Genomic DNA, 72,089 nt, shown 5'->3' on the forward strand with positions numbered 1-72,089 from the left:
CGACGTAAATAAACAAAAAAAAGAAAGTAAATAGACATGCTGCTTCTTTTGAAACCGCGGCTGCGGCCGCCGCAGCCGCGGTTTCAACCGGATTTACCGCAGCGGATTAGCCGTCCCGTGTGGACGAGGTTTCTGAGAAACCTCGTCCACATGGCTGGCTAATCCCGAGATTAGCGGCCGCGGGCAGTTTTGCCGCGGGCGGATCTGCTGCGGCAGAACCGCGGCAAATCCGCGCTGTGTGAACCTAACCTAATAGTTTTACTACCAATCACCATAGATCTTGAGTTCTTACCTGCAATCTCCAGGTTACATGTGCTTTTCAGTGCCGCAGAGCATCCTTATTCAAGACAACAGGAGAAAAGGGACATAAATATTAGACAGACACTGGTAGGACATTAACACTTTCCAATCCACTGTCTGACGTCTAAAGACATTCTGATTGAAGGCTGTACAGCTCCGATGTCGGAAGACGTCCGGCAGGGTATTCTTACTGTAGATTACTGGCCATTCTGTTATGGGGGGCCTCTCCAGCATGTCACATACTGCAGTACTGGCTCTAGCCAGCAGATGGCACCATTCTATAATGGCAAAAAGAAAAAAATCCCCTAGGAAACCCTGAATCCAAAATTGGATTGCAAAGGGTTAAAATGATCCTATTGTCCAAACTGCAAGAAAGAAGACTGTTATGCATCATGGTTATCATATGGAGCACTGAAATCTACCTACCACCAATTCACTGAACAGGAATAGTCCAGCAGCAGTAAAGACCTTTCAATGAATGGACTACTTAAAAATTTACTTTTATTAATAAACATTAAAAACCTTCCCGGTAAAGACAAAACGAACAAACATCCAATCCATGATTCCTTGCGGAAATTAATTATAAGGTATAATCAAGATTTATTGCGGGTACACAGAGGATGTTTAACATCTAACTCTACTCCTTTTATACATGAAGGGAGGGAATATATATCACGTGTCAAGAAATCTCTTCCCCCAATGAGCGCAGGAGACACTAGCACAGCCAATTGTGGCTGTTCACTTCCCTACTGATACGGGACAGGTATATAGGAATTTATCATAAACCCACTGTATATAGTCCTGTATAGGGTTTACTATAAGCCCAGTTTACATTTTACTCCAGCGCGTTTCGCTCTGGGTGAGCTCTTTAGGGGCTAGAATAACCCCAGATGACACTCATGCATCAATGTGCAATAGGATAGTTTTATTTGAGATATTTTACAATTTCAGACACCTGATGATTTTGTTTAAATACAGAAAGGTGATTAACCCTTTCCAATCCAATTTGTATCCTGGTTTTCCTAGGGTGCTTACTCTTTTTCTGCCATTATACAACAGCGCTATCTGCTGGCTAAACCCAGTACTGCATGAGGTGACACGTTGGATAGGCTCCGACAGCAGAGAGGCTGGCAATATACAGTAAGAGAACCCCGACGGACGTCTTCCAACATCAGAGCTGTACAGCCTTAAATCATAATGTCTTCAGAGATCAGACAGTGGATTGGAAAGGGTTAAGTCCCCGTACCAATTCTTTCTTAGCCAGGGATAGTCATTACCCCTATCCATTAAAAAGAGCCATACCAAATGGTCAATTTCTTCGTATTCTGCGGAAATGCTCCTCCATGGATGACTTCCTTAACCCCTTAAAGGGGTTGTCCCGCGAAAGCAAGTGGGGTTATACACTACTGTATGGCCATATTAATGCACTTTGTAATGTACATTGTGCATTAATTATGAGCCATACAGAAGTTATTTACTTACCTGTTCCGTTGCTGGCGTCCCCGTCTCCATGGTGCCGTCTAATTTCAGCGTCTAATCTCCCGATTCACACAATGTGGTCAGGTTGTTTGTTTTTGTGGGTTTTTTTGGCCACAAAAATGCTGTCCTCCAGCAAAATCATGTTTTAGGGGCAATTGCAGTAAATTGGCTGCACCATCTCAAATAACCTTTGCATTTTGCAACATCATTTCTAAGCGGAATAGAGATGTGGCAACGCTGATCAGAAATAAACAACTTGTTGGCAAGTGTCCTAATGACTAATTGTGATGTTTGTACAAGCTGTATTGCTGACTTAAGGCGGGGCTTACAAGGCCGGGCTCACATGAGTAGCAGTGCCAACCCCATTGACAGCAATGGGATAGCATCGCGGACTTCTGTCACAGCTGTGGCAGAAGTCTGTGATGTACTCCCTATGTTTTCAATAGGGCTGGTGCTGCTGCCGCTGGCCCCATTTGAAACAATGATCGATATCGCAGAGTTTCTTAGCGCTGCGAGGCTTGCGTTTTCACTCGCTCTCGCATTGCAAGAAAAAAAAAATATCTCTAGTGGGTAGACGCCTTTAGGGTTCTTTCAGACGAGCGCTCTCCCCGCGCTGTATAGTTGTGAACAAAGATCGCGGGTATACAGCTGTAAAGATCGCGTGAACAGGTTAATTCACGCTGTTCCTTCACATGATCTGCTGTGTGAGATGGTGCTTTCTAGCTCCCATAGGAGCCTATGGAAAGCATGCAGCAAAGATAGGACAGGTCTTATTTTTGCGCACACCAGGGAGCTAGGTGCGGGCATAGCACTCTCACATGTCCTAGCTTTGAGACATGCGAGTGCTTTGCACTGCTACAAATCCTACATCTGAATGCTTCTATAGGAATTAATTGTTTCCTATAGATGCGCTTTCTGTGCGCTCCTAACCAGCGCGCCTGTGTGCAAGAGCCCTGAGGGTGGTTTCACATGGGCATTAAAATTGCGCAGTGAGTGCACAGAATTATGAAACCCATGGTTTTCAATGGTTTTCTTCACACTTGTGATGTTGAGTGGAAAAAAATTGTGGCGCTCCCTATCTCTCTGTGTTTTGCGATTTTTTTTTTTTTTCTGTTTCAAATGCTGTGCTAATTGTGGTAAAAAACAGGCTGTGTGAGAGCAGCCTTAGGCCTTATGTCCACGGGTAAAATAAAATTTAAAATCCGCAGTGGATCACCCGCACGCGTGATCCGTGCCCCATAGGGATGCATTGGACACCCGCAGGTAATTAAATACCTGCGGATGTCATTTTCCCCTGAGGCGCGGATTGCGTGTGCGGGAAAATACCTGCAGCATGCTCCATTTTAGTGCGGGTCTCCCGCAGGCTTCTATTGAAGCCTATAGAAGCCGTTCTGCACACCCACAGCTGAATTGCTGCTCTCCAGCGCGGGAGAGCAGGAGTTAAAAAAAGAATAGAGTGCACGGCGCATGCGCGCGGCACATTGCCGGCGTGCCAAGCACATCCGCCGGGCGGTGGAAAGAAGATCCGGCCGCGACGGAGGGCAGATCCACAGCGTCCGGACAGGTAAGTAATTCTTCTTTTAAGGCCTCATGTCCGCGGGTCAGGAGCGACCCGCTGCGGGATTCTGCATGAAGAATCCGCGGCGGCCCTGATTTTTCCCCGTGCACATGAGGCCTTAGGGCTCTTTCACACTAGCGTATATTGGCCGCCGTTTTACACTACAATCTGATACATTAGATTCCAAAGCATCAGATCACATGGCCGTATTCCCGTGGCGTGAAAGCACCCGGCGGGGCCAATATCGCACTGGGCACTTTTTGGCCGAGCCAAAAAGATAGTCCTGGAACTATCTTTCTGGCCGAAATACGTCGGCTGCTGCATGGGCTCCTATGGGAACCAATGACAGTGGCTGGAGAAGAGAGGTAGGATGGAGTTTAGCAGCGTGACCCCTCCCATTGCTGGCTGCTGACAAGGGGAGGGGGTGATTGCTTAGCTCAGCCCCTGTCTCACCCACTCCCATTGCAAACAGCTGGAGGGAAGGATAGAGAAGGTAAGCGGGGGAGAGAAGGTAAGCGGGGGAGGGAAGGGGAGGCAATGGCGTATTTGTGCTGGGCACGTGCTGTCTGAACGGGCACACAAACATTAGATTTGTGCACCCGTTCACACATCTTTACGGTGCCGGCAAGCGCACGTAAAAAAGCCTATGGCCATGTGAAAGTAGCCTTAGGGTATGTTTACATGTAATGCAGAGTTTGGTGCAAATTTTCTCCTACAACAGTGTAAAAAAATGCATTAATCTGGGCCGTTGGTGTGGATTCTGACAGAGGTTTTGGAGTGGATCTGCATCCACGTCTGAATCTGTAGTAACAGTGTGGATTTTAATGCAGATTTTGGCCCCCTGCACACGGGCGGAAACTCCATGGCGGGATTTCCCACAGAATTTCCGCCCGTGCCCACTGCCATAGGATTGCATTGGATAATGCAATCCCATTCACACAGCCGCGATTTGTCCGCGTGAAAACATGCGCCGAAAACAAATCGTGGCACATTTTATTACTGGGTGGGTATTGCAGAGGCCCGGACAGAAACTTCAGTAGTGACGGGCCGGCTCTGCTGTGCGCATGCGCCAACGGGCCGGCAGCCGGCACACAGCATAGAGAGAAGACGTTGGGAGTGGGTGAGCCGCAGGTGGCACGGGTCCGCATCCTGCTGTGAGAATTATCACAGCAGGATCCGACCCGTCTGCAGGTGGCCTTAGGCCTAGCGCCCACGGCCGTGACGGGCTTCCGCTGTGCTACAGCGGAAGATAGCGTGACGGACGGCTTCCATTGACTGCAATGAAAGCCATCCGTGCGTGCGCCCACGGCAAACAGAACATGCCGCGGATGTGTACGGGTGATTTCACGGGGCGGAATTCCACACCGTGAGCATTGCGCTATTAGGTTCAATAGAACCTAATAGCTGCGGGGCAGCGCCGGGGATTTGCGCCGCATAATACGCAGTGGAAATCCGCCCGTGGGAATTGGGCCTAAGGCCTCATGTCCACTAGCTAAATGGAATTGCGGATTTCCGCAGCGGATTTTGCCCATAGCAAATCATTGACCATCCGCAGTCCATTAAATTGATTTTTGCACCCGCGTTTGGCATTTTAAAAGAATTGCGTTTTTCATGTCCGGGAGAAAAAACGCGATATACTCCATTTTGCCGCGGATTCTGCACGGATCGATTGATAGCAATGTGTGCGGATATCTGCATGCAAAAAAATGCCATTCAAAGCAAATCCGCGGCAGATTCTGCATGGATTGTATTTTTCGAGTGGACATGAGGCCTTAGGTGTAGATTTTTCCCACTGTGGAAACTCCACACCATTTTTGTGCTACGTGTGAACATACCTCCTAATACACAATGTGGTGTGCTGTTTCTCTGTATTTACAAATACTGCCGTGTGAAAATGGCCTAATTTATCTAATTTGTATTGCCATTACATCTATTTACTGTTACTAGCAGACTGTAGTGGTATATACAGATGTAGGGTGCATTCAGACGACCGTATATCGGCTGGGTTTTCGCGCCTGAGCTCCAGCCCCCTCTCCACCCCCTGCACTATTTTCAATGAGGAGAGGTGGGGCGGAGCTAATTCCTGGAATTTAGCCCCACCCCCATTCCGCCTCCTCTCATTGCAAATAGTGCAGGGGGTGAAAAGGAGGCAGAGAGGGGGCGGGAGCTCAGAGCACTGCTCCCGGCTCTTCCAGCCTCCTCCCCCTGCAGAGAGAGACGCTGTATATCGGCTGGGCATTAAAACCCAGCCGATATACGGTCGTCTGAATGCACCCTTACTCTTTGCCTTGAGTGGCCTGGTGTGTTATGTTGTAGTAGTGTGTCTTTGCTATAAATGTAGCCTGGAAGTCAACAGACTGCAATGGGCTATGCAAAAAGCATAAGGTGCCAAATGAACGTTCAGTGCACCAAACCGCAATGGCATGCCGACCACTTGTTCAAGGAAGAGTGTTTAGTTCTGCTGTTTCCTTATATGCACACAGATGCCTGACCTTGCAGGTTAACTGATCTGAATATAAACCATGTTTCCACTCCCATACATGAAGCAGAGCTAGGGAGGACTTGAAACCCAAAGTAGTGTTGTATAACCCTTCATTATACAAGTAAACTGGTCTCTTAAAAGCAGACAGGAAAAAGTAATAACCATGTTGCAACTAGTACCACAATTGAAAACCTACAGGGCTCATGTACAAAGAAACTTGGAGCCACATGTTTCTAGGGAAGACTACTTCTGTTTGGCTACATTCATTGTGTTGTGGTATTGCCTTTTTATGCCCCCAACGCTGAGGGTCAGGATGTTGGAGCAGGGCAATTTTCTTTATTGGGCTCTCTAGTTGCATTGCAGGAGTGGAGCCATGCCTCTCAAATGTCCTGCATCTGACAGAACTTTGGGGGTTGTCTTGGGAGGCTTGCTACCCCTCTCCCAACTCTTTTTAGGCAGTAGCTCTTAAATCCCCTTCATTAGGCCCCCTGCACAGGGGCGGGATTTCCCGCAAAATTTCCGCCCGTGCCCTTCATAGAATTGCATTAGATAACACAATCCTAGGCAGACGTTTGTGATTTGTCCGCGTGACAACACACGTGGAAAACAAATCGCGGCATGCTCTATTTCTGTGCGGGTCTCGCAGCGGCCCGCGCAAAAATGTCAGTAGTGACGGGCCAGCTCCTCTCTGCGCATGCCCCGGCGCATAGCCGAGAATGAAGACACCGGGAGCAGGTGAGCTGCAGGCCTCTGCAGGGGCACGGCACCGCATCCCGCTGTGAGAATTCTCGCAGCAGGATTCGACCTGGCCGTCTGCAGACGGCCTTAGGGCGTACTCAAATGGGCATATGTGTCCTGCATATTACGCACACAACACAGCAAATGCGCATGTTAAATCCCCATAGCCTATACTGATGTGTATTAAGCGCCAAAATAGGACATGCTGCATTTTTTTCCCACATGCATGGAAAAAAAGCATTTGAGTGGCCCAATAGAAATCAATAGGCTTTTAGCACCGCGTAATATGTGGGTGACACACACCTGTGTGCTTGAGCCCTCGTTCACACTAGTGCCAGACGCTGTGCACTCTGTACATGGCCTTACTGCTTCCCCACCTCCTGCTCCCTGCACTATGGGAGGTGTCTGAATAATGAACAGTATCTTACAGCTGCTGCTGGATGATGTTTTTCACCAAGGGAGGGTCTGGTGGTGGTGAGACAGGGGTGGGGGCCCTGATTCTAATGCATCAGATCACATGGGCATATTTCTGAGACGGAAAAATGCCCGGACAAGCCAATATATCGCCGGGCATTTTTACGTCGGCTCAAAAAATAGTCCTGAAACTATCTTTAGGGCCGTAATACATCGGCCGCTGCATGGGCTCCTATGGGAGCTCATGGCAGTGGCTGTAGGTGGGAAGGAGTTTAGCAGCTTGGCTGCAAAGCTCCCTCCCTCTGTTCTCCTCCCCCGTGCAGGCTCACCTCTCGTTCCTCCGTGCTCATTCTATGCAATGGGAGGGGGTGGAGTCAAGCGCCGGTCTGCCCCCTCCCATTGATGGCTATGGACAAGGGGTGGGACATGGGTGGAGCTAAGCACCCACCCTCTCCCCAGCCCTTGGTCATAGCCATCAATGGGAGGAGTAGGGGAGCGGACAGGCACATAGCTCCGCCCTCATCCCGCCCCCTCCCATTGCACAGAACGAGCGGGGAGGAAGTGAGGTGAGCCTGTGATTGGGAAGGGAGGGGAAATGGGCGATGGCCGGGCTTACCAGGCCATCTGAACGGACGCACAAATGTGTGATTTGTGCGCCTGTTCACCAGATTTTCATCTCCCAACGTAGCGTATATCGGCTGGCCGTGAAACAGCGGACGATTTGCGCTCGTGGGTATAAAGCCTCAGGCAGATATGCAGATGATTAGAGCTGTGGTGTGATTAGATGAACGGTCTTATCACCTGATGCCCTAAAAGTGGTTTCCCCCTTGGCCTATAAAAAGGCTCTCAGAGGCTACTTGTGTGCAGTGGACCCTTTTCCACTTGTTTTTTTTTAACCTGCTAGGGATGATTTTCAGGGAAGGGCTTATATTTCAAGGGCTTTGGGATAGCATGCTGGACTTCTGCCACAGCTGTAGCAGAGGATTCCTTCATCCCCGGGGTCTGCCCTGTGACAGCTGTGGCAGAAGTCCGCTATATTCTCCTATGTCTTCACTGGGCTATGCGCTGCTGCCACTGGCCCCATTGAAGACACTGGCGATATCACAGCGTTTTTCTTGCACTGTAAGGCGAGTGTTTTCACTCACTCTCGCAGCACGGGAGAAAAAAAAACGCCAGTGGGTGTGAGCCCTTTGGGCTCTTTCAGACGGGCTCTGGTGCTTTTATGTTCGCCCACTCGGCAACGTAAAAACACGTGAAGGGGCACACAAATCTGGAATTTGTGTGCCCATTCAGACGGCTCGGGCCCGGCGCATATACGCCGAGGCTGCAATGCCGATGGATGGAGAAGACAGTTTAGCTCTGCTAAGCTGTCTCACCTTCCCTCCCCCTCGCCGACATTTGGCAAGAGGAGTAGGCGGAACAGGGTGGAAGCAAGTGTGCTAAGCCCCCTCCCCTTGTCAGCAGCCAGCAATGGGTGGGGGCTTAGCAACTAGCTCCCCCTTGATCCTGTTCTATTGCAAACAGCCAGCAAAGGGTGGAGAGGAGGAGGAGGGAAGCCACGCTGCTAAACTCCCTCTCATTCTCCGGCCGCTGTCATTGGCTCCCATAGGAGTCTATACAGCGGCCGATGTATTCCGGCTGGAAGATAGTTCCAGGACTATCTTTTCTGTCCGGTCTAAAAGCGCCCAGCGCTATATTGGCCGGCTGGGCACTTTTATGCCGTGGGAATACGGTTATGTGATCTGATGCATTGGAATCCAATGCATCAGAGGGTTGTGTTTATCAGCCGGCTGTGAAAACGGCGGCCGATATACGCTCGTGTGAATAAAGCCTGAGGCAGAAAGCTGCTATAGAAATCTATGGCATCTTAAAAAAGGAGGGGAGGGAGTTACCCTGCATACAACTCAGCTGGCTCTATTTTGGCGTTTAATTGCCATTCTATTCCACGGGAAGGGAGTAACATATGAGCGTGTGAACTGGCACTGCGGTCGCAAAAATGACAGTACTGTTCCCTGGTACGTACGTATCAGCCTATTTCTTGCCATCTCCCAACCTAGTTTATGCGCAAATAAGATCTGTAGCAGAGGTGGAGCATGCTGGGGATCGCTGCGGCAGTCCGCCTCTATTCACAGCAGTCGTCCATAGATGGCACAGGCCGATCATTTGGTTTTCATGCTTATAGAAACTAAAGAAACAAATTATCGTTACTGTTCAGCTGCTGACGGAGTTTACATTCCAGAACTTGGCTGATGAAACCTACAATATGTGTCATTAAGGAGGGAGGAGGGTGTCGCTAACATCTGTATGTATATTCCAGGAGGCCCTGTGCACTGCTATGGCATTTATTAAACACTTGTGGCAAGTAGTCCTTATATCTTTAAGGCATATGCCATGTTTCCTCATTCTAGACTACTCTACAGGAGCTGGTGGGGACTTGATGTTAAAAAGCAGCACCTACAGCTGTACTCTTGCATTGTGCTAATACTGAAACAGGTAGTATAGCAGACGCCAGTGTAATGTAGACCTCTTGCCCATAGTAAACATGGGGGACTTGTTCTGCTCGTATCACTTGCCCATAATAAACATGGCGGACTTGTTCTGGACGTATCACTTGCCTTTGCCCTCACGCAAGGGGGCGGAGCTGCGCGCGGCTGGCTATAAATAGGGGACGTAGACGCATGGCTCTCTCTTTCCTTATGCAGTGGAGCACGCTGGGTAAGTGATGGCGGGGCCGTTCAGCTCCGTGCCGCTTACAATCTGTTGTCCATCTGTGGCATCCCGCCCTCCCTGAGCCCGGGAACAGCGGCGGCGTCATGTTTGGAGCTAACGCTTCTCGCTTGTGTCTGTATTACAGCGGATTAACGCCCAACATCCATTAGACATCGAGGATGGCCGAGGAAGGGTGAGTGTGCCGGCTGCGCTGTGCAGGGCGCTTGGCTTCTAGTTTTGTACTCCCAAACTTTATTGAGAACGCAATGTAAGACAAACCCCTCCTCCAGCAGCTCCTGGAGCCCGGGGCTTGTACTGGGGGTTCGGGCTGCCAGTCTGCTGACTACATGTCAGCTTGGCACCAAGTCCGCAGTTCCTTGTTGATGCCAGTCCTGATGGTGGCATTCATTGTTCTATCACTGGCATTGGAGTGTGTGGTCAGCGCTGTGAGGCTTGCTTACAGCAATATGGAGTTAAAGGGGTTGTGTGCATGTGTAAATGTGTATAAAGCAGTAAAGTCAGGGCCTCATGTCCATGCTTACGAGTGGACCCTATCAGCTGGATCCCGCAGCGTGCCCATGGGCATGGACAGGTTTCTTACCTCTCCAGATCCAGCGCAGGTCTCCTCTGTCGCGGCCAGCTCTTCAGCACAACGGATGTGTCCAGCCGACACGTGCCATGCATATATGTATATGTTTGAATCCCCAGCTTTCCCGCAGGATCCGTGGCATGTCCGCACTGACCTGCGGACTGGGCAGCTTCCATTGACTTGTGCAATCTGCACGCCGGGAAAAAAAATTGCTATCCGCATGCTATAAATTCTTTTGCGGACACTAATGTATCCCTATGGGTGGCTTGATTTGTGAGTCCCGCAAATGAAATCCGCCTGTGGACATTGGGTCCACACGGGGCACACCCTCCGCTCAGAAACTTCAGTGGCATTTACCGTAGCAGCAAAATGGATGAGATTTTAAAAATCTCAGCCACGGAAATAACCCACGTAGAATTTAACACTTTCCAATCCAATTTGTATCCTGGTTTTCCTAGGGGGCTTACTCTTTTTCTGCCGTTATACAACAGCGCTATCTGCTGGCTAAAGCGAGTACTGCATGAGGTGACAAGTTGGATAGGCTCCAACAGCAGAGAGGCTGGCAATATACAGTAAGAGAACCCTGACGGATGTCTTCTAACATCGGAGCTTTACAGCCTTAAATCATAATGTCTTCAGAGGTCAGACAGTGGATTGGAAAGGGTTAAATATGTGACCTACCAATTGTATCACCGTCTCAGTTTCGCGATCCGTGTTCGTGTCCTCTCAATGAGGGGGTAAATTCCACACAGGAATTTGCGATGAAACCCGCTTCAATACCTGCTCCGGGTGATACGGGCTTAGAGGTGGGTATTCCGCGACTGATCTGCAACAGAATGTCTGCTCTGGACATTGCGCTGGGAGTCGGCCCTGTGTGAACCCAGAGCAGCTGTTTGCAGTAAAGCCGGATTCTGCCTGCCGTGTCTTCGCATAGCAAGGACTCGGAATCCCCAACCTTTGAACGATGTAAATTGTGGGAGGGTCGGGCAGCTTCCATTGACTTTAAAGGAAGCCGTCCACGCAGAATGCCATCCATGTGTGAGCGGATGTGCAGATGCTCCATTGGATTGAACTGGTGCAGAATACCACAGATCGTCTGCACGGGGAACAGGCTGCTCTCATACGGGTCTTTGAACAGTGCATTTTGGCAGCGGTCTTAAAGCATTCCATTATAATGGGTACTGAGAAATGCCGTCTGCTCTGTTATAGTGCTCTTTATCGCTAGTCTGCCAAGCCCCATTGAAATCAATGGAGGTGTCTTACAGCAATTAAAAAGCTGGGTCAGAGTGGCCTAAGGACGGTCTCACAAACCTACTGTGACCATGTTTTGCACGCATGGCATACCCTGCATCGATCTGCTGTAGGCAGCCATGAATTCTGTGAAATGTGCTCGCAAAAAATAGCAGTGTGTTCTATCTTGCCGTGTATTATACATGCCAAGATGGTTATTACAATTAGCGGCGCTCAGCAAGTATGTAACGTCATTGCATACTTGCTGCGAGTGTCTCTTCCTGGTGGCACGCAGCAAATGATTGCAATCGGGGTTTGACCACAATGAATGCGCTTAGATGGCATGTGACCGGCCGCTAGGAGGCAAGTGGTGTCTGACTGGATGGGGAGGGATAGGCTTGTTTCTTACATTGCAACACGAATTGGCTGGTCTAACCCACTGGCTGTGGCACAGAGCCCACCTCAGTGGTACTGTTTGGCTATGGAGCATCTGAATGATCACCTTGTATTAAAGGGGTAGCCGGAGATGCTCATAGTGGTGGACCACTGCTCTGGTGCTGTGGCATCTGACATCACTGGGCCAGCAGACCCAGGGATGTCCTGCTAACCAGTAGCGTGGGGTTGTGCTATAGAAGCCCCTGGCAGGCTTACGGGATGTCACCTTAGGGAATTACATTGGTTGCAGCGGTCACATGGGTGAACAAACCACATGCCGCCTGCTGCCGCCAAATTAAACAGAAGACCAGAACGGTGACGGTGACGGGGTAGCGGTGCAGAAGGTGCATGTTAGTTTTTTGTTTTTTTTTCTTTGTACCCCCACTGCCGCCAATAAAATGACATGACTGCTCCGAAAACCCTTCTTAACAGGATTTCTCACTTTCTCCTGCAGCATTTCTGCTGGAGGTGTAATGGATATAAACACCGCTCTTCAAGAAGTGCTCAAGACCGCACTTATCCATGATGGCCTGGCCCGTGGTATTCGGGAAGCTGCCAAGGCTCTTGACAAGTAAGTCCACCTTTTACATAGGTCTTCCATGTTAGACACTTATGGTATGCCCTTAAGATGGAATACCTCTTTAAATAAAGATCTGGCTTCAAAAATAAAAAAAAATTCTAGTAAAATCCATCAGATGCAAAATAAACTTGTGACACTGTTTTATTTAGACAAATACTAAAACGGGATAAAAATGTACAGATAAACCACTAGAGGGAGCCAGAGGACCACATTACCGGTAGTCGAGCACAAGGTAACCTTGTGTAGACCAAATGTAGAGAGTAGTGACAGTTCTGAGAGTGACACATGTTAAATGATCCCAACAATGGCAATACTGAAGTGCTAGCTTTCATACCGACTGCTGATCCCGTGTTAGAAAATGAGTAAAGCAATAGAAAATGAATGAGTGTTCCCTATCCCAAAGGGTCCTCACTTTCTTGCCTTGATATGTGGTTGTCTTGCTTCATCAGGAGAGTGGTGGGATGGGAACAGCTGCTAGTTTAGGAGTGGGGCAATAAAGTGCTCAAGTGTTACATATGATCATGATGGAATAAACTGACTGCATGCCCACACTCAGTTTATCACATTGTGATCATATGAACGTGAAATGCATTGCTCTGCACTTTCAGAAAATGTGGACATGTGAGAAAGTATTGGATCAGTGCAGCTCCTGCCGAGGCCCCTGCTGATGGCTAGAATGACTAGGCTGCAGCACTCGCCCAAGCACTGCACCCTCTCGGCTGTGTTGGCTTGCTTCCAATAGCTGAAGGCTGTCTCTTATAGGTGGTGTATAGAAGCTGCTTATACGCCGCAGTGTCAAAATCGCAAGTGGTTTCTTTCTTCAGTGGGAAACATGGCATGTGAGTGCCATGCAATGGGTTCGACTCATTAAAAACTATGTGTATTGCGTTCTGAGGAATGTGAAAAAATAGGAGATGCAATTTTTTTTTTTAATCTTGCAGCGTAGTTGTGAGAAAAAATGTACTCATATGTAGGACTCCATTGAAAAGAATGGATTTTATATGTGCACTTCTCACAATGCACAAAACTTGCACGAGTTTTGGGCTCATGTGAATGTAGTCTTAAGCAAGTCTCTCAACAGGGTTTGAATTGTGGATTCTGCGATTGTATGATCTACTGTAATGGTTCAATCACGACATTCGCTTACACAATTCCGCTCACACTAGCGGGTCGGAATTGCGTAATCTGCTCTCTGAAAATAAAACGCTGAGTGTTGTATCTTACCACTGAATCAGCGACCATACAGTTCTGTGGTCACAGATATAACCGCAGCCCATACGCAATGAAAGTGTGGTTACCCACGCCATCCCTAAACCACAGTGCGGGAAATGCAAACGAAACAAATCTGCACATGACCACCTGTTTGAGTACACGGTCATACAACTCTCACATTTGGAATCCAACCTGGTCATGTGACCCTGGCCTTAGGGTTGTGGTTTACTCTTTTAGTTCTTGCAGGAAGACAATTGACTGTGTTGCCTACATGAAAATGCTGCAGCGCTTGAATGATGATTTCTATTAAGTCGGATACCCCTTCACTCTGTATGAGTGAGAAAATGTAACTGACAAGCCTGTTGCAAAAGTCTTAACTATATAAAGAATGAGAAACTTACTGTACTGGTTCTAATGTGACTTCTTGTATTACAGACGCCAAGCCCATCTGTGCGTCCTGGCATCCAACTGTGACGAGCCAATGTATGTGAAACTGGTGGAGGCTCTGTGTGCTGAGCATCAGATCAACCTCATCAAGGTTAGCTCCATAAATACTATAAAGGAAGTCCAAAAAGTTGTAACTGTATTTTCTGTTTTCCCACATAATTAGATGTTTTCTAAATGCATCTTATTAAATTGATATCCAAGCCCATTTCTCTGACATGCTGTACATGATGACAACTTGGCTCCCTCTACTGAGTGCTATGAGGATAAAAGCCATACGTTACCCAACTTCTTCTGACCTGCAGCAGTCATTAATTGAACACTTGACTTCATTTTCACGAATGTTACTAAGAGATGGTCTGTCTTACAGGTTGATGACAGCAAGAAGCTTGGCGAATGGGTGGGTCTCTGTAAAATCGACAGAGAAGGCAAGCCCCGCAAGGTGGTTGGCTGCAGCTGTGTGGTTGTCAAGGTAAGCTGATGGCTATATACTTTAACTGGTAGTTGGGTAAGACTTGATAAACTATAGAATGAATGTCGGACAAGTGGGTATTTGTAGATAATCGCACACTTGATGCTTTCTCTTTTATAAATGGGGTTGTATTGTGTGCCGTCATTGAGCTACTGCCAGACTAAATGTGTTTTGCAGAGCTTGTTCAAGTATGATGGCAAGAATAAGGCCATTGTACGAGCCTTGGGGTCTTCATGTGGCACTTAAGGTCCCTGATAAATGGCTACATCTAAGATTTGCTTTAAACGTGTTCTTCTACACTTGATGGTGTGCTGGCTTCAGAATTGGTATAATTTGCTATTTTCTTTTTAGGACTATGGCAAGGAATCCCAGGCCAAGGATGTTATTGAAGAATACTTCAAGTGCAAGAAATGAACATCTGAATAAAGCTTTGAACTTGAATAATTGTGTGGCTTGCTTTATTCACCTCATTTACTATGTATAAAAGGGTTACGGCCCTTTTACACGGAACAGTTGTTAAAACGAGCAAATATAAACAAGAATCGTTCAGTATTAGCACAGCCACCAATCGAAAGGCAGATGATTTATCGTTTGTCATTTGTTCACTTTATGCAGGCTTAAAGGGGTTCTATCATTAGAGAAAAAAAATTTTGTACTTGCCTATTTCTCCCGTCTTATCGCATCTTCTCCCCGCCGATCTTCTCTTGGCTCCTGCAGTCCCCCAGGTCATCTCCCCACAAGCTGCCCAGATCCTCCTCCTGTTGTGTAGCATGCATTTTCAGCAGTCATTCATGTCAGTGTACGCTATATCACTAGTGACTTAGTGCCCATTGCCTAGCAGGAAATGCCAGGCTGTTGCCGAGACTGCCACGCATGCTGTCTCGCTGCGAGTGTTGCTATACTAATGCTGCGAGACAGCTCACATGTGCAGCCACGGTAATAGCAGTCATAAGATTCGGCATTCCCTGATGGACAGTGAACACTACGTCACTAGTGACTGGGTACTCTTACCTGCTGGAAGAAGACTGCCGAGAATGTATGTAAACGTCACAGGAAGAAGAGGATCTGGCTGTGAGGTGACCCGGGGGACTGCAGGAGCCAAGAGAACTAGTAAGAAGACTACCTGGGGTGGCGTGTGCGTGTGTAATATATATTATAATTTTTATTTTTTTTTTATCCAATGGCAGAACCCCTTGAATAAACGTTAGCTTGTTCACCAATTGGTTGAAATACCGATAATTCAATACTTGCACAGCAAATGTGAACTGAATGATTTCTTGTTTGAGCGAACTATTTGTCCAAATGAACTCTTAATATTCGCACGTTTTTATATGGCATCTATAATGCTGCACGTTGTATTTGGTGTTCATATTTGTATTTGGAGTTCGATGGACTCGGCTTCAATAACTACATGTTCCAAGTATAACACCTCTCCTTAGAGCACCAAGAAGGTGTTAGGAGACTTATAAGCCAACCATGTTTCTCTGGGTAACATGCAAATAAGGGCTCTTTCAAATAAGTGTATATCAGCTGCCATTTTCACGACCGCTGCTGTATGCTACGGTCTGATGTATTGGTTTCAATGCATTAAATCACATGGCTGAATTCCTGCAGCGTAAAAGCAGCCAACCAATATAGCTCTGGATGCTTTCAGGCTAAGCTGAAAAGATAGTCCTGGAACTATCTTTCTGGCCGGAATACATTGGCTGCAGCATGGGCTCATATGAGCGCCAATGACAGCACCTGAAGAAGAGAGCGTGACTGCTAAACTCTCCTCCCATACAGCTGTTTGCAATGGGAGGGGGCAGAGCTAAACCCCCTCCCATTGCTGGATGCAGGGCTGGTGCTTGGCTTCACCCTGTCCCACCCACTTCATTGCAAACAGCCTGATAGGAGGTGAGCTGGGGAGGCAATAGCATTGGAGCCTCGGTGTATATGCATCGGCACACGTTCATGTGTTTCTATGGTGCCAACGGTCGCACGAAAGACTCCCAACAGCCATGTGAAAGATGCCGCAAAGATGGAACAATACCTTTGCAGTGCCACCTATTGGATGGCAGTATTCCTTCAAATCAATGCTTCACCCTTTATACCGGTCTGTAGAGCAATGATTGGGAAATAAAAACCAAGCCAGAATCCATACACAGCTGTTTTGGGGTTTTTGCCCGTCAGTGTGTAGTCGGATTTTGGCTTGGCTAGTGAGAAGCCTGTGACGTGGATCGGGAGGGGTAACCTCTCTCCTTAGGGAGAGCACCTAGAAGGTGAGTGAGAACTTATAAGGCTGGCCATCCGGGCTTGGCTAGCTAGCAAGTCTTACCACCTTGGTGCTCTCCCTAAGAGATGTTACCCCTCCCAACCCACATCACAGGCCTCTTCACTAGCCAAGCCAGGATCGTTTCTAGTGTGGCAATGTATAGGGATAATTTTTTTCTTTTTAAGGAAATAGTTTACCCATGGTGTCTAGACCCTCGGCACCGCCTTGTGCTCAAGAATCATTAAAGTCCATTTTTGTTCATAAGTACCAGTTTAATTGCCTTTTTACCTCTAAGAAGCCTTCCAAGACTGGGTGATTAACAAAAGAATGTGATTCTAAGGAGATATTTACTTAAAAAAAAAATTTAATAGGGCTTCCCATGGAACTTTTTAGATATTGCAATTAATAACGAAGAAACTAACGAGCATACTTTTATCTAGAGTAGTTTGACTTGGAGGCAGGACCACCAAATGTGTATCATATCGCCAGGGGGTTGACAGCCACAGCAGCAATTCAATGGGTACAGCGTGGACTATTTGGATTGGGGCTATATACCAATGGAGTAGCCTTGACAGAGGTTTCTAGCATGAGTATATTGTGGCTCTTTTATTGCTTGGTCTTGAATTTGGGAATCAATTGTCATTGGTAAGTGTTTTCCAGAGCGTTATCCCGACGGCCCCATTACATATGGAGGTTGCCCTCTGACCCAGGTAGGGATAGGAAGAGTTTAAAAGCACCTCCCCTTCCACCCGTGCTTCAGTGTCTTCCTGTCCCTACGGTGGGACAGAGGAGCAGCTCCAGAGCTGCAGGAGAAGAAAGAAAAAGCTGCAGAGGGCAAGAGACTTACCGCAAGGAATACTTACCGCATGCTGTGCGGCCCCCCTGGAGGGGTAGAGGTCGGGGCCGCACACTCAAGAGTCCCTGCATCCCTGACCTGCGCCGCCGACGGAGCCGTAAGTCGCCTCAGTAGCGCTGGTCTCCCTCGCGCGGATCGCATGTTCGGGCTGCAGCGATGGGATAGTTCCTCCTGGCAGGGGAACGGCAGCGGCGGCCTCCCTGGACCTCGGGCGCATAGCGGTGACGTCATCCGGCATGGTGACGTCACGCGGACAACGTAGGGGGCGTGGCTACCGGCAAGAACCCGGAAATGGTGCCAAATTTGAAAATCCTCCCCTTAAAAGCAGGCTAAACTTCCAAGGAGGATCCTGCTGACTGCCAGCAAGTGTATGAGTATGTCTACCCGCGACAGCTCAGCATGTGAGGGAGAGATTGACACCCTACCAACTGTAAGTAGGCTATACGCCAAAAAAGAATGCGCAAATGGTCACTTGTACAGTGGATGCATATATGTTCCCCTTCTTGTCTCCCCTCTCCCCCACTTTCATGGGTAGATGGATAAGGAGGGTCCAAAGAAAACGGACCCGAGGAAAAAAAATCAAAAAAATCCGTCCTCTGCAACAAAAGGCTCGAGGAGAGCTATAAAAAACCCCTATGCGAGGAGTGAGTGTATTACTACAAGTAATGCTCCTGAATCCAACGCTTGCACTGCTATAACAGTGAATTGCTCTGCCTTCACAGATGCACGGGGAAAATTCTCGCAGAGGAGAAAGCAGCATTCAAATCCGATATCCGCTGCATGATAAGGGAAGAGCTGCAGGCTTCCATGGCGTCCCTTCCCCAGGCCCAGCCAGGTCCGTCACGGGTCCCTAAAAGACCTAGACAGACAGTCGGCGAGTTCGATCTCCGGTGAATCACTGGAGCTCCTATCCGAAGGGGAATTAGAGGACCCACCAGTTCCCATAGAAGACGAGGAGAAATATTACTTCTCATCAAGCGACATTGCGCACCTCATCAAGGCGGTGAGGGAAACAATGCAAATTGAGGAAGATAACCCGCCAAGAACAACCCAGGATGAGATGTTTGGCGGCCTCCGATCCAGGAGGAAGATCATGTTCCTGGTCAACCACTGCAGCAAGTGATTACGGACGAATGGCAGGAACCGGAAAAAAGGATAACGGTTCCAAGAGAAATCCGAAACCCGCTCGCATTCGCTACCGAGGACGTCCGCCTGTACAGGGAAACCCCTAAGGTGGACATCCAAATCGCAAGAGTGGCCAAGAAGACCCTCTTGCCCTTCGAGGACACCTCCCAGCTATCCGATCCGATGGATAAAAAAATCGACGGATTAATGAAGAAAGCCTGGGAGGCAACATCCTTCACTATCGAGGCTAACATAGCCTCAACCTCAGTGGCTAGATCCATGGCGCTCTGGCTAAACAGGCTAGAAGCCTCCATAAAGGATCGGGCCCCCAGAGAGGAGTTGGCCAGCTGTCTCCCCCTCTTAAAAATGGCTACCGCCTTCCTGGCTGACGCATCAGCGGAGACGGTAAGATACGGGGCAAAAACCGGAGTCCTCAGCAACTCAGCGAGAAGGGCATTATGGCTGAAGACTTGGGCCGCAGACATTACATCAAAAAATAAGCTCTGCGCCATCCCCTTCCAAGGGGAATATATGTTTGGGCCCGTCCTGGACAAAATCCTGGAAAAAGTCGGCGACAAGAGTAAAACCCTGCCCGACAGACAACCTTTCAGGAAACCATCCTTCCCGAAGAGCACGCGCCAGACACCTCCCGAAGTTAAAGGGAAGACTGGAAGATGGTCGTACCCCAAGGGAGGTCGGGGTAAGGAAGTCCAACCCTCCCCTGAACAAACAGGGGGTAGATTAGCGGGCTATCTAAGCCAGTGGCAAGGGGTAACATCTAACCCCTGGGTACTCCGAATAATTGAAGCGGGGTACCAAATTGAGTTCCACTCGCTACCCCCTAGGAGATTCCTCATAACCTTCCCTGGGTCCCTACAGGAACAAGGGAACCTCATAAAAGGTGTTCAGGAACTCAAGGACCTAGGGGTCATTACACAAGTCCCTGATTACGAAAGGGGTGAGGGATTCTATTCCCCCCTATTTCTAATAAAGAAACCAAACGGTTCCATTAGGACTATATTTAATCTTAAAGCCCTAAATAAATTTATCCCGTACAAAAAATTCAAGATGGAAACAGTAAGATCCATCGTCTCACTAATAGATCGAGATAGCGTAATGTGCACCATAGATCTTAAAGATGCATATTACCATGTCCCAATAACGGCAGCCCATCACAAGTACCTGAGATTTGCTCTGCGGGAGGGAGACAAAATCCAACATTACCAATTCACGGCCCTTCCATTCGGAATCTCCACCGCCCCTCGGGTGTTCACGAAAATCGTAATAGAGATGGTAGCCTACTTCAGGCGGAACCAGATCCTCATATTTCCGTATCTGGATGACTTTTTGTTGGTGTCAAGGACGGAGAAGACCATGCGTATAGACCTATCCATGGTCTTGTCCACCCTAAACAGTTTAGGGTGGATAGTTAACAAACAGAAGTCCGACTTGAACCCTGGTACACAAAAGGTGTACCTGGGAGTATTACTAGACTCCCACATCCAGGAATCCCGGCTTCCATCATCTAGGAAGGAAGACCTCACCCAAAGAGTAAACTCCCTCTGTCAGGCTACGACTGTTTCCATTAGAGAAACAATGAAGGTGCTGGGCATTCTGACAGCTTGCATTCAGATAGTCCCATGGGCACAAGCCCATACCCGGCAACTACAAGGATTTATCCTTGCCAACTGGGACAAACGGCAGACATCCCTGGATAAGAAGGTGAGCCTGTCCGTCCGAGTCAGAGTCCCTACGCTGGTGGACCTCACAGAGGAACCTAAGCAAAGGTACCTCTTGGTCACAAGAATCTACTGTACCCATCACAACAGATGCCAGCAAAACGGGATGGGGAGCTCAAGTAGCCGACCTAAATCTACAGGGAATCTGGGACCCCCAAGTAGCTAAACGTTCATCCAATTTCAGAGCACTAATGGCAATCTGGGAGGCCCTTCAGGCAGCAGAACTCCTTATAAAAGGAAGGCATGTCAAAATTCTAACCGATAATATGACAGCTCTGTCATTTGTTCGTCACCAGGGGGGAACGCGACACCCACACCTGCAACAACTGGCAACAAAGATACTCCGCTGGGCGGAATCCAACGTGCTGTCCCTCTCAGCGATCCACTTAAAAGGGTCCACAAACGTCGCTGCCGACTTCCTGAGCAGACAGAGCATTCATCCAGGAGAATGGGGACTGAACCAGCGAGTCTTCGACCAACTAATCTGCCAGTGGGGAGAACCGCAGATAGACCTGTTCGCCACGAAGAAAAATTCAAAGTGCCAGGACTTTTACTCGCTGAACCCCAGAGACAATCCATGCGGGGTAGATGCCCTGTCCCAAAGCTGGGACATGGACCTAGCCTACGCCTTTCCTCCCTTCCCACTGATCCCCCGCACCCTCAGGAAAATCCAAACCAGCCGGGCGTCAGTCATACTAGTTGCCCCTATGTGGGACAAAAGGCCCTGGTATCCCCTGCTAAAAGCCTTGGCGATCCGGGGTCCATTCCTACTACCAGCCGTGGAAGATCTTCTCCTCCAGGGCCCACTAACATACCCAGGGGTCGAGAAATTGAAGCTAGCAGCATGGATGCTGAAAGCCTGATACTGCGTGGGAAGGGACTCTCCCATAATGTAATTACTACCCTGACAAAAAGCCGTAAACCTATCACGACAGCTATCTACGATAGGATATGGAAGAAATTCAGAGTTCTGTAAAATAGAGCCAGGGAAAATCCCAGGGATTGACATTCCCGTAATCCTGGAATTTTTGCAGGCAGGCCTAGAAAAAGGCCTAAGTCCTAGAACCCTTAAAGTTCATACAGCAGCACTAGGGTCCTACCTAGATTTTCCCTTGGCAGAACACCGCTGGGTGCGTAGGTTTCTCAAAGGGGCAGAACGGCTTCGACCCTTTGTTAGAGAAACTTTTCCTACCTGGGACCTAAATATAGTCTTAACTAGCTTTTGCCAACCCCCCTTCGAACCCCTCTCACAACTCTCCTTGAGGCTACTCACGCTAAAAGTTACCCTTTTAGTTGCCATAACTTTGGCTCGGAGAATAGGGGAATTGCAAGCATTACATTGTATTGAACCATACATGGTAATACAAGACGACAGGATTACCTTCAAACTAGACCCAGCCTTCCTTCCGAAGGTAGTGTCAAAATTTCATAGGGAGCAGACGATCACTCTGCCCTCCTTCTGTCAAAATCCCCGTAACGAGAAAGAGAGAGAATTCCATAACCTAGACGTTAGGAGAGCTGTTCTAGCGTACCTAGAGGCCACCCGTTCTTTCCGTAAAAATAACCACCTCTTTATCCAATTTCAGGGGCCGGCAAAAGGAAAGACGGCATCTAAGAGCACCATCGCGAGGTGGATCAAGACCGCCATCCAAGAGGCATATAAAGCCAGGGGTCTCGATCCTCCGGGGAAAATTAGAGCCCACTCCACTCGCTCTCTCTCCTCCTCTTGGGCAGAAAAAGGCCAGGCGTCTGCCGAGCAGATTTGCAAAGCGGCGACCTGGTCTAGTATACATACATTTACCCGACATTACAGGGTTAACGTCCAGTCGGACAAAGACCTGAGTTACGGACGGAAAGCCCTTCAGGCAGTGGTCCCACCCTAGAGCCACGTATAATCTGGTATACTCCATATGTAATGGGGCCGTCGGGATGACGCTCTGGAAAGACACGGATTACTTACCGGTAGTCCCATTTCCAGGAGTCATCACGACGGCCCATAGTTCCCTCCCTTTTAGAATAATTTATGTTCTTCAAATGTAAATATGACCGAATAAAGGTAAAATTTGGTTTAGTAAACATTGTCCACCGTAATAATTTATAAGTCACTGAAGCACGGGTGGAAAGGGAGGTGCTTTTAAACTCTTCCTGCCCCTACCTGGGTCAGAGGGCAACCTCCATATGTAATGGGGCCGTCGTGATGACTCCTGGAAATGGGACTACCGGTAAGTAATCCGTGTCTTTCAATATCTGCAAATAAGAAAGATGTAAAAGTACCTATACAGTGCCATCTATTGGATGGCAGCATTCCTTCAAATCAAAGTGACTTAAAAACAAGTCTTAAAGATTGATAATGGGAAACCAAGCCAGTAATCCATGCACAGACTGACTGTTTCGGGGTGCTTGCCCCTCATCAGTGTGCAGCAGCCTTCTGGCTTAGTCTGTGAGAGGCCTATAATGTATTCAATGTTTCCCAGTGGGAAATATGATTTAGTTGGGTGAGAGTGGACTAGTCTAGCTTAGTACTTGAGAAATGAGCCCTCTGGCATGAGGGTGTTTAAGACAGGAGGTTTTGAAAGGGGTTAAAGTTTAATGGGGAGTTGGTGGTTTTCACGAAATGTTATGAAGTGTTTGAGTTGTAGGTGTCTAAAGTCTGAGCAGGGTATAGTATGGTTTCTCTGAAGGGTAAGGTCCATATAATTGAGTTGCTGTTGGGATAGACCTTGAGGGCCTCTAACTATAAGTGGAGTGTTGGTTTGTAAATGCAGAAGGACAAATTGAGCTGTTTGGAACATAGGGACCTCCTTTTAATTGGTTTTGGTACAGTGTGGAGCGAGAGATCTGTGGGATAGAATTCTGCTAAACAAAGTGGATAGACATCTGAAATTTTTTTTAGAATGTACCCTGGAAATTGGATTGAGAGGGTCTATAAAGATAAATAAAAATTAGTGAGTCAGACTCTTAAAATGGAAAATTTTGGCTTGGAGTTGTAATACTGATTATAATCATGGGAGTAAAATTGGGGTAAAGAATCTAGATTTTGTGGTGTTGCTTTTTAAACCCGATTAAATATCCAAATCTGGATAACTCCTCCAGTAAATTGGGGATAGAAATATAGTGAGAGAATACGAACATTAGGATTTAATCTGCAAACATGCAGAGTTTGTACTGGACTGAGGCAATCTCAATTCCTGTAGTGGCTAGAGGTTCCATGACTAGTATAAACAGGAGAGGTGATAAGGGACATCCTTGCCGTGTGCCTCAAAGAATAGGTTTCTGTCAGCCATTAAAATCATATCTACAAGATTACTTTGTTTCTCTCACTGAGAATCAAAGAATCGGAATGCAGTCTAAGGCCTCCTTCCCACGAACGGATTTCCGCCGCGTAATTCGCGGCGAAAATCCGCTGCGTTGCCCGCAGCTATTAGGTTCTATTGAACCTAATAGCACAATGCTCACGATGCGTAATTCCACCGCGGAATTACGCACCGCGATTTCTCCCGTCCTCACCCGCAGCATGCTCTATTTTCTGCGGGTGAGGACGGGCTGTACGCACTGACGGCTTCCATTGCAGTCAATGGAAGCCGTCCATTCACGCTATCTCCCGCTGTAACCAGCGGGAGATAGCGTGAAAAAACGCTTTCCCGCCCACCGCCGAGCGTCATATGACGCCAAATGACGCGGTCCGGCCGCGTCACGTGACACGGCCGGCCGTGCACGTGACACGGCTGGTGACGCGAGGGCGGTGGGCGGTGACGGGCGGTGACGCGCGGCGGTGGGCGGGGAAGCGATTTCACGCTATCTCCCGCAGGTAAGTATAGGGGCTCTGGGGGGCGCCGTGACGGGCTTCACAGCGGAATATTACGCTGCGGAGCCCGTCACGCTCGTGGGAAGGAGGCCTAAGCAAAAGCCCTTGTATCCAATGCTTTAGGGAAAGCATATAGTATTTGTAGTCATGTTAGAATTTTGTTTGGAAACTTCCAATGTTTCAGCACAGAACAAATATGGCCAATTTAAGGCATCAAAGCCATAGACATATATAATGTATAATAAATGTATTTCTAAAGATGGCAACAAGGCAGGGATACTATAGAATTGGCATGAGCCGGGTAATTTTACAAATGTTATGAGGTACCTGGCAACTTAGAACAAAACTTACCCATTTTCTCTGTAAGAATCAAGTAGGGACGCTAGAATTTTAAGAGCGTCAGATCTACCTTGATTAGAGAGCTTGGATGATAATTTTGTTTAAGAGGATCTTCTCTTTTGTTGGGGATCTTGATGATCTCCAAGCCAGAGTAAGTTTGACCTACTGGCTGACCGTCTCGCATATTATTGAAGCAGTTGGCTAATTGAGTGCTATGGGTCGAAGATAAAATTTTATTTTCTAATATAGTACAGAGCAGCTGTCAGAACCAGGGCGTTTATTGGTTCTGAGAGATTTAATAGCACTAGTTACCTCATCCAGGGTTCTTTTGGAGGCAAGGAGTTCAAAAAATGTCTTGTTTAGTGTAGCAAATGTTAATTCCTTAAGGTATGAAGTCCTTTGCTCTGAAGAGGATTGGGAGGATTGAGTTTGACAGAGTTGAGTTAAACTGTTTAAAATCTGAAACTATGGTTAAGAGGTTTGCTGTAATTATACCCCCTCTGGTATGTAATTTTGAAAAGGGGTTTGTCAGAAGATTGAGTGAAGTTTATGGGGCTAGTGGTGTAGTGCTTATTTAATGTATATTAATGTTGATAAGACCCATCTGATCGTGCATTTTGATGGTGTCCCTGAGGCATATGTCTTGTGTTCTCGCTAGGGAAAGTACTTGTATAGTTGCTGAAGGATGGCTGGTAGTTGTTTGCAGTTGTAAGACCTTATGTTTGAGTTCTAATTGTGCCAGCCGTTCTTTTTTTTGCCATGCTGCCAATTAAATAAGGAATCCTTGAAGCACTACTTTATGTGCTTGCCATAGTGAAAGAGAAGAGGGCAAAGAGCCGTTTATTTCAAAGTATTAGTCTATTTGGGATTTAACCCCTTTAGTTGCACGCCCGGAAAGTCTTCCTCCAAAATTTGGGATTTTTCCAAAATTGTTATGTATTCTTTCATTACAAAACAAGTTGCAATGCTATTGTTGCATCCTTAATAGATACATGTGAAGATTAAATTGCATTGTTGATTCTTATTTAGAAAATCTGCCCTGTGAGGCATGACATGGTAATAATAAACCTGCCACTGAAGGGGTTAAAGGAGGTTATCTCAGAGATGGCTAAAGGTGAGTCATTCAAGGAAGTGACAGGTTAGGTGATTTAGACTTTAAAGAGTTGCATGAAATGGAAATGATCTGCCCAGGAAACAAAAAAAGGATTTTAGAATGCATTTTGTGGTAAAAAGGATGCTGGCGTTAAGATGTGGTCTTTTCTTGAGTACATTGCGGGAGGTGCTGAAAAATGCGTAAAGTACTTGGTAAATGGGTTTTAATTTGCGCCTGTAGTCACCCAGATGGTATTGGGAAAGTATAGCATTCTAAAGGCACATGACACTGAATGTTGGGGTTGTGGCAGTCAGGATGGTAAGGAGATCCCGTTTCTGTTGAAATTTGGATTTAGGACACCGTTTCAATTGTCACATAATGAGTACCATTCCATGTTTGTTTCGATTTGATTGAAGGAGTTTACATACTAAGTTTGTCTGGTATTAGGAGTGTAGCATGATCCTGTAGTCATCTGTATGTCTTGAATTGTGCCTGTGAGCAGTAGGTAGCAGCCTTCAGTATCTGCAATAGATGTTAAAGTGAATGGGAATGATCTACTAGGCAGATAGTGACTCGTTTTGGTTGAGACCATTGCTGAATAAAAGGTTAGTAAGAAAGGGGAGAGGAATTATTGGAGAAGTTGTTTTCTTGTAAACAAATGTCCGTATGTATGCTTTCATAATATCTGAAGGCTTTGGAGAATTTTTGTCGTAGGTTAAACCCTGTTTGTTATGGGGTGAGTTTTAAAGCCTTGAATTTGGGTGGAGGTGATAATGTATCTTTTTCCCAGGGTCATGAATCCACGAGAAATGTGGAAAAGAGAGAGGGGGAAAAGCAAGAGGAGATTGGCCAACAAGTAATCAGAACTATTCTATTCATGCCAAGTATAATTACTGTAATTTTCCCCCAGTCGTCTCCACGACAGCACCAATGAGAGATTGCCTCCTCCTGGTAGGACAGGAACATACTGAGAGGTTAAAAGCTCCCCCCCTTCCCCACTTTCCTCAGTGTCTTCCTGTCCTGCCAGGAGGCAGGATCTATGAGAGGAGCTGGTGGAGAAACCAGCGAAAGATACAGGCGGATCGGAAGGCAGTGGCTCACCCTGTCATCCCTTCGCAGCCAGACGACTCCCGGGACGCCACATCAGGGTGGTAACCCCCGGGCCAGGTTCCTCCCGCGGCGGCCCATGGGGGGTTCAAAGCGGGAGCCTCAGTCCCCCTCGTCCTCCGGCAGAAATTACAGCGCGGCGCTCCAGGAAGCCCTTTGACGGCAGGGGGCGGGGCGCCGCATCTCGCGTCCAGCGCGATGACGTCATCGCGTCTGCATTAGGAGCGGAGGGGGCGGGGCTTAGCGCAGGAGCGCGAAAATTCAAATAGGAACCTGAGAGAAGCCAGAACACCAGCACTACAGGTCGCAGGGTGTCTGCAGCACTGGTATAAAGATGAGTGCTCCAGCCCCAGAGACAGCTGAAACCTCAGCCTCAGCGGCCGTAAGTAGCCAGTGCGGCAAAAATACAATGCAAATATCCAGTATGTTGTATATGGAAAAATTGCATGTTTACCCGCAAAAATGCTTTGTTTGTCAGGGGGATAAAAAAGACATCCCCCCCAGAACAAAACTGCGAAAGTGCGTGGAATGCGGGACGAGACTGCCAGCCACGTATCAGAGGCCTCTATGCAAGGCATGCGTGGCTAGGCTAGTCAGAGAGGAATCGGGGGGATTCCTGGATGACGTTAGGAAGCTGGTGAAGGAGGAAGTGCGATCAGCTCTAACGTCACTGCCGGCACCGCCAGCAAAACGCCAAAGAAAGGCGTATGTTCCCGAGGAGCCTTCTGATTCCGAGAATTCCATCGGATCAGAGCAAGAGGAACAGGCGGCCGAAGAGTCCTCAGAGGAGGAGGACTACAGGAAATATTTGTTCCATCAAGACGAGTTGACGGAACTAATTAAATCGGTCAGGGCTATGTTAAAAATAGAACAGCCCAGAGAGCCGCGGACCCGACAGGATGAGATATTCAGTGGACTCGGGGAGAGGCGTAAACATACCTTCCCGGTCCACAAAAACATCTCTAAAATAATTCAGAGAGAGTGGAGTAAACCAGACGCAGGTTCCTTCTCCGCTCGAGGCGTAAAAAGGAGATACCCCCTGGAGGAGGAAGCTTGCGCAAGCTGGGACGAAATACCTAAGGTAGACATCCCGGTGGCCAAGGTAGCCAAGAGGACGACTCTTCCCTTTGAGGATGCCGCACAGCTAAAAGACCCCATGGATCGCAAGGCAGAGGGACTCCTAAAGAAATCATGGGAGGCAGCGGCAAACATCCTTAGGCCAGGGATCGCAGCCACTTGCGTGGCGCGGACCCTGGGGGTATGGTTAGAGCAGCTGGAACTACACCTGACCAACAAAACACCGAGGGATCAGATCCTTAACTCCCTTCCCATCTTGCGCATGGCCACTAACTTCCTAGCGGACGCCGCGGCCGAGACCGTCAAACTCTCAGCAAAAGCCACAGCCCGCTCTAACTCAGCCAGAAGGGTGTTATGGCTGAGATCATGGTCAGGCGACCTGGCCTCGAAAAACAAATTGTGTGCCCTCCCATTCTACGGCCAATTTCTATTCGGACCGGACCTAGATAAAATTCTAGAAAAGGCGGCCGACAGGAAAAAAGGGTTCCCTGAGGAAAAACCACAGAGAGTGAAGACCTTTCCCCGGGCCCCAATGCAGCAGCCCGAGGCCTACCGAGGCAAGGGCAAGACAGGCCGCTGGAGTTACCCCAAGGGGGGCAGAGGAAGGAATATCCTCTTCAACCCCCACCAGGGGGAGCCGAAGCAAAGACCCTGACGCCATCCCCGTAGGGGCAAGGCTGGGGAGCTTTGTGGATCAATGGGCCGCAATCTGCGGGGGTCCATGGATCCCAAAGATCCTTCAGTACGGATACCAGATAGAGCTGGTGTCCATCCCCAGAAGGAAATTTATTACCACGCGAGCCCCAAAAAAACAGCTACATTTACTAGGGCAAAGCGTGCGCGACTTGCAACGGTTAAACGCAATATCTCCCGTACCGCGAAACGAGGAAACCCAGGGCTATTACTCCAGGCTCTTTTTAGTAAAAAAACCCGGCGGGAAACACCGGACGATAATAAACCTGAAAGACCTGAACACCTGCGTCCGATACAGGAGATTCAAAATGGAAACCATCTCCTCGACAATAAAGTTGATCCCCAGAGGAGCCTACATGGCGTCCATCGATCTAAAGGACGCTTATTTTCACATCCCGATCCACAAAGATTCACAGAAATACCTGCGGTTCGCAGTGGACATGGGCAGAAGAATAGAGCACCACCAGTTCAGATGCCTGCCCTTCGGGATATCCTCAGCTCCCAGAATCTTTACCAAGATTATGGCGGAGGTAGCCGCCCACTTGAGAGAAAAATCGATCCTAGTAGTACCGTACCTGGACGATATTCTATTAATAGCAGAGTCCAAAAAACTCCTAACCAAACACCTGGAGACAGTGCTACAACTTCTCCAATCACTGGGATGGATTATAAACTGGGAAAAATCCAGCCTAGATCCCGGCAAGCAGAAGACGTTTCTGGGAATAACTCTCGACTCAGAATCGCAATGCTCCTACCTTCCCGAGGAGAGAATACAAAAAATCCGCAGAATAGTCAAAACCTTCCTACGAAGACGATTCTGCACAATTCGGGAGGCAATGTCTCTCCTGGGGAGCTTGACATCATGCATCCCAGGAGTAGCATGGGCCCAGGCCCACACCAGAGCCCTGCAGGCCGTAGTCCTATCCTCGTGGGACAAAAGGCAGTCCTCGTTAGGGGCAAGGATGTACATCCCAAACAGGGCAAAAACATCCCTGCGTTGGTGGACATCCCCAGAGAACCTGCGGAGAGGGGTTCACTGGCTACAAAACCCAGCCATCCACATCACAACAGACGCAAGCGCCTGTGGATGGGGAGCGCATGTGGGGAACCAATTCTTTCAGGGTCCCTGGCCTCAGAGGATAAAAGAACAGTCCTCAAATTTCAGAGAACTACAGGCAGTTTGGCAGGTTCTACAGCAGTTGGGCAACTCGCTACAGAACCAACACATAAAAATACTGTCAGACAATGTCACCGCGGTCGCTCACATACGACACCAAGGGGGCACAAGATCTCCCCTACTGCAAAGCATCGCACAGAAAATCTTTCACTGGGCGGAGGGCCGGATCCTCTCGATCACGGCAACCCACTTAAAGGGGACACTAAACGAAAAAGCAGACTTCCTTAGCAGGAAGCAGATAGACCCAGGAGAGTGGTCCCTCTCCCCAGAGGCATTCAGAATCTTAACCAACCGGTGGGGGACCCCACAGTTGGACCTCTTCGCAACCAGGGAGAACACAAAAGTAGGCAACTTTTTCTCCCTCCGGCCAGGAGATCGTCCGATAGCGGTAGACGCCCTAGGCCAGGACTGGGGACAAGGACTGGCCTACGCCTTTCCTCCCATACCACTAATCCCCAGGGTTTTACAGCACTTCAGAACCCAGGGATGCACGCTAATCCTAGTGACCCCCTTCTGGCCGAAAAGAAGCTGGTTCGGTCTTCTGACAACACTGAGCGTCCAGGACCCAGTCACCTTCCCTACCTGGACGGATCTTCTATCGCAGGGGCCACTGAACCACCCCAGCCTAGACAAACTCCATTTAACGGCATGGCTCTTGAGGAATCCTCGCTAAGAAAGAAAGGATTCTCAGAGAAAGTAGTAGAAACCCTAATGTCCAGTAGGAAAAAGACGACCCACCTGATCTACCAGAAGGTCTGGAGAAAGTTTTCCTCATGGAGACAGGGAAGGGATCGCGGGGATTCTATCCCCGACACTCCGCTAATCTTAGAATTCCTGCAGGAGGGCTTAGAGATGGGCCTCTCCCCGAGCACCCTAAAAGTCCAAGTTTCAGCCCTTAGCGCTATCTGCGACACAAAATTCGCAGACGATAGATGGGTCCACAGGTTCCTAACAGCAGCAGCTAGATTACGCCCTAGGCCCATAAACCTGTTCCCAGACTGGAACCTTAATTGGGTTCTAGGGGCCATGACAGCGGTACCATTCGAACCGATCGAGGCGCTACCTATAAGAAAGCTTACAATCAAGACCATCTTCCTAGTAGCCATTACATCCGCAAGACGGGTTAGCGAACTACAGGCCTTGTCCATCCGCCACCCGCTTATGAAAATTGCAGACACCAAACTAATATTTAAAACAGACCCGGCCTTTATGCCGAAAGTAGTGTCAGATTTTCATAGGTCCCAGGATATAATAATCCCCTCATTCTTCAGCAACCCAAAAAACGAGGAGGAAAGAACCCTAAGCTGCCTGGACGTTAGGAGAGCAGTCCTAACCTACATAGATACAACGAGCCACTGGAGGCGGGACGACAACCTGTTCGTCCAGTTCAGTGGCCCAAATAAGGGTAGCAAAGCAGCGAAAAGGTCCATAGCCAGGTGGATCCGCCTGGCCATCATAGAATCCTATAAGGCCCTCGGGAAGGAGATCCCGTTAGCTCTTAAAGCCCATTCCACAAGGGCAGTAGCGTCCTCATGGGCCGAACACAGTTCAGCCTCGGTCGAGCAAATTTGCAAGGCCGCAGTCTGGAAAAAACCCCACACGTTCACTAAACACTATAGGGTAAAAGTGCAGCAGGACGAGGACATGGCCTTCGGCCGCAAAGTCCTCTCGGCAGCGATCCCACCCTAATAAACTTTAGTTGGTACGTCTCATTGGTGCTGTCGTGGAGACGACTGGGGGAAAAAGTGGATTATACCCACCTGATAATCAGGTTTCCAGTAGTCTCCACGACAGCACCCGTACCTTTCCCGCCCTATAAAAGTAAAATAATAAATTTAAAAATAAAAAAACCCCGGTTAGGGGAAGAAATTTAAGTTTAGCTCCTGCCCCGGCAATTCGTTAGAATCCACTGAGGAAAGTGGGGAAGGGGGGGAGCTTTTAACCTCTCAGTATGTTCCTGTCCTACCAGGAGGAGGCAATCTCTCATTGGTGCTGTCGTGGAGACTACTGGAAACCTGATTATCAGGTGGGTATAATCCACTTTTTAGTTGACAGTACAAACATAGATTCTCAGCTTCCAGGTTGGTGGTCACAACAGTGCTGAAGAGGAAAACCCAAATTGTAATCAGTAGTTAAAGAAAAGATAAGGGTTGTAGGAAGAAACAAGACAAAGGAGGGAGAAAGGGTATGAGGGTAAGGTCTCATGTCCACGGCATTCGCAGATTTTCCATGCGGATTTTTGCACTGCCAGTGCTCATTAAATTGCTTTTTTTTTTTTTTGTTTGCAGGAGATCGTGGATTGCGAGGTTTTTTTTTTTTCATATGTGGATGTACGTGGATCATCTGTGCAGGAAAAAAATCTGCAACGCCACCTCTCAGCCTTTTCACCACTTCCCTAATCTATTTTTAACCTTCAAATCCGCAAATGTATTTGCGGATTGTAAGCTCCCATAAAGATGAACTGAGCACATCCGTGAGTGTTCCGCAGTAAAAGGCTGGGATTTATTATCAGCACGTGGCATCCGCAAATCAAATAACAAATCTGCAGGTGTTAAATGAAGTGCCGATACCCAATGCTTCCCTATGGGCAGCTTGATTTGCGGACCTCGTGTGGTTTCTGCAAATCAAATCCGCCCATGGGCCTAAGAGGAAGTAGAGAAATGAAAAAGTTTGAAGCAAGTCAGGAATGCTATGGGTAGGAATTTGGGAGAAGTTAGTCCTAACAGAGCAAGACATATGATGATTATAATAACTCCATGAAATGTTTAGAATAGCAGTTTAAAGGGGTTGTCCCGCGCCGAAACGGGTTTTTTTTTTTTTTCAACAGCCCCCCCCTGTTCGGCGCGAGACAAACCCGATGCAGGGGTTAAAAAAACACCGCACAGCGCTTACCTGAATCCCCGCGCTCCGGTGACTTCTTACTTACCTGCTGAAGATGGCCGCCGGGATCTTCTCCCTCGGTGGACCGCAGGGCTTCTGTGCGATCCATTGCCGATTCCAGCCTCCTGATTGGCTGGAATCGGCACGTGATTGGGCGGAGCTACCAGGAGCCGGTCTCTGGCACGAGCGGCCCCATTGAGAAAACAAGAAGACCGGACTGCGCAAGCGCGTCTAATCCGGCGATTAGACGCTGAAAATTAGACTGCTCCATGGAAACGAGGACGCTAGCAACGGGAGCTGTCCTCCTACAAGGTGCTAGTTGTGAGCTTGAGTTCACTGAAGGTTCACAATTCTCTGTGGATCACGGAATCGCCACAATAATATGCTCAGGATAAAAATCGCCTGGTTTCTAAGTTATCAGGACCTATCTGGGTTTTGTACTTTTAAATAAATTAAAATTTTATTTGTCAAGCATGAGTGAGAGATACGTGATCCGTTTCTCTGCAGCCAATAGATCGTTCAGTCATACCACTAGGTGGAAGCAGTGGTTGAATAATGTTAGATTAAAGTTTTAGGAAAGTTCTTTCAATTAAAAATTAAGATTTAGCTCTTTTTAATTATTGTGTAATAGACAAATACATCTTCTTTCTCACCTATGTCCCAAAGGCCGAAGAGAAATTATGTTTGGCGTACTTTTTCAGTTAATGTCCAATTTAGTACTGTGGTAATAGTATTGGTATAATGGAGAATGAGGCCTGGAATGTATATTCTCAGTGGGGTTACTTTTTTAGATTAACCCCTTAACGCTATAGGACATACGGTTACGTTCAGCATGGGGTATTATGAAGAGAGCCACGCTGCTCATCGCAGCTGTTAACCTTTTAAAAGCCTCAATCAATTCTGTCATCGGCATTTAAATCCCCTGGCTTATGTTCCAGGGTCCCGTACAGCCCCCTGCAATGAGATCAAGGATTACCTGAAAGGCCCCAGGACTAGCATAGTGGGGTGGCTTGATAGAATGCCTGTCCGATTGCCATATAATGTCATGCTATGGCATTGCATTATACTGCAGAAGCGATCGAAGCATTACATGTTCTTGTCCCCTCAGAGGGCTAAAAAAAAAAGTAGTTTTAAAAAAGGGTTTTACTAATTAAAAAGAATAAAGGTAATAAGTTTTGAAGAAAACCCTTTTTGCCATATTTATAATAAAACCATGTTTGGTATTGCTGCATCTGTAAAAGTCTGATCTAGTAACATAGTATTTACCCAGCACAGTGCAAGTCGTCCGAAAAAAATAAATAAGAACACCAGCAGTGTGCTTTTTTTTTTTTTTTTAGACACCGTGTCTCCAAGAAAAAAAAATGTAATAAAAAACTATCAAAATTCGTATGTGCTCCAGAAGGGTACAAACAGAAATTACAGGACGTCCTGCAAAAACCAAGCCCTTGTTGATGAAAAATTAAAAAAGGTATAGCAGTCAGAAGATGGTGGCAGAAAATAATTAAGAAAAATTAAATATCTTTGAAAATAAATGAAGGTTTAAAAAAACAAAACAAAAACTATAAATTTGGTATTGAAGTCATTGTACTGACCCATAAAATGTTATCAGATCATTTTGTTGCAGTGTGTATGCCGTAGAAGCAACTCGAACCCAAAAATGATAGAATTTCATTTTTTTTCCCCCATTTTTTTTTTTTGGTACATTATATGGTACATTAAATAACACCATTGAAAAATAGAACTCGTCCTGCAAAAAACAAGCCCTCGTACAGAGGTGGCGATGGATAAATAAAAGAGTTTTGATTGTTTTGAAAGCAGGGAGAAAAAAACGAAAATGGCTAAAAAAAAGACCCAGGTCCTTAAGCAGTTAAAGCCCCTTCTGTGATAAGGGGTTCCTTTTTTCTCCTTATGACTAGGTAGGCAAAGTGAGGCTTAATGGTCAGGATGAGAGTGACTGCTATAGTTGGTTAATGTGTGGCTTGTCTTATTGGATCTAGTCTATTCCACTTACCAACACCAGGATGGGTCAGATGCCCGGAGGAGGTATGGGGTCTAGGGGAAAATGGAATGATGGGGATTAGGAGATTTGTCATAGGTGCTCCCGATCTCTGTCCAAGCTGGAGGTTAGGCCGCACCCCTAAAACATGTATTTCTTTATAATAATCCTATAGAAAGTCACTTTGAAGCTTTTCATTAATGAAAATGTGTTTATACCTTTTCAAGAATAATTGTCTAAAAAACTTAGTATCATTTATAACTTGAATTCCTCAACCTTGGTGTAAAATTGTGAATGGTCTAATATTATCTCACAGCAAAATCCACTTTTTTTCATGGGATATGCTTGAGTTTATTAGTACGGGTTTGGATATTCTGAATAGATGGTCTCGCTTTATTTATTTGTTATGGATAAATTTAGTCTTAATTTTATTAAGTCATTCCTCCCTAATTACACCATTTTTCTTTATACATTCAACTCATTTAAACTGAGATTTCAGAATTTATTTGTTTTTCACAGTACCTTTTTATGGCTTTAAGAAACTTTGCATGAAAAATCAATGCACAGATCTTACTAAATCCCTAGAGAAAAAATGAATTCTGTTTGGGGGGGGGGATCCATTGACTATAATGGGTCTGTTCAGATGCCCGGCTTTTCTGTGACAGATCTGCGATGAAACCTCCTTACACTGACATAATTTGCAAAGATTTTAGTCATTCAATATGCAGTGCCTTGGAAAACAATGTAGGCATAGTAAGCAAACAATCAAAAAATTTTTATGAAAACCAATTTTGAGAAGTCTATTTCCAAAAAAACATTTAAAGTGCTAAGATGTACATAGTCTTAAAAGTGTAGATAGCTGCATAGTTTTGGGATAAATATCAGTAGACATGATGAAATTTCCCTCCTTCATTAAAGTGTCTAGAAAATGAATTTTATCTGGATGATCACTTTAACACCTTAGTGACGGCCCCATTGCCTTTTTACATCCTCACTAAGAGGGCTTTAATCCTAGAGGACGTAAAAACATAATCCTCTTTGGACCAAAGCCCTTTTAGCTGAGGACGTGACAGCTCCATGCTGTCGGTGCCCACAGATTGCCGACAACATGGCAACCCGGCGCTGCTGTTCTGCGCATGCGCGCCAGACGATTGACGTCACGCGCATGCGCAGAAGGCCGGGAGCCCCGGTAAGTTTAGCCGGGAACTAGGAGATGTCCCCGGGATAGTGGCGATCACAAAAAAGTTGAGAAAGTTGAAAAAAAAGTTAACCACCTCCCCTCATGGATCGGATCCATGAGGGGAGGTGAAAGTAATCACCCCGGGTCCTCCGCGATGTCCCGGTCTTCTGGGACCTGAAGTCCCCTTCTGTGCATGTGCGCCCGATGTCAATCATCGGGCGCGTGCACAGAGGGGTTCAGGCCCGGGAAATTTAAAATCCCTCTGCTCCTGGCTGCCATGTGTAGCCAGGAGCAGAGGGATGTCACCAGGGACATGATCACTGTTATCCTATGGATAACAGTGATCATTTAAAGTAAAAAAAAAAAAAAAAAAAAGGTTAAAAAATAAAAATGTAAAAAAAAAAAGTTTGAAAAACTAAAAAAAAAAGGTTAAAAAGCTTGCATTTCATCTCCTCTCACGGATCATATCCATGAGGGAGGATGAAATTACATACCGAAGGCCCCCGGATTTATCCGCGGACCTTACCCCAGCTTCTGCGCACGCGCCCGTCGCCAAAACGGAAGACGCATGCGCAAAAGCAGAGTATTGCCAGGGTAATTTAAAATCTCCCTGCTCTTGGCTACAAAACTTGGCCGAGAGCCCGGAGATTTCACGGGGGGCCGCGTTGAGCGGTTCCTGATCACGTGTTTGCCGTTATCCAATGAATAATGGCGATCACGTAAAAGTTTTAAAAAAGTTGAAGTTTCATCTCCCCTCACCGATGCGATCGGTGAGAAGAGATGAAGCTTTTTACTGGAGGCCTTCGTATTTGAACCCCGAAGGGTTCCTCCTCCCGACTTTCGGCGCATGCGACCGCCAGCAAAATGCTGGACACATGCGCAGGATGCGGGGAGCCCAGGAAAACTAAAGCCTCCTTGTTCCCGGCGACCGACGGTCGCCGAGAGCCTAGAGCAGTGAGCGGTCACATGGTAAAAAGATAGCGATCTACCTTTGGCCGGTCTCACATGACCGGATAGGAATTACGGATTCTGCATGTGTCTGATCTGCTGTAATACGCAGATCAATCGCATTGGATTAAACAATTCCGCTCACATTAGTGGGTCGGAATTGCGTAATTCACTCACAGAAAACAGAATGCAGCAGGTTCTATTTTACCGTGGATATCCACAGCATAGAGCCTATTGTGCTCCATGGTCGTGAATATACCCGCTGCCCATACGCAACTACATTGTGTACGGGCTGCGGGTACCTGCGTCATCGCTAAGCGACGGTGCGGGAAATACAAACAAAAAGGTGTACTGCACATGACCACCTGCATGAGTAGGCAGTTATGCGCAGTACATTACGTGTCCATATGCAGCGCCACAGCCAGGCTCACAGCTGGGATCCGCTGCGGGCCTCTGCAAGCAGATTCTACTTACGGCCTTGTGAACCTGGCGTTATTCAGATCGCTACTTGTAGTCCGTAATTTACAAGAAGCCAGGGGAACGCTCGCCGCCTTGCAGTTCCAGGAGCAGCTTGTTGAGCGCATTCTGTGTGAGACCGCCGCACCTCCGCAAGCTTACGAAGACTCAGAGCGCCACTTTTTAGGCTGGGTTCACATTGGGCAGATTCCTGGCAGAAATCTCACGGTTTGGCCGCAGCAAAGAACCGTGAGATTTCTGCCGGGAATCTGCTGCTTCAAAGCCCGCGGCACTTACCGGACGTACCCCCCAAAAAGCATGAGAGGAGGGGGGATACCCGGTTTTATTGCCCGATGAACCATCCCAACCAGCCTCCGTAATTACCCCTGTCTTCGGAAAAAAACACACTGTTTAAATTATTACTTTTATCTAAGATTTGGGGAATGCCAAAAAGGGAGCGGAGTTGTGGGGCGGGGTTTATTTTTATGGAGTCAATTTTTTCTTTCCGCAGAGGTGAGCAATTGGACCTGGAATTTATTCAGTTGTGCCTTGCAATCCAACGGGTGCTCCCTGCATTATAGGCCTTGCCATGTGTCCTGTAAGTAGATTAGGGCCACAATGGGTATGTTTCTGAAGACGGGACAAATGGGGGTATCCATTTTTGGGTGAACGTCTTCATTCCTGTGTACACTGTACAATGAAGACTGTGTTTTTAAATTGACACAATTGCCAAAAAAATGAAAATCGTAATTTTTTTCCTACTGCTATAGATTTATTCAAAAATTGTAGGGTGAAAATTCTCAGTAGACCCCTAGATGAATTCGTTAAGGGGTCTAGTTTTTAAAATGGGATCATTTGTGGGCGGTCTCTACGGTTTTGGCCGCTCAAGAGCTCTACAAGTGGGCAATGGGGGCTAAATTACCTTCATGCAAAATGTCTGTTCTGAAAGCCACCGATTTACTCCTTTCATTTTCGGCCCCATTGGGCATCCAGACATAAGAGGAGGGCCACAGTGGGTATGTCTCTGAACACAGGAGAAACAGCGGTATGCATTTTTGAGTGCAAGTCTTCATTCATATGTGTGCTGTACAAAAAAAGCTGTTTTTAAAATGAAAGAAATGGCAAAAAAATGAAACTCATAATTTTTTCCTTCTGCTTTGCTTGAATTCATTTAAAAACTGTGGGGTCAAAATGGGCAGTACATCCCTAGATAAACTCGTTAAGGGGTCTAGTTTTCAAAATGGGGTCATTTGTGGGGGTTTTCTATGGTTTTGGTCGCTCAACAGCTCTACAAGTGGGCAATGGTGCATAAAAGGCCTTCAAGCAAAATTTCTGTTCTGAAAGCCACCGACTACTCCTTTCATTTTGGGCCCCTTTGTGCATCCAAACATACAATTAGGACCACAATGGGTATGTCTCTGAACACAGGACAAACAGTGGTATCAATTTTGGGGTGTCAATCCCCTTAGTTATGTGCATTATTGAAAAAAAAATGTCTTTAAAATGACATTTGTAAAAATATGAAATTTTATTTTTTCTCCTCTAAATTGCATTAATTCCTGAAAAAAAACGGTGGGGTCAAAATACTCCTGACTCCCCTCAGTAAATACATTAAGGGGTGTAGTTTTTAAAATAGGGTCATTTGTAGGGGTGCCTATCATTCTGACAGCTATGAGTCTTTGCAATCTTGGCTTGGTGTAGGAAAACAAAGTGTTCCGTAAAATGCTGAAAAGTAATGTTAAATTTGTACGTCTCCTAAATGGTTAAAAAAAACGAAAGTTTTTCCAGCGTGCATTCAGAATAAAGTGAACAGATGGAAATATATATCTTAGCAAGAATTTGTACAGTATCTTCACACATATTTGAGATATTACAGTTGAAAATGTGAAAAAATGACAATTTTTTCAAAATTTTCGCAATATTGGCACTTTTAATAAATATACAAAAAATCTGTCAGTCTATTTTTACCACCTAAATGAAGTACAACATGTGGCAAAAAAAACCAAACAATGTCAGAATCACTTGGAGATGCAAAGCCTTTACGGAGTTATAATATGTTAAGTGACGCATGTCAGATTTCCAAAATTTGGCTCCGTCACTAAGGCGCAAACAGGCTTCGTCACTAAGGGGTTAAATTGCAATTTCCTCCAAGTTTAATTTGTACAGCAAGGAAAAAAAAAAGAGTTTTCAGTGTAATGAAAGAATCCTCTATATGCAAAATACGTTAAATGTAATGGTGGTGCCACCTGTCTCTGGATGGCAGACAACAAAACAATTTGAGCTGCTCATGCTTGTTGGAGCATCCTCTCTACTTATGGTCTGTCAAGGGCTTCTCTCATGCATCCACTGGCTCCAACACCTCCTAACAGTCTGGTCAGAACATTCCGGGTGGCGGCAATTTATCGCTACGACCATCTAGCTCACATACCAATAATGTGCCCCCTCACAAACTCTGTTAACTGGGCGAAATCTCTTCAATTGCATTGGAGACATGTCTACTGGTCAACAAGCTCTACACAAGCGGAAAAAGTGGTCACTACACACAAGAAGCCTCCGAGAGCCTTTTATAGGCCAGGGTTGGAACCCCTTGTAGAAACTCAGGTGACAAGACTTCATCTAATGACGCCAAAACTAATCATTCTCATATTTGCCTAAGATGTAACTGCATGCCAGGCTTTGCAGCAAAACTACAACTTCCCCTAGATGCTTGATTTATTATACAAAGTGTACATCTGAGCACAAAGACCAGGAGCCTAGGGCGATCTCACATGAATGGATTCTAATTGTGGAATCCATGATCGCCATTAGAGATGAGCGAACGTACTAGTTCGAGTATTAGCGTGTTCGAGATGCTCGTTACTAGAGGCGAGCACCACGCGATGTTCGAGTTACTTTCACTTTCATCTCTGAGACGTTAACGTGCTTTTCTGGCCAATAGAAAGACAGGGAAGGCATTACAACTTCCCCCTGCGACGTTTAAGCCCTATACCACCCCCCTGCAGTGAGTGGCTGGCGAGATCAGGTGTCACCCGAGTATATAAATCGGCCCCTCCCGCGGCTCGCCACAGATGCATTCTGACAGAGATCAGGGAAAGTGCTGCTGATGCCGGAGCTGCTATAGGGAGAGTGTTAGGATTGATTTTAGGCTTCAAGAACACCAACGGTCCTTCTTAGGGCCACATCTGACCGTGTGTAGTACTGTTGAGGCTGCTTTTTGCAGTGTTGCACTTTTTTTTTTTTGTATATCGGCCGTGCAGAGCATTGCGTCCTGCAGTAATTTTACATAGTCCAGGGCCAGTAGTGGTGGTGAGGCAGGGACATTGAAAGACATATCCAGTCTATATAAGCAGTGGGCTTTTCCAAAAAAATTTGGGAAAAAAAATCTATTTGGGCCGCCTGTGACCGTCCTGACTGTACTGCGTCTCTGCTGGGGGTAGTTGTCCTAATTCATATGCAGCCAACTAAGTGTTACAGCAGGCTTGCGCAAAATTCTTTCCTGGCTCTGCGTTGCCTCTTACATCACCGCTGTCATCCTGTCCAGAGTGAAACAGTCTGCAGTAATTTTACATAGTCCAGGGCCAGTAGTGGTGGTGAGGCAGGGACAGTGAAAGACATATCCAGTCTACATAGGCAGTGGGCTTTTGCAAAAAAATTTGGGAAAAAAAATCTATTTGGGCTGCCTGTGACCGTCCTGACTGTACTGCGTCTCTGCTGGGGGTAGTTGTCCTAATTCATACGCAGCCAGCTAAGTGTTACAGCAGGCTTGCGCAAAATTCTTTCCTGCCTCTGCTGTGCGTTCCGTAAGCGAAGTCAGCCTCCAACCACAGGCCAATAAGCGGCACATTTAATTACAGCGTTCTGTTTCTGCACTACTGGTAATACAGCATGCTGAGGGGTAGGGGTAGGCCTAGAGGACATGGACGCGGGCGAGGACGCAGAGGCCCAAGTCAGGGTGTGGGCACAGGCCGAGCTCCTGATCCAGGTGTATCGCAGCCGACTGCTGCGGGATTAGGAGAGAGGCACGTTTCTGGCGTCCCCACATTCATCTCACAATTAATGGGTCCATGCGGTAGACCTTTATTAGAAAATGAGCAGTGTGAGCAGGTCCTGTCGTGGATGGCAGAAAGTGCATCCAGCAATCTATCGACCACCCAGAATTCTGCGCCGTCCACTGCTGCAACTCTGAATCCTCTGGCTGCTGTTCCTCACTCCATTACAATGACACATTCTGAGGAGCAGGCAGACTCCCAGGAACTTTTCTCGGGCCCCTGCCCAGAATGGGCAGCAATGGTTCCGAATCCTCTCCCACTGGAGGAGTTTGTCGTGACCGATGCCCAACCTTTGGAAAGTTCCCGGGGTCCGGGGGATGAGGCTGGGGACTTCTGGCAACTGCCTCAAGAGCTTTCAGTGGGTGAGAAGGACGATGATGATGAGACACAGTTGTCTATCACTCAGGTAGTAGTAATTGGAGTAAGTCCGAGGGAGGAGTGCACAGAGGATTCGGAGGAAGTGCAGCAGGACGATGAGGTGACTGACCCCACCTGGTTTGCTACGCCTACTGAGGACAGGTCTTCAGAGGGGGAGGCAAGTGCAGCAGCAGGGCAGGTTGGAAGAGGCAGTGCGGTGGCCAGGGGTAGAGCAGGGCCAGACCGAATAATCCACCAACTGTTTCCCAAAGCGCCCCCTCGCGCCATGCCACCCTGCAGAGGCCGAGGTGCTCAAAGGTCTGGCAGTTTTTCACTGAGAGTGCAAACGACCGACGAACAGTGGTGTGCAACCTTTGTCACGCCAAGATCAGCCGGGGAGCCACCACCACGAGCCTCACCACCACCAGCATGCGCAGACATATGATGGCCAAGCACCCCACAAGGTGGGACGAAGGCCGTTCACCGCCTCCGGTTTGCACCGCTGCCTCTCCCCCTGTGCCCCAACCTGCTACTGAGATCCAACCCCCCTCTCAGGACACAGGCACTACCATCTCCTGGCCTGCACCCACACCCTCACCTCCGCTGTCCTCGGCCCCATCCACCAATGTCTCTCAGCGCACCGTCCAGCCGTCGCTAGCGCAAGTGTTGGAGCGCAAGCGCAAGTACGCCGCCACGCACCCGCACGCTCAAGCGTTAAACGTGCACATAGCCAAATTTATCAGCCTGGAGATGCTGCCGTATAGGGTTGTGGAAACGGAGGCTTTCAAAGGTATGATGACGGTGGCGGCCCCGCGCTACTCTGTTCCCAGTCTCCACTACTTTTCCTGATGTGCCGTCCCAGCCCTGCACGACCACGTCTCCCGCAACATTGTATGCGCCCTCACCAACGCGGTTACTGCCAAGGTCCACTTAACAACGGACACGTGGACAAGCACAGGTGGGCAGGGCCACTATATCTCCCTGACGGCACATTGGGTGAATTTAGTGGAGGCTGGGACAGAGTCAGAGCCTGGGACCGCTCACGTCCTACCCACCCCCAGAATTGCGGGCCCCAGCTCGGTGGTGGTATCTGCGGCGGTGTATGCTTCCTCCACTAAACCACCCTCCTCCTCCCCCTACGCAACCTCTGTCTCGCAATCAAGATGTGTCAGCAGCAGCACGTCGGCAGCAGTCGGTGTCGCGCGGCACAGCAGCACAGCGGTGGGCAAGCGTCAGCAGGCCATGCTGAAACTACTCAGCTTAGGAGAGAAGAGGCACACGGCCCACGAACTGCTGCAGGGTCTGACAGAGCAGACCGACCGCTGGCTTGCGCCACTGAGCCTCAAACCGGGCATGGTCGTTTGTGACAACGGCTGTAACCTGGTGGCGGCTCTGCAGCTCGGCAGCCTCATGCACATGCCATGCCTGGCCCACGTCTTTAATTTGGTGGTTCAGCGCTTTCTGAAAAGCTACCCACGCTTATCAGACCTGCTCGGAAAGGTGCGCCGACTCTGCACACATTTCCGCAAGTCCCACACGGACGCTGCCACCCTGCGCACCCTGCAACATCGGTTTCATCTGCCAGTGCACCGACTGCTGTGCAACGTGCCCACACGGTGGAACTCTACGTTCCACATGTTGGCCAGGCTCTATGAGCAGCGTAGAGCTATAGTGGAATACCAACTCCAACATGGGCGGCGCAGTGGGAGTCAGTCTCCTCAATTCTTTACAGAAGAGTGGGCCTGGTTGGCAGACCTCTTGCCAGGTCCTTGGAAACTTTGAGGAGTCTACCCAGATGGTGAGTGGCGATGCTGCAATCATTAGCGTCACCATTCCTCTGCTATGCCTCTTGAGAAGTTCCCTGCAAAGCATAAAGGCAGACGCTTTGCGCTCGGAAACAGAGGCTGGGGAAGACAGTATGTCGCTGGATAGTCAGAGCACCCTCCTGTCTATATCTCAGCGCGTTGAGGAGGAGGGGGAAGAGACAGCTTGGCCCACTGCTGAGGGTACCCATGCTGCTTGCCTGTCATCCTTTCAGCGTGTATGGCCTGAGGAGGAGGATCCTGAAAGTGATCTTCCTAGTGCGGACAGCCATGTGTTGCGTACAGGTACCCTGGCACACATGGCTGACTTCATGTTAGGATGCCTTTCTCATGACCCTCGCGTTACACGCATTCTGGCAACTACAGATTACTAGGTGTACACACTGCTCGACCCCTGGTATAAGGAGAACCTTTCCACTCTCATACCCGAAGAGGAAAGGGGTTCGAGAGTGATGCTATACCACAGGACCCTGGCGGACAAACTGATGGTAAAATTCCCATCCGACAGCGCTAGTGGCCGAAGGCACAGTTCCGAGGGCCAGGTAGCAGGGGAGGCGCGGAGAGCAGGCAGCATGTACAGCACAGGCAGGGGAACACTCTCTAAGGCCTTTGACAGCTTTCTGGCTCCCCAGCAAGACTGTGTCACCGCTCCCCAGTCAAGGCTGAGTCGGCGGGAGCACTGTAAAAGGATGGTGAGGGAGTACGTAGCCGATCGCACGACCGTCCTCCGTGACGCCTCTGCCCCCTACAACTACTGGGTGTCGAAGCTGGACACGTGGCCTGAACTCGCGCTGTATGCCCTGGAGGTGCTTGCTTGTCCTGCGGCTAGCGTCTTGTCAGAGAGGGTGTTTAGTGCGGCTGGGGGAATCATCACAGATAAGCGTACCCGCCTGTCAACCGACAGTGCCGACAGGCTTACACTCATCAAGATGAACAAAGCCTGGATTTCCCCAGACTTCTCTTCTCCACCAGCGGACAGCAGCGATACCTAAACAATACGTAGGCTGCACCCGCGGATGGAAGCATTGTTCTCTATCACCATCAAAAATGTGGACCTTTTAGCTTCATCAATCTGTGTATAATATTCATCCTCCTCCTCCTGAAACCTGACGTAATCACGCCGAACGGGCAATTTTTCTTAGGCCCACAAGGCTCAGTCATATAATTTTTGTAAACAATTTTTATACGTTTCAATGCTCATTGAAGCGTTGAAACTTGCACCTGAACCAATTTTTATTTTAACTGGGCTGCCTCCAGGCCTAGTTACAAATTAAGCCACATTAACCAAAGCGATTAATGGGTTTCACCTGCCCTCTTGGTTGGGCATGGGCTATTTTTCTGAGGTACATTAGTGCTGTTGGTGCACCAATTTTTTGGGGCCCTCGCCTACAGTGTAATCCAATTAATTTTTTGCCCACCTGCATTAAAGCTGACATTACATCAGCTGTGCTGGGCACTGCAATGGGATATATTTATGTACCGCCGGTGGCTTCCTGGCACCCACCCATGCTGTCGGTCCACACGGAGTTGTAACTGCATGTGTCCACTTCTAAAGAACCCCAGTCTGACTGGGGCATGCAGTGTGGGCCAAAGCCCACCTGCATTAAACATGACATTACCTCAGCTGTGCTGGGCAATGCAATGGGATTTATTTATGTACCGCCTGTGGCTTCCTGGGACCCTCCCATGCTGTGGGTCCACACGGACTTCACAATAGGAAGTTGTACCTGCCTGTGTCTATGAATTAAAAACCCCGGTCAGGTTGGGGCATGCAGTGTGGGACGAAGCCCACCTGCATTTAATCTGATGTTAGCTCTGCTGTCCAGGGCACTGCAATGGGATACATTTATGTACAGCCAGTGGGTTCCAGGGAGCCCCCCGTGCTGTGGGTGCACACGGAATTCCCATTGCGGAGTTGTACCTGCCTGTGACTATTTATAAAAAAACGCAGTCTGACTGGGGCATGCAGACACCCTGACAGAATGAATAGTGTGTGGCACATAGGTTCCCCATTGCTATGCCCACGCGTGCAGCTCCTGATGGCGGTGGCACAGGATTATATTTCTCATTGCTTCTGTACAGCATTGTGAGCTATCGCCCCGCCCCTTTTAAAGAGGGTCGCTGTCTAGCCGTGCCAACCCTCTGCAGTGTGTGCCTGCGGTTCCTCCTCTTGGCAGACGCACTTATAAATAGACATGAGGGTGGTGTGGCTATGAGGGCAGCTGAAGGCTGCGCAGGGACACTTTGGTGTGCGCTGTGGACACTGGGTCGTGGGGGGCGGGGGTTGGGCAGCATGTAACCTAGGAGAAGTGGCAGCGGAGTGTCATGCAGGCAGTGATTGTGCTTTGTTGGAGGTAGTGTGGTGCTTAGCTAAGGTATGCATTACTAATGAGGGCTTTTCAAAAGTAAAAATTGTTGGGAGGGGGGGGCACTCTTGCCGCTATTGTGGCTTAATAGTGGGACCTGGGAACTTGAGATGCAGCCCAACATGTAGCCCCTCGCCTGCCCTATCCGTTGCTGTGTCGTTCCCATCACTTTCTTGAATTGCCCAGATTTTCACAAATGGAAACCTTAGCGAGCATCGGCGATATACAAAAATGCTCGGGTCACCCATTGACTTCAATGGGGTTCGTTACTCGAAACGAACCCTCGAGCATCGCGAAAATTTCGTCCCGAGTAACGAGCACCCGAGCATTTTAGTGCTCGCTCATCTCTAATCGCCATCTGTATGGACTTTCCGCGGTAAAACATAGCCATTGAAAGGCATGTACTTTCAATTTTTCCTTTGCACTTGCGGATACAAATTGCATATTCTGCGAGCGGAAGAAAAATTACAGCATGCCCTATTTTGCCACAAACGATCTCTATTGAAGTCAATGGAGGCGTCCGAACCACAGCCCATACGCACTTAACATTACATATGGGCTGCCGGGAAATACAGATAAACAAATATACTGCACATGATCACCTGTGAGCTGCTGTGGTTATTAGTAGTACAGTTTAATCAGGTACGCAGGGTTACAGCTGGAATCCTTTGCAAGCTTCCCGCATGCGAAATCCAGCTTGTTCGTATGAGCCCAGCCTAAGTTAGAGGCTCTTACACTGGCTGCTTTTTACCGCGATTTCAATGGGGCCTTGCAACCTGCGTTTGAACGCTGCAATTTTTGAGCACTGTCTTTGCTATTTTTCTGCGTTTTCGCATTTTTAAATAGAACTCATCACCCATCACAATGATGGGGTGCATTAAAAAGCACTGTCAAGCGCTGTACCATGTGTTAAAAAAATGCAGCTTGAAATTGCGGTAAAATGCAGTGGTTTCGAGCTGAGTTTATCTGAATTCATGTATGAGAGTGACCTAAAAGAGTCCTTTCTAAAGTAACAATGTTGCAAACAGCTGGTGTAGAAGTATGTGGGCACCTAGCTATTTCACCTACCCACTTTTCTGAGGTCAACAACAGCGTGCTTCCAGTATGTATGAAATCCCATTATAAGAAATACTTCTCAAAATATATCAATATAAGCACTAAGATAAATATTCTTGGTAATAAAGTCAAGAGATGTTATTTTTCATTTTGAACACAAGGTGTCGCTCTTGTTAAAGGAAACATTTTCAGGATTCCTTCCTGCAGGCCTCGGCAGCAGGTGCTATAGCATCCATTCCACACTGAAGAGAAGAAATGTTAAGGAAACATTAAATGCCCTCAAATGTTATAAATTTTTACACATTTTCCAGTATTAGATCTATTCTTGTAAAAACAGCAAATGTTTAAATTTTGCAATAGTTACAAAGCAATTCGTGAGAACAAAAGGATTTACAGTGCAGCTGTGACACCTTATAACCTTTTGTTCTATGAGTAAGGTACTGAATTCTTTTATTGTTCTGCACCCTATATGCGCAAAGGAATGAGTGAAGAATAGTCAGACGGTTGCAGAAACAGCAGCAGACCTGGAAAAAGTCATAAATGTAGAGATGTGATCAGTGTTAATGCACTTGAAGAGCATTCCGTATTCTGTGATTTTACTTCCACAATAGTATAGAAAAAACATGTGCTCTATTTTACTGCAAAATGCATATCTGCATACATTTCTGTGCATATTATCACATAGAAATTTGCATCCTGACATAGTCTATAGCCTTAGCATTACATTGGACCCAACTGTGAAGGGTATGATGTAGGGAAGCTGCCTAGAATAGCCATCAATGTTAATCAGGCTCTCACCTGCTTCTGAAGACAACATAAATTTGCAGTTTGCATTAGTCAAGATACATGCGAGAGTAAACTGAGGTCACGTTTATTTTAATATGTCCTTCATACATTATAAATGTATACTTGTTGCCAAAAAAAATTTCAAGCACCTAGAAGTAGTTGTCATTCTCCTGCAAAACTCGGCATGCAGTTACATCTCAGGCAGATGTGCAAATGATAAGAGTTGTGGTGATTAGATGAATGGTCTTGTCACCTGAGGCTCTAAAAGTGGTTCCATCCTCTTCCCATAAAAGGCTCTCGGAGGCTCCTTGTGTGTAGTGGGCTCTTCTTTCGCTTGTGTAGAGCTTGTTGACCACTAAACACCTCTACGACACAATCAAAGATATGGCACCCAGATAACAGAGTTTGAGAAGGGCGCATTATTGGAAGGTGAGAAGCTGGATGGTCATATCAACAACCAGCTGGGTCGTTCTGACCGGACTGTTAGTGTTGCCAGATTAACCCCTAATAAAACATGTATGGGACTATCTGGGATGCCAACTTCGACAGCCTACAGGTTTGTATGATCTAGAGCAGTGTTTTACAAACTCCTGTCCTCATGTTTTCTGGGTTTCCTCAGTGTTGCACAGGTGATGTAATTATTGTCAGTGCCTCCTATAGTGCTCTTACTATAGGATATCCTGAAAACATGACCTGTTGGTGGTCCCTGAGGACTGGAGTTTGGGAAACACTGATCTAGAGGCTCAGTTACAGCAACTGTGTACCGTTATGCCACAGGATACCATATGGAACATGTATGCCTCCATGCCCGCTCACATTACATGTTTATTATCACATTAATATTTTGTATCCAAGTTAGAGGTGGCCCAACAGGGTACTAGAGCCTCCATGCCCACCTGTATCACATCTTGTATCCAAGCTGGAGGCGGTACAACAGGGTACTAAAGCCTCCATGCCCATCTGTATCACATCTTGTATCCAAGCTAGAGGTGGTACAACAGGGTACTAAAGCCTCCATGCCCATCTGTATCACATCTTGTATCCAAGCTAGAGGTGGTACAACAGGGTACTAGAGCCACTATGCACGGACGTATCACATCTTACATCCAAGCTAGAGGTGGTACAGCAGGGTAATAGAAGCTCCCTACAAGGGGTTAGTTTTCCACAATAAATTATCCTTTTGCTCTCATATTGTAACCACTTACTTATATCAATGCTACAATCACACATAGAGTTTCAATTCCGACAATTCCTTCTAGGGGCTTCATTGTTTTTACAATGTGTTTGTGTGTGTATGTATGTATGCATATAATATATATGAAATCTAAAAGATTAGGGAAATCTTAGATTGCAACAATCATAGATCAATCTAATTGTTCTAGATTCATCACTGGATTTGCTATAATATTGGAGCACAACAGCATGTAGAAATACACTCTTGGCAATTACTATCATTTTAAGTGGTATATAAGCATATTGGTTACAGTATTCGGTGGGCCAATGAAGTGAATCAGAAGAACAGCAGAACAACTGCAGAAAACTTTACAGTCGGTTGCTAAGGTCTAGAAGTTAGGTCACACCCAAGAGTGCTGATGACTCTGCCCCAAACTGTCTACAACTATGGTCCATTGGCTGCCCTAGCTACGCGTAACCCATGCAGTTACATAGAGCACTGGAGCCACCAGCTTATAGGATGAGCGGCAAACGGATATAGACTGGAGGCGGTCACTTCCTTAGGTCCACCTGGCTAAATACTGAGCAGTATAGTGTTGTAGAGCTACTTAAATCATTCTTCTCTTGGCTCTATATCCTTTCCTTAGGTGCCATTCAGCCCATTGGCTCCCTTATAACACTAGTGCTTACTTCTATTACTGTATTTATGTTATGAACTTGGTTCTGGTATTGTATCTATGTACTGAGGCTGGTCCATGCCAATTTATGTCATGAGCTTGGATCTGTGGCTGTATTTATGTTACAAGCTTAGTTCTGGTACTGTATTCTCTGTGCAGTATTAAGGGAGGCTAACCCTCCAAGATCTTGTCCTGCATAGTAGTTGTTTTGCAGTGTTACAGCCACTTGTATGGTGAAGAGAGGTGCATCAATGGGCCCACAGTGAGGGTGTTACAAGGGCAAGATTTATGATGCTGGCTTACCTGAGGATTCTGGGACTGTGAAATTTGCCATTCACTGGAGCAGCTGTGTTTAGAGAAGCACAGCTGCTCCAGGAGGAGAGAAGGGCTTTGGGATTTTCCCATAGCAGGGAGAGAGAGAACGGGGCTATGGATTTCCCCATAGCAGGGAGAAAGAGCAGAGCAATGGGGGATTAACCCATAGCCCTACTCCGTCTCTCCCTGCTATGGGGAAATCCCCCATAGCTCCACTCTCTCTCCCTGCTATGGGGAAATCCTAAAGCCCTGTGGGGCTTCTTCACTCTCTCCTCCTAGAGCAGCTGTGCTTCTCTAAATGCAGCTGCTCCAGTGAATGGGCAAATTTCATGCCCGGTCACGCGATTTCGGCAGATGCGAGTGGCGCTTTTTTGGCACAAAAAGAACCCAACTCGTCTGACTGAGGACTAAAGGTTTTCATCCACCAGATAGAGCATTACCAGTGGCGTAGTAATTGATCATACAGGATGTGACCACATATTGAGACTACATATGTAAAGTTTTCATAGAGGGAGGGCATTCCCTCTGTGATGTCATGGAGGGCCAATAGTCTGCCATGGCAACTGAACACTACACAATGGCATCGCAGTCTGCCATAGTATATGATTTCCTATCAATAGTGATAATGCATTACAGTGCAGAAGTACTGCAGTGTATTAGCAGGACAATCATAGGATCACAGGAACCCAAAAATGTAATAGAAAAATAAATGAAAATGGTAATAAAAGTGAAAAAAAATAGTAGACACTTTTTTTGCACACTCTCCCCTCTTGTTTAGAAAAAACAAACAAAACACATTTGGTATTGTTGCATCCACAATGACTCATACAATAAATGGAACATACTTTTTATTCTGCATGGCAAGAGCTATAAAAAATGTAAATAAAAAAAATTGCCAAAGTGCTTTTTTCATTCATTTCGCCTCCCAAAAGAAACCCAATGTAAGTGGTCAAAAATGTCATATATACCACAAAGTGGTACCAACAAAAATGACAGCTTGTCATGCAAAAAATAAGGCCTCACACAGCTCAGTACTGATGCTCGATTAGCACAGTAAAAAACAATGACAGAATTAATGTGTTTATTTCTCCCTGTGCTCAAAAAAATTATAAAAATTATACAATATATTACATGTAGGCAAACAAATTTTATCAATGAAAGCGACAGATCGTCACGCAAAAATAAACAAGCCATATTTACGGAAAAATAAAAAAGTTATGGCTTTTGAAAAGTGGAAATGAAAATTCCCCCCAAATCATTGCATCATTAGGCCTAGAGATGAGCAAGCACCAAAATGCTCGGGTGCTCGTTACTCGAGTCGAACTTTCAGTGATGCTCGAGAGTTCGTTTCGAGTGACGAACCCAATTGAAGTCAATGGGCGACTCGAGCATTTTTGAATATGACTGGTGCTCCGCTAAGGTTTTCATTTGTGAAAATCTTAGCAAATCACCAAAGTCATGTAAAAAAACACAGAAATGGATAGGGCAGGCGAGGAGCAACATGCAGGGCTGCATTTCGGGCTCCGAGGTCTCACTATTAAGCAACAATAGTGGCAAGAGTGAGACCCCCCCCCCCACTGTCAGCATAACGATCGTTCTCCTCTGCCACAGCTGTAACAGCTGTGGCAGAGAAGAACGATGTTAGCCCATTGAATTCAATGGAGCCGGCAATACAGCCGGCTCCATTGAAAGCAATGGGCTGCCGGCGAGCGCGGGATGAATTTTCGGGAAGGGCTTAAAAATATAAGCCCTTACCTGAAAAAGAAAGATTTTAGTGTAAAAAAGAATAAAAATGCAGGCATTCTCTTCAATGGAGCCGCTGCTGCTGCCGGCGACTCCATTGAAGACAATGGTCCGCTGGCTCACCTGAATTCTTTTTCAGGGAAGGGCTTTACATATAAGCCATTCCCTGGAAATGAATTAAAAGTTATTTAAAAAACAAAAAAAATAGATACTCACCTCCCTTCGGCTGCTGGGGCACAGCCACTTCTTCTCCTGCTGTCCCCTGCACTGTGGTGCTGAACTGCTGTCATTCAGCTGAGAGCTGCGCTGAGCCAATCAGAGGCAACACTCACTCACCCATTTATGAATTCATGAATGGGTGTGAGTGAGATCTGCCTCTGATTGGCTCAGCGCTGAGCCAATCAGGGGCATGTCTGACTCACACCCCCTTCACACCCACTGCAGGCCAGCCGCGCTGAACTCCGTCTGACGGGAAAAGGTGAGTATATATATATTTTTTATTTTTACACATTTCTGGATGAATTGCAGGAAAGGGCTTATATATTTAAGCCCTTCCCGACATGTCATCCTGCGATCGCCGGCAGCCCATTGCTTTCAATGGAGCCGGCTGTATTGCCAGCTCCATTGAATTCAATGGGCTAACATCGTTCTGCCGGGACAAGGTGAGTATATATTTTTTTTATTTTTACACATTTCTGGATGAATTGCAGGGAAGGGCTTATATATTTAAGCCCTTCCCGACAATTCCGCGATCGCCGGCAGCCCATTGCTTTCAATGGAGCCGGCTGTATTGCCGGCTCCATTGAATTCAATGGTCAGTGCTCGTTTAATCGAGATGAGTACCGCGTGGTGCTCGTCTCGAGTAACGAGCATCTCGAGCACCCTAATACTCGAACGAGCATCAAGCTCGGACGAATATGCTCGCTCATCTCTAATTAGGACCAAAATATGCCATGTCACTAAGGAGTTAAAAAAAAAAAGCTCCTATTCAGGGAGACCCAAGCATTACATTTGAACAGCCAATCGGTGGAGAGGTCACTATATATTGTTAGGCTGGGTTCACACAGGGCGGATTTGCTGCTGTTTTGCCCGGGTTGCTGTTGCATATCCGCACTGCGGCAAAACCGCTGCGTTTGCAGTGCAATGCAGCACAAATGAGTTTTGGCAAAAAGCTGTTCTCACAGGGCTTATTTTTTCCACACAGTCGCAGTACGGAAATGCAACTGCGGCGCAGTTTTCAAAGATGCAGCATGTCCATTCTTCTGTCTTTTCCGCAGCGCATTTTTGTCCATAGACCTCTATGGACGCAGCAAAATCCGCAAGAAAATCCGCAAGCCAAAATTAACCTTTGAAGCGGTTTTGCCGCAGAAGCAGTTCTTCTGCGGCAAAACCGCAATGGAAAAGCCGCGGCAAAACCGCAGCAAATCCGCCCTGTGTGAACCCAGCCTAAGAGCGCCACTACAGGAAAACTGAGGAAGCAGAGTGTCATGTCTCAGTCAGCACATGGTTAATTATTTGCCAGCACACCTAGTTTCTGTAGGTTCTATCCAGACTAGCCAGGGTTAATAGCTCCTGTGGTTTTTAGTTCAGGTTAATTAGTCCTGCTAGTGTCTTGAGAGGTGTGGCTGATGATTGACATTTCTGTCAGCCAATCGGCTTCTTCCTCCTTCCTATAAGATCCTGCTCTTGCTGCCTGGGAGTTGCCGATTAATTTTCAGTGATCCCTGAACAGTTGGCCTGCTCAGAGCTGCTCAGAGCTGCTCAGAGCTGCTCAGAGCTGCTCAGAGCTGCTCAGAGCTGCTCAGAGCTGCTGTGTGTCTGGCTCCGGTGTTTTGGTTTGTTCTCTGTTTGTGTCCATTGTTTGTCTGTACTTGCTTTTTCCTCTCAGTTGTATGTTTCCTTTATCGTTCTGATATTGTTGTATCTGTTTACCTATGCATGGCTCCCTATAGGGACAGTCTGGGCCCAGGAAAAAGACAGTGGGGCCACCTTTATCGAGGCGATTACTCTGCTTGCAGGCAGGGTCCCTTCATCTCTCTGTTCCTTTAGGGACAGGCTTCCACCTTCCTGGAATTGTCCTCATTGTCCTACTGTACACGGTGAACTACAACTTCATCCAGTGTGAACGTCACCCTGCGCCTGTACTGAGTGGTTAAGTGATATACAGGCCTTCACCTTCCTGTCAGTTCGTTCTGCATCTAGCCACCTGTACAAGCTAGTTCCCGTGTCCGTTTTGGCTGCCCCCCGTGCCCTGTTCTTGCTGGCAGTCCAGGATGAATGTGACACAGACTTGCTTTCAAAATGTACCATACTACACAACAATGTCATTTGCTTGTAAAGCAACAGCTGCCTATGCAGATAAAACAATGCTTCTCCACATATGTACTTGAATAGCTTTACCATTGTCATTTTTGTGAAGAATGTACCCCTACAATGACTGGGGAATCGGTGGAACAACAAAGATAAAAAATGAGGTGACTTTGACTTTCACATTTCTAACAATCAGCAATAGGGATGTCCATTCTATTGACTCAAGTCCATTCTCCTATTTGCTGGCATAAAAGCGACAGCGTCTTCCTCTATAGTGCATACTCCCTTGCTGGTAAGTGAAAGCAAGCTTTATGTTTAGCTTATAGTGTAATGTTGTGGCCTACTTGCTAGATGGAGCCATATATCCCTCTACCTATAGCATGATGTAGGCACATATAGGACTTCCTCATTGTCTCACCCTGTGTGGTTTGTGTGAAGTCATGCTGTACTTTCTTTCATTCAATTCTTCGCAGCACATACCAAATGCTGATAGTATTAATGTATATATGTATTTAAGATACAAATCCTTTCATAGTTTTCACCATACAAGTGATCCTCTTGATCCATTTTCCTTAATAGCTGTGCATGTGGAAATTATGATGTCACTCCGTTAATCACGACCTAAACTCATTTTATGTTTTAAAGGATTTACTGTGAAGGATCATCAACTTTTTCAAGGTTAAGAAAAAATGAGCTTTGGTTTCCATGAGCAGTATGACTGAATGCTTACTAAATGTTATTATATGCAGCTGTTACATACTATAGCTAGTACAAAAAACTGCTTTTTTTTTTTTTATCACATATGTTGGTTTCATACACAGATTTGAAAAATAAATGCGGAAGTTTTTTGAGCCAAAGCCAAATGTGAATTTCAAAGGAATGGGAAATATAAAGGAAGGACCTAAACTTCTCCTTCCCACTAGATCTACTCTTGGCTTTGGCTCCAAAAACTACAATAAAAACTGCCACTAAAACTTTTTTTTAATGGAAAAAAAACTGTACGTCGAATCACCCTTAAAATGCTGGTTAACTCATTAAATAGCATCAATAAAAATAATAAAACGTTCTTGCCTATGATAAAAATTCACCCATGGTAGGACTTGAGGTTTGTCCAGGTTTCCTGTGCTGAACATACATCTGTTTTAGAGATGAGCGAGCCTACTCGGCCACGCCCCCTTTTTCGCCCGAGTACCGCGATTTTCGAGTACTTCCGTACTCGGGCGTAAAGATTCGGGGGGTGCCGTGAGTGAGTGGGGGGTTGCAGCGGGGAGTGGGGGGGGGGGGGAGAGAGGGCTCCCCCCTGTTCCCCGCTGCTACCCCCCGCGCCGCCACGCCTCCCCCCGCCCCCCGGCAACACCCAAATCTTTTTACCCGAGTACTGAAGTACTCGAAAATCGCGGTGCTCGATCGAGTAATTACTCGAAACGAGTAGGTTCGCTCATCTCTAATCTGTTTTTATATGTTTATGTATAATTATTTAACTTTCCTTCAATTAAAAACTAGATATAGGCAGATATATCTTGTTTTGTTTTTTTTTTACCTTGATGGGACATTTTTTGTTAAGGACTTTAAATCATGTATTTGGATCTGGGCGTATTTCACATAACTATGTACATTGGTATATTTTCTGGATCCTCTAAAGCCATAGTGCTTGATGAGTGAATTGATGCAATCCAGTACATTTTTGCATCAACTTTATCCTATAGAATTTGAAAATAGTAAAAAACCTGTAAGTGCAGCTCACACGGATGCAGAATTGTTGCATAAAGGATGAAGAGGCCTGCCAACTTGTAAACAAGTTTCTTTACTGATGCAGAAACTGGCCACACAGTAAGGCACAGTCTGAATGTTACAGGGCCGATACGCCAAACTTGACAATGGTCATGGATTGCTGACATTCATAACCTGGACTTATGTGGAGATATGGTGTTCTCATGGTGTTCCCTGTCTTTTTGCACTCTGGACCCTATTTTATATTACTCCCCAGAAACATGTGAGGCTTTTATGTCCTTGCATCTCCCTGCTGCTGTGACACCTTGGTATTCCACTCCTTTTCCAACTATGACAAGTGGGCTATGCCTTCCCAAGTGTTCACAGGATACTAACTATTATGCTACCACTGTACCTTACAATGCTAAAACATTTTAAGCAGTGATATTTTGGCAATATAATTAAATCTTTAATGCACTTATTATATAGCAGTATCAACATTCCCCAGAAGATGTCCCTCCCTTTCAAACCCAACCTGACTCACGGCACACAATTAGAGATGAGCGAGTATACTCGGTAAGGCACATTACTCGAGCGAGTAGTGCCTTAGTCGAGTATCTGCCTGCTCGTCTCTAAAGATTCGGGTGCCGGCGCGGGTGAGTTGTGGTGGGGAGCAGGGGGGAGAGAGGGAGATCTCCCCACTTTCCCCCGCCGCCGGCAGCCGAATCTTTAGAGACGAGCGGACAGATACTCGACTAAGGCACTACTCGCTCGAGTAATGTGCCTTACCGAGTATACTCGCTCATCTCTACACACAATCAATTCCAAAAACTCAAAAATAATTATTAGAATAATAAGTTCAGACTATGTTCACATTTACATTGCTTTGGATCTTCGATCTTCCAAGTGTCCTTTTTCTAGAAAAGTGACTGACACTTCAGCATCCAAGGGACTCCATTATAAGTCTATGGCGTCCTTCAGGCACCATTGGTGTCTATTGTGCAAAGGATTCGGCAGAGCATTGTGGTTTACATTATAGTCAGAAGGTGGATGTGAACAACACCTTAAAAGTGCAGTTAAATACGGAAAGTTCCAGCACCATATCTCATCATCAGAGCACTGAAGATTATCAGTGTCAGCAGATAACACTCTACCAATACAAATTAATATCAAAAAGGTCAATATGGCCATATACTAGTAATTATTAGGAAATTATAGTATCAGTGTTTCTGGTGGCGCAATGCGCCACACAGCTGTGCTACATGCACGTCACACATACAGCACTGCTACATACATTGTTCATCCCATATAACAGTGATCAGAAGCAACACAGCAGTGGAGATGAAGGATCTGTGATGATGTCACCATCATGCTTTGCCTCTAATCACATGATGACGTTCATCCTGAATCAATAACTTACGTGCTCCGCCCCTGATCACATGATGGTGACATTATCAAAGATCTTTCATCACCAGTAAGGGAGTTACATGTTCAGTTGCTATGGAATGTTAATGAACACCTAGCTGGACAGCAACCGTGTGCGGACAGGACCTGTGATGATGCCACTGTCATGTGATCAGGGGCAGAGCATGTAACTCACTCACTAGGGATGAAGGACCTTTGATAATGGTGCTTATATATAAAGTCAGGTCACAGTATGGTGGTGTTCATGAACCCTAAGGGCATGTTCATGCGGTGGATTCAACCTCAAATTAGCCCATGTCCACATGGATCTACGTTAAGAAGAATCATGTCACTTTTGTCTTTTTGATGACGTGAATTTGAAATCCATTGCAGAAAAATCTGCATCTTAAAAACAGTGATGTGGTGTCCCATTCCAATGAGTGGGACACATAAGTTGATTTTGTCATAGATTCCACACCAGAATCTGCACCAAAATCTCCAGTGTGGACATACCCTTAAGATAAGAGAGATTACTGTAATATTTTGTGAGATCTTCATAAACATTCTTTTCACCTAAGCCAGGTAAAATTCGGCACAGTTCATTTCCGAGTAGTACATACAGGTTTTCCTGATTTAAAATCAATTACAACAATGGCCAGTTGTTTTCCATTTAAGTAAAGACATTATTTCTTTCAAACTACTTCAGTAGGAACTTAAAAGGGATCTGTCACCAGATTTCATAACACAACCTGTATAAATGATTTAATAGATCTCTTAGATCCAATATGACTGATGTATTTATCATGAAAATCCATGTCAGAATAGCTGCAGAATATTTTTTGAATGTTTTCCTGTCTCATATAAAGATGAGCATTTTAGAGACGAGAGAGAGGCTGTAGAACAGAGACGCTGGAGAAGCAGAGGATTAAAAGTTATGTATTAGTTTTATTTTTTACTAAGCAATGCATCTTTCTCTTAAAACTGTAATTTTTCTATGAAAGTCAGATAATCCCTTCAATCCAGGTCCCCAAATTATTCTATATCTGAGACACAAAAAATAATCTAGACCCCAAAATTTAGACTCGAGTTTTCAGACCACCAAAAAGCAGATGTCAGACCTCAACATTTTTTCTAGTACCTAGAATTCATCATTTGGACCCCATACCGGACCCAAAATTTTCATCCCAGACTATACCTCTTATCTCTTTGGTTGCAGACTAACTTGCAGCAGGAGATTTTATGAAGCGATGCATGGAGCCGAAGAGAACCCAGAGCTGTTAAAGAGGTATCTGGAGCGAGGAGCAATGAGTGATGATGGCCTCTATTTATTGGACTTATGCAATAGATAGCAGCCACTTTAAAAAAAAAACTGGAGGTGTAGTTTAGGAGGATCTTTTATAGCCATAATTTTTGCTGGTGAACACATACACACTTTTGTGTGATGTTTTACATGCAGCTAATATACATGTACAGCAATATATTATTAACTACGTTAAACTACCAATAATTCCACAGCACTGTACATGTACTTAAGCCCCTTTATATCATAAAAGATGAATACAAGTACAATAAATCTGAAGTAAATCCATGTCAAAGTGGTAGAGAGGGAGAGAGCACCCTTCCATGAGCGCTTACATTGTAGGTATAAGAGTAGGAAAAGGAGACAATAGGTCAGAGTAGAACGTACTTGTATGGTAGTGTAGTGGTACTAGGGTTATTGTAGGCTTTTCTGAAGAGGTGGAAGGTTACAAACGTAGTAGAGAGCCTGATCGGTGGTGATGGAGAGTTCCAGAGTATGCGAATTACATGGGAGAAACCTTGGAGGGAAGGTGATTGTGTGAAGGCAGTTAAGGAGGTCTTTAGACAATTGGAGATTACATATGGGGAGATATCAGAAGATTAGATCAAAGACACTATAGTGCTGCCAATAAAGGCAGCCAAATGGCCCCAACCCTATACCCTCTCCATAACCTCCACGAAGCAGTGCAGGAATCTTCTTCATACTCGCACACTTCTGAGCTTGACATCGGCCACTCACTTTAAGCATAATCTGACTCCTCCCCATCTCCTGTACACTGAAAACAGGAGGGGGAGGAGTCAAATTCTGCTTACAGCATGTGGCTGATGTAAGACTCAGAAGTTTGTAAGTGTGTAGAAGATTATTGTACTCGTAGATTGGGAGTGGAGGCTTTTGGTTCATCTGCTAGGACGAGGAACTATTATTAAGTGCAGCTAGGGGGGGGGGCACCTTGGTACTAAGTGGGGTCACAAAGGGGGCGCTTTTACTAAATAGGACCACAGAGGGTGGACACTATTACTAAGTGAGGCCACAGAGAGGAACAATATTACTATGTGGGGCCACAGAGGGGGGCTATTACTTTCGGTCATTATCCTGGCATACTCAAAAACTAATTTTCTTACATTTGGGAACACATTTCACTCAAAAATCCTTTGCTAATCCTCTGATTTCATTGTTCCTGTAATATGCTTAAGGCCTCCAGTTCCAGAGGCAGCAAAACAGTCCAATAACACCATGTTTCACCAGAGGTAGGGTGCACTTTTCTTTACAGGTTTCATTTAGTCTTTAAACATAATCTGTCCATAGAACATTTTTCTAGAAAGATTGTGATTTGTCTGTGTAACTTTCACAGTGTTCAGTTGCTCTTTTTTAGGCCTTTCTTTAGGCAGTGGGGTTCTTCCTGGCCTTCATCCATACAACACTCTTTTGTTCACTGTGTGGCATATGGTATGGGTTGAAACCATTACTCTAGATGTCTACGCCTCAGCCTGATGTTGTTGGGATCTTGCCACATTTGTCACATTTTGAACCAACATTTGTAATGTTCTCTCATCAATTTTCCTCTTTCCACCATGTCCTGGAAAATTATTGACTATTCCATGAGTAGCAAACTTGTTGATAACATTTCAAACTGTTCAACCTGGGATGTCAAGATCTTTATTTCAAACTAAGTGGCTGGTGCAATTAATTATGTCCTGACATTAATTTTAAATGTTGCCTATTAAGCTCTGCTTCTGGCAGGGCTTTATAGGCATCCGTGCATAGCAGCTACTAGGAGCCTTAACTAGGCTCTGGGCTGCCATCTTATCCTATAAGTGATGCAGGAGTGATGCAATGCCAGAGAGCCTCTCTTTCTAGCTGTCTATTTAGATGGACAGTTGGTTTTGACCGTGTCAACTAAATATTTAACTGCCATGATCAGAACTAACTTTGATCACAGCAGACACCGGTGGCTGTCAGCTATCAAAAGCAGCTGATAGCTGCTGGGTATGGAGCAGACTTTGCATGACGTACAGTATATTTATGTCATGCAATAAGGAAGGGGTTAAGTCTTTCCTGATAAGCTTTATTCTTGAGATCTTCCACCATTTTTGTAGCCCATCTTTGGTTTAATTCTGGAGACCTCATCTACAGAAAGACATTGATAGAACAGAACAGTGTGTTCCAGATGTGGTCCCACTAGAGATATATATAGTAGGATCACAATCTCCCTCTTTCTACTGGTTATACCTCTTACTATGCAGCCAAGCATCCTACTTGATTAGTTTGCTACAGGACTGCACTGTGGTCTCATTTTGAGGCTGTCTGAAATCAGAACCTCTAAATTCTTCTCTTCTGAAGTCCTGTATAAAATGGGAGACTTGATATGAAACATAATCCAAGGATTTTTTTCTCCTCAAGTGCATTATTTTACATTTGGAAACATTGAACCGCAGTTTCCATTGTTTTGATAATTTATCCAGCAAAGCTAAATCATTCTCCACATTCAAGACATCACCCGGAGTATTAACCCTTTTTATATACATTTATGTCACAAGCAAATAGACAAACCTTACCTATTAATCCTTCTCCTATATCACTTATGACCCTATTAAAAAGAATAGGACCTTGTACCTTATACACTGCACAGAAAAATCTGTACCAAAATTCACATGTCTAACATGCAGAATTTGATGCAGATTTGCAAGTGGCTTAATTCCGCTGCAAATCCCCATCAAAATCAAGTTGTTAGAAATGCATATTTTAGTGTGAATCACTGTGGCTGAATATCCTACCATGTGTGAAAGCACCCATAGGGACCTTTCCCATAGGACAGAATATTCTGCAACAGTGTTGCATAATATGCCCTCCTGTGACATAGTCAGCACCAAAAGTGTGAAAGGTCCTTTACAAAACTGCGATGTATGGGAAGGGGCCCAAGAGCGCAGAGAAATTTTGCTGGTTGGGAAATGGAAATGTATGGAGCTCGTGGGAAAGAATGAGAAGAACCAATGGTAAGGCAAAAATATTCAATGGCTGACCTTTTTTCCCAAGAGTAATTGTTGGATCAGGTACTAAATCAACCTTCCATCTCTCTACTCTTATCATAGAGACACATTGTGCAAAATCTTTCCGCAGAGAAAACAAGTCTTGTTCCAAATTGTACTTGGTTGTATAATTTTGTGTCATCAGTAAACCCTGAGAAGCTGCTTTTGAAGCCAATTTCAATGTCATTAATAAACAAATTAAAAAGAAGGACATTATGAAGAGGATGGAGTATGTTCCACTAAAAACAGCACTGAGTTTGTGTCCTTCCGCTAGCTTTCTAAGTAAAAAGTGTTATTCTCATGTCTCAGACTGTGGTGCCTTATAATGCAGTCACTGCATGTGTGGCACTCTCTCAAAACCGTATTCTAATTACAAATAAACTATGTACATTCAAGTCTGAGTATCTATTCACTTCACAAAGAACATCAGTTGGCTTGACCAGGTCTGTCCCCCATTAAACTCTTCTTGACGCCTATAAATAATTATGCCTTTCATGGCAGTTCTTTACCAATATTATACTAGCGTTTACCTTCGGATTTAATTCATGAGTGTTTATTATGAACTCTGCGGGACAGATAAAATAGTAAATCCTAATGTGTAGGTTAAGCTTAAAATATATTTATTCTTAAATATATACAGTTGCAAGAAAAAGTAAGTGAACGCTTTTGAATTAACTACAGTAGATTTTTGTATTTATTAATTATAAAATGTGGCTCCAAGTCATAATTATAGGCAAACACAATCTAACTAAGCTAATAACACACAAACCGTTGTACCAAGCATGTCTTCTATTGAGCACATTCAGTAAACATCCACATTACAGGGAGAAAAAATAAGTGAACCTCTGTGTTAATGACTTCTCCAAGAGCTAATTTGCAAAAGAAGTTTCAATTAAGGAAATGAGATTGGAAGTGTGGGTTTCACCTATGTGTTGCCAATAAATAAAGGCACACAATGCATGGTAGAGGTGTTTTCACACATGGCAGAGTGTTATGGCGTTTCTGATATGTGTGTTATGGCACAACAAAAAGACTGCTAAAAATTGCTTGCGTTTTACCATGAAACGTCATGGTTTTGTGATGCAGTTTTCAGAAGATTGGCCTCTACAGATGAAGCAAATGATGTCAATGTGCTTCACATGTGGAAAACTGCATCACAAAACTATACCATATCGCTGTAAAAAGCATGCAATTTTCATTACTGTGTTTGATGTGCAATTAACATGCACATCAAGAATGCCGTAGGAACACACCATGGAACACACTAGACGTGTCCTGTGATGCAGCTTTACTTAGCCCCTGAAGGACCAAATGCTATAAATTTACGGTGCTTGGTCTTGGGCTTTAATCCCAGCCAATAGCAGAAGTATAGTGCAGGTTGAAAGCATCTGCTCCTGCAATCAAGCAGGAGCAGGTCGGGTCATTGGCTGTCAGGACCCAGAGGAGAAGAGAGAAGTGGCAGCAAAAATGATTTTGGTAGCTGAAGAAACAAAATAGGGCAGTAAAACCACCACATGGGTAAAATCCCTAAAAAGTGTTTGGTCTTTTAGGACCAAAACACCCTAGTCCTTAAGGGGTTAAAAGTCTGTTCTTCTCAATAAAGAGTAATTAATGTGAACCATGGACCGATGCAAACAACTTCCATAAGTTAGATGAAGCTTTATAAGGCATTGCTAACGACCCAGATGTACATCAATCCTTGGTCAAACTAAAGCCCCATTTAGACACAATGATTATTGCTCTAAATTTGCTCAAAAGCCATCTTTTGAGCTATACTATTAATGTCTAAATGTGCCCATCTTTCAGTTTTCTGCCTAATGACAGTTTTCAGTTCTGCTTGAAAACCATTGTTCAGTGAAACAGCTGATAAGCAGGACCGCATGCTGTGTTCTGCCAGCGGAGATCTGATAACAGCTGATAACATTGTTACAGCTGTTCTCAGTTCTCACCCTCACTAACAGAACAGCTGATTAGCATGACCACATGCTGTCTGCTGTCCATGGTGCTCAATTCTCTAAGGGGAGCCCGGGGCTGAACATTACAGCTAATTACAGAGCCCAGACCTCCTGCTGAGTTCTGAAACAGTTCCCAGAGGCTCATTTGAAGGCAAATAAAGGTGATAAGTGCTAATAGCAATTAGTTGCCTATTAGTACTTTTATGCAAAACTATCGCTGATCTTTCAATCTTTTGAAAGATATCTGTGTGTAAATGGACCTTAATTCTACAAATGGTGAAAATTCAGAATGGTTGCTTTTCTTCCTCATAGTGTGCATATTGTTAAAATCACTCTAAGAGCACAACAGGCAATAAGCAAAGAGGTGAGGAATAACCTAAGGGTAACACAAAAAAGCCTTAAAAGACTCTACAAACTGCAAAAATCTTTGTTCATGTGTTCACTATTAGAAAACACTAAGCAAGAATAGAAGGATATCATGATGGAATCTGTGGTGTCTAAAAAACAAACAAAAAAACCATTCCAGCCCTTTTAAAGTTTACTCTAAACCATTTCATTGCTCCACAATGCTTCTGGGGAAATGGTCTATGAACAGATGAGACAAAAGTGGAACTTTACAGCATGAATATACAGCGATATGTTTGTAGGGAAAATAACAGTGTACACCAGCACCAAAACTTTATTCCAATTGCGAAGTATGGTGGAGGAAGCTTCATGGTTTGGGGCCTTGAGAGTAATAGTGCCGTTAGGTGACATGCATTTTATATATATTGTGGCAACTTGGGGGTTAGCATATCGGATCGCCATCTTTCCTCCACCTAGATAGGGTGGTTGTACCTCAGTAACCCATGTCGAGGCGAAAATTGGTACTAAAACTCAGGAAGTTGATTTATTTTGGTAGCATAACAGACATCAAAAGTAACAATCTTCACACTGTTGTTATAGTTACAGTATACACATGCATTGAACAACAAAATTCCTAGCTGTCTGGGTACTAACTCACATAGGATTGCATCTCCTATCTATCACACTGGCCTGGTGGATCAAAACGACATAGCAATGTCCATAACACCGTACCCATCCAGGGTGTCAGTCTAGGGGTCATTCTTCCCTGTCAGACTTATGACATTCAGCCACAGTAGCTTCCCAGCAGAAGCTGAGCTCAGCAAGACAGTAGACTCTATAAGTGTCTGTTTGGATCCATTGAAAAACGGAACTTTCACAAATGTTTAAATGTTCATTATAAAAATATGAGCCACTCATAAGCCACTATAATGGTGTGAATTTAAAGGGGTTGTACCACAATTGCAAGTTATCCCCTATCCATCGTGAGGAGGAGACTGAATGAAGTGATGGTCGCACAAGCATACTATCACTCCATTCACCTTCAATGGAACTACAGAGATACCTGATCAGATGCCGCTTGGCTATTTCCATCAGCATTATTTAAAAAAACTTGAGTGCTGATTGTGCATGCTTGGCCAGCTCTCCATTCACCGTGACATCACTGCTTCACTGCTAGGAGAGAGACACACGGAATTTCTGTTCAGAAGATTGGCAGAAATAGCCAAGTGGCACCCGATTGTGTATCTCTGCAGCACCATTGAAAGTGAATGGAGTGCTAGTGCACTTACACAACCATTTAGTCTCCTCCTCACTGCGGAGAGTGCAGTAATCTCACAGTGCCGATGATAGGGGACATGGGCACCCCATTCTCAAGATCAGCGGGGGTCTCAGTATTGATATCCAGCCCAATCAGCAAATTATTTCCTTCTTGTGGATAGGGAATAACTTGCAATTGTGTCACAATCCTTTGAAGACTTAAGGCCCTTTTACACACAACGATTATTGTTCAAAATTTGCTCAAAAGCCATCTTTTGAGTGCTAATCGTTGTGTGAAAATGTTTGCCCATCGTGCCCTTTTCATCCATCTCTGCCTTCAGGTCAGCATGAATTCCATTGTCCCTGATAAGAAGGACCGCTTGCTGAGTTCTCCACGGGCAGCGCTGATAACATTCTTTAACAGCTGTTAACAGCTGAAGAACAATAGTGATGTATTTAGAGAACAGACCACCCGCTGTTCTCTAAATATATGCAAATTAAGTACCAAAGGGCTGATTAGCCCATTAGTAGCTAATGCAAAATGATCACTCAAAACTGTTAGATTCTGACGAATTTTGAGCGATCATCTGTGTGTGTAAATGCACCTTAAAACTCTGTTCACATAATGTTTAGAGATAAGGCTCAATGATATGTGGAAAGCATCTCCTGACATATATACCTCCAATGGGAGACTACAATGTATCCCACAGTATAGCAATACAGAGTGTTGGATTGCTAATAGTCTCCCTTTCTTTAAAAAAAAACAAAAAACATATACATGTGGTATACATTTCTTTTTTACTCTATACCATTGTATGGAATAACATAGCCTTCTGCTATTTCATTCTACAAAAAGGTACACTGACATATGTGAGCCTGATGGAGAACAAAAGGATACTCATTTGACCTGCATTGGATGAATGGACCCCAATGAATACACTTGTATATGTCAGGAGCTTTTCCTATTGTATACGCCATATGTAGGCTCTGATCATGATGTGTGTAGAGTCTAATAGTGTGACGTGAAGCTTCAAGATATTAGGAGTTTGCTGTTAATTCTTTTCTATATCATGCAATTGTAACTTCACCTTACATTTTAATGACTTGTTTGACCTTGATTAGTCAGTTGGAGTGTTTTAAGGGTTTTGTTTAATGACAAAAAGATGATGATTTTTCCAATGCTGTTTTTTGTTTTGCCTTAGTTGTCTTATGCTTTCCATTCCTTTTTTTCTTATTAAACTACTTTTAAAACTATTCTGCCGGGCAGAGGGCCACAAGTAAGCCTGGAACATACGTGCCCACAACTTGTGCAGTACTGCCTGAATTATTTTCTGAAATTACTTTTTGAAACTTTTCCCTTATAAAATCAATTCTTCTGCTGTCGGAGACTGATGATTACAAGAGGACTAGATTTCATTATTACATTAAAGAGCATTCAATTATTCTAATATATTTTAAGTAGAAAATCTCATATGGCTGAAAAATGGAGACTTTATAATCATTCCAATACTACAGGATTGTTGGAATTTATGAGGAGCCCCAAATACAGTAGCCTCGGAATTCAAGAAAAAGGCCATGGACAATGCAGCCTGTGAAAAACTTGCCCTAGGATGGGTAAATGCATCTGTGGACCAGAGCTGGAAGGGGTGTTAACTGTCTGTCCCACTCCTCTCCAGTCTAGAGATGCATTCACCTGTCCTAGGATGGATTTTTCACAGGCTGCACTCTGTCGGCCATTCTATTGATCTCCTGGACAAGCCCTTTAACCCCTTCATGACATGGCCTATTTTGGCGTTGAGGACCAAGCGATTTTTTGGTATTTTTCCATCTCCATTTTTCAAAGGCCATAACTTTTTTATTTTTCCATGGACGCGGCCGTATAAGGGCTTGTTTTTTGTGTGGCGAACTGTAGCTTTTATCGATGCCAATTTTGGGTACATAGACTATATTGTAAATTTTTTTTTTTTTTTTAATGATAGCAGAGAGAGAAAACGCATCAATTCTGCCATAGATTTTTTTTTTTTTTTTTTTACACCGTTAATCATGCAGCATAAATGAGACTTTCCATTTTTTCTGCAGACTGGTACGGTTACAACGATACCAAAATTCTAACATTTTTTTTAGGTTTTCCCACTTTTCTGCAATAAAAACCCTTTTTTTTGGAAATCTTTTTTCTATTCTAAATTGCTGCATTCAAAGTCACGTAACTTTTTAATTTTTTGATGTACAGAGCTCTATGAGGGCTTATTTTTTGCGAGACGAGCTGTAGATTTTATTGGTACCATTTTGGCGTACATACGACTTTTTTGATCACTTTTATTGCGTTTTTAGTGAGGCAAAATGCTAAAAATGAGCATTTTGCCTCAGTTTTTTAGCTTTTTTTTTAGCGTTTTTTTCGGTGCACAGTCAAAAGCATGTGCAACTTATTGTACGCATGGTTACAGACGCGACAATACCAAATATGTGGGGTTTTATTTTTTTTTTACCTTTTTTTATGCTAATCTGAGAAAAAGCATAAAAAATGGTTTTTTTACTTTTTTTTAAACATTTTTTTAAATTCATTTTTTAAATCTTTGTTTTTCTTACACTGTTTGTGTCCCTCTGAGGGACTTTAATCACTGCCCTGATGATCGCTGTCATAAGGCATGGCAGAGCTACTGCTCTCCCATGCCTTATCGCTCATACAGCGATCTCAGGCATAGGCAATACAGGACGCCAGTGTCTGGCGTCCTGTTGCCATGGTGACAGGCCGGGCTCTTGCGATGACATCGCGAGTTCCGGCCGGAGACACAGAGGGAGCCGCGCTCCCGCTGTGAACTCTTCCCCTGCCGCGATCTACTTAGATCGCGGCAGGGAAGGGGTTAAAAGTGGCGGGCGCATCTCTGATGCCCCCCCGCTGCTGCAGCGAGACGCCGGCTGTGACTGACAGCCGGCTCCCGCTGCGGGATAGCGCTGGATCATATGTGATCCCGCGCTATCTCCAGGACGTAAGTTTACGCCCTGTTGCGGGAAGTACCCCGCTCCCAGGACGTAAACTTACGCCCTGCAGCGGGAATGGGTTAAAGAGCTTGTCTGATTTTAAAAAAAAACAAACCTTTAAAACAGCAGCCATTGGTGTAAAATATTAATAGGACCACTATTAAACTCTTGTTAATATGGACAAATGTCCTGGGTCATCTGTGGGTCTGTTGAGCCAAACTCAGAGCATCATAGAAAGGAGCAGCTCTGGCCAGTCAGAGCAGCATGTAGTGTCTTAGAGTACTGATGTATACTAATACAGTCATAGACGTGGTGATGACATCTTTATATGTCCGGGACCAAATAGTCACTTTAAGCAAATACAACTCTTAAAATCATGAAAAATATGGTGCTATATTCATGCTTCATGTTTTTTTTTCTTGTGTAGGGTGGATAAGCAGCATATTCTGTATTACTGAACCCTCAATAAAAGTTAATGTGCACTAGTAACCATGAATGTTAATTCCAGTGAGGCACTGGCCCTGGTTAATTTGCTTTTGCATGGAAACAGAATAATGAGGTTTGGCTCAGGCATATAGATGAAGAACATTCCAACAGACATGAGCACATATTTTCCTTCAATTAGTGTTCATACTTTCTGAGATTCATCTGAAAGAGTCCACAGAGTCATACTGTATATGCTGCAAAATATAAATTTTTGATACTTGCAGCTTTCCTGTTTTTTTGTTTTGTTTTGTTTTTAGAGATAACTTTACCACATAAAATAACATGCGTTTCAATCTATAGTTCTATAGTATAAGTTTAACTGGACCTGGATACTTACAATTTTCATTTAGCCATAAAAAACAACTGCTATGGGCTTTAACCTGATATACATTTTTTTCAAGGATGTGTAAAAGAAAATATGACTTCCTGTTGGTTTACATAACTACTCCCATGTAAAGGATACGTCACTTTTATATGTTCAAAATGCACTAGTGCTCAATAAAGATTCAAGACAGAATGGCTGCATGCAAAAGTGTGTTAACCCATACTGCAAATCTATTTAACTAGTACAACATAGATCACTGCTGTGCACAAACTGTGGAGGTATCAGCAATTCCAACAGGAATACTCGTCTGTTGAAGTCTGTAAATTAATGAGTGGTGGAACCCTCAGAGGGAAACAAACACAAGTTATATGTTAAGCACTTTTGTTCAGACATAATAATTCTGCCCCCAAAGTACGTTTTCCCTAACATGATAGTGTGATAAAAGCAAAAAACTATATGTGCACTTTGGAAAGTTTGGATAAAGTTTCTGCTGGTACAATTCCATGGAGGGAAGATACGGAAATGTTGTTTTCAACATGAAGTTATTTGTTGCCTATTTGGTTAATGTAGCTATCCAAAAGGATTAGGTATTATATGTCCAAATCCACTATAGATGTCTTCAAAAAGGATCCTATAGGGAACAGCATATTTCAGAGACATTTTATCACTGTTGATTTACTTGCTCTTTTGTACAAAAGTCAAAAACTGGTCACCTGGAAACAATATAATCACTGCTCTTTGGCAGGCTGCGTGGTCTTCCATGACATCTTAGTATGGATTAATGTACTATATATATGTATATCTTTTATTATAGTGTGGAAGACAATTAGGCCACGACTACATGGAAGACTGGAGGCAGTGACAAGAAAACAATCTGGCAAACTTTTGGTTTGTGTTCAACTTATTTTGATTAGTTGAGGTTAAAAAAGCCTCAAAATGTCCGTGACTTTTGGATATGTTGCTTGCTGTACTTTCATATGTTAATTGCACAAAAACAACCCATCTGATTTTACTTTCTAGTAATTTAGAAAAATATATAATTTTAAAAATAGCATAAAACGCTGGTATTAGCAAAAAAACTAACTGTAATTTTCAACAATAATCACACTTCTTGCACTGTGTATCAAGGAAGTTTGTTGGCAGGATCCTGTTTTTTTTCCTAGGACTAGTAGCTGCTGTTTCCCACTTTAAAAAATTGTGCTGCATACCCACTCCATATCACTGGAGACTTTACTTTACCCTTAAACTAGCCCTTAACCAAGATGGTCAATGTCACCTTTTGTTGAGGCCATCTTGCTTCTTGTTTGAGCCTATGTAAGACTACATGGAAAACCAAACCATTTTTACGTATTTTGAGTAGCTTATTTCCTGTCTCCAGTTTCATGTTCCAGAGATCCTTCTTTACCAGACTGTTCCCACATCTTGCCCTATTAGGTGTTCTTAAAGCTATCTCCCAAGCTGCTCTTATGAAGACATCTTCACTGTACTTAGCTCAGTTCTTCTAGTCCAATAGGATATCAGCAATATTATAACTCTTTTCTTAAATTAGGCCATAGACGTTAGCTATGTCTCATCAGGTGGAAACATTATTTAACCCACAGCAATTTAGAAAGAGCTCTGTGTATTTTGCTAGAAATGGACATTACAATTTTGGATGAGCAAAGCTTGTTCTATTTTAAATGGCTGTGGCTGCGGTTCTATCAGGGCTATCAACATGTGTCATTTTAAAGCTAAGAGCTATAGCTGTTTTACCAGGAGTTGGGAATACTGCATTTACAGCTATCATTTTTCAGTGTACAGTGCAGTGGAGAGATGGAGGGAGAGGGGAGACCAGGGCAGCAGAGATGTTCTATGATTCTCTTGTATATCTTCCTGTTACAGGGGATGGGTGACATTATTTTTTGTAAATGTCATCAGCCCTTATATCAATCAGAAAGTACATTTGCTCTCTGATTGTCATATATGGGTTTTTTCTCAGAAAGAGTGAAATGATGAGGACTACTCATCTAATCATCCCTCTAAATATTTTTATATAAAAAAAGTTAATGTTTTCTCTTTACACAGGACTTTAAATATTGAAAAGAACAAAAAGAAGGAAAATAAACTACACATAATTGATCTCTCTACATTCCATAACAACCCATAAAATAACATATTATATCATTTATCCAGCACAGTAAATTCCATAAAAAAATAAAGGATCCAAAATAGCAGTTATCTGATTATTTTGCTTCCCCAAAACAGAAATAAAAATAATTAAAAAGGTAACAATAAAAACTAAAAATTGTCCCACAAAAAAAACAGAACTGACACAGCTCTGTCCATGGAAAAATAAAAATGTTTTGGTCTTGGAATGTGGTGCCACGCAAATAGTCTTTTTGTAAAATAAATGTTAATATAATGACTGATCTATATGTAGTTAATTTTGTATTTATTTGTTACTAGATAAATAGTATTTCACTAGAATATCCTGCCTTTTGTTTATTATTTAAGTTTCTTTATCGTATTTTACATAGTACGGTTGAGAAAAGACATACTGTATATCCATCAAGTTCAACAAAGGGATGGGAAAGAATGTGGCTGAAGGGGAAGGATGTGGGAAACATGAATTCTACACATTTCCATATGTATTAGTGTTATTTTGTTCTACGAAATTGTCTAAGCCTTTTTTTGTAGCCGTCACCTGTTAGTGCTGCGACTAGCTCCTGAGGTAGGCTATTCCACAGATGCACAGCTCTCACGGTAAAGACGCTTTGCAGTCTCTAGTGATTCAACCTTTTTTTTCTTCAGACGGAGGGTATGCCCTCTTGTCTTCTGGGAGGATTTTACATGGCACAGTTTTCCACCATATTTTCGTAAGGGACATTTATGTACTTATGCAGATTAATCATGATTCCCCCTTAGATGTCTCTGCTCAAGACTAAATAAATGTAATTCCATTTTTACATATAACTAAAAATTTCCATTCTCCTGATCATTGTTGTGGTTTTCTTTTGTAGTTTTTTCACCTTCAACGCATCTTTTTTCTGAACTTGGCAACAGAACTGAATTTCATATTCTAGATGAGGAATATGCTGTCCCATACGAGTAGTGCCCGAGATTCTTGGGAACAACTTGCATACAGCTGTCTGAATGATTCCCTAGACAAAAATTCGCCAAAAAAGCGAGTATAACTCAGGTGGTGTGTCACTTCGAGAAAAAAAACATAATTTTGTGTGATTTACAGTTAAATAACAAAAATGTATAATTGTAATATATAACTGTATTTAATAGACCAAAA

At 45.2% G+C, this 72,089-nt stretch overlaps 1 protein-coding gene and 2 non-coding genes across 3 annotated transcripts; all 3 read left to right on the forward strand.

Annotated features, from left to right (window-relative positions):
* The first annotated feature begins 9,602 nt into the window (after positions 1-9,602).
* RPS12 (ribosomal protein S12) lies at positions 9,603-15,086 on the forward strand. The gene is made up of 6 exons (XM_066605610.1): positions 9,603-9,686; positions 9,826-9,873; positions 12,389-12,505; positions 14,162-14,264; positions 14,541-14,642; positions 14,994-15,086. Exons 2-6 carry the CDS (start codon positions 9,860-9,862, stop codon positions 15,054-15,056), a joined length of 399 nt encoding a protein of 132 aa, XP_066461707.1. The 5' UTR covers positions 9,603-9,686; positions 9,826-9,859; the 3' UTR covers positions 15,057-15,086.
* On the forward strand, positions 14,014-14,085 carry LOC136594261 (small nucleolar RNA SNORD101). The gene has a single exon (XR_010788548.1). It is a non-coding gene; the product is annotated as a small nucleolar RNA SNORD101 (small nucleolar RNA).
* LOC136594745 (small nucleolar RNA SNORD100) lies at positions 14,391-14,476 on the forward strand. Its single transcript, XR_010788608.1, has one exon. It is a non-coding gene; the product is annotated as a small nucleolar RNA SNORD100 (small nucleolar RNA).
* Positions 15,087-72,089: the final 57,003 nt, after the last annotated feature.

Source organism: Eleutherodactylus coqui, chromosome 1, assembly GCF_035609145.1.
Source record: "Eleutherodactylus coqui strain aEleCoq1 chromosome 1, aEleCoq1.hap1, whole genome shotgun sequence".
Classification (NCBI taxonomy): domain Eukaryota; kingdom Metazoa; phylum Chordata; class Amphibia; order Anura; family Eleutherodactylidae; genus Eleutherodactylus; species Eleutherodactylus coqui.

Bases quoted from the DNA above. Each gene is read 5' to 3' on its own strand.
- RPS12 (XM_066605610.1), top strand. The intron at 12,506-14,161 runs GTAAGTCCACCT...CTTGTATTACAG, and splicing joins GCTGCCAAGGCTCTTGACAA to ACGCCAAGCCCATCTGTGCG. The intron at 14,643-14,993 runs GTAAGCTGATGG...TTTTCTTTTTAG, and splicing joins GCAGCTGTGTGGTTGTCAAG to GACTATGGCAAGGAATCCCA.